Source organism: Mirounga angustirostris, unplaced genomic scaffold (assembly GCF_029215605.1).
Source record: "Mirounga angustirostris isolate CCGP_5_RB_7025 unplaced genomic scaffold, mMirAng1.0.hap1 SCAF_7, whole genome shotgun sequence".
NCBI classification, from domain to species: domain Eukaryota; kingdom Metazoa; phylum Chordata; class Mammalia; order Carnivora; family Phocidae; genus Mirounga; species Mirounga angustirostris.
Window position 1 is genome coordinate 4867452 of NW_026991715.1, and position 60948 is coordinate 4928399.

At 37.3% G+C, this 60948-nt stretch overlaps 1 protein-coding gene and 2 pseudogenes across 1 annotated transcript; all 3 read left to right on the top strand.

Annotated features, from left to right (window-relative positions):
- Positions 1 to 31204: 31204 nt before the first annotated feature.
- Positions 31205 to 32121, top strand: LOC135365300 (olfactory receptor 2T33-like; the record flags this gene model as incomplete). Its single annotated transcript, XM_064595637.1, is given in 2 exon segments — positions 31205 to 31334; positions 31337 to 32121. Coding segments are annotated over 2 exon segments (915 nt in total), but the record flags the coding sequence as incomplete, so codon positions are not given.
- A 10926-nt stretch (positions 32122 to 43047) lies between these two features.
- LOC135365301 (olfactory receptor 2AJ1-like) lies at positions 43048 to 43868 on the top strand (annotated as a pseudogene).
- A 5101-nt stretch (positions 43869 to 48969) lies between these two features.
- LOC135365236 (akirin-1-like) lies at positions 48970 to 49546 on the top strand (annotated as a pseudogene).
- The last annotated feature ends 11402 nt before the right edge of the window (positions 49547 to 60948 follow it).

The window sequence follows — 60948 nt, forward strand, 5'->3', positions numbered from 1 at the left end:
TCACTGCCATGTGATTTTGAAAACTCTTCCTGTAAGTGTGGTTTCTCAGCATATGTATTGATGCCTCTCCAAGAGGGAAGCCAGCGCCTGTTTTTCCCAGCTTCTCTTGCAGTTACACTGCTGGAATACTAACAATGTTTTCCAATCATATGCATTCATGTTAGAATGCACTGTCAAAGTTAGTGATAAATCTCATTTATAATTACTTTGGAACAGTCTTTCTTTTGGGGGGAGTTGGGATTTTCTGATAACCCTATGGCTTGATAATTTCATATCTACAAATATAACTGACATCCCATGTATAATGTGTACATATGTACACCAAATTCATCTTTATAAAACCATTGTTTATAATAATCCTGAGCCAAAGATGATTCAAGTGTCCATCAATAACAGTATACATTTTGTCATAATCATGTAATAGGATACTACACAGAAATGAGAACCAACTACCAATAGACACATGCAATAATACAGACAAATTTCATGAGCATGATGTTCAGTGAAATAATTTAGATATAAATGAGTGATACCATCATCTAAAGTTAAAAAAAAAAAAACAGGGAAATTTCATTTACAGTGATATTAGTAAGAATAAGTTATCTTTCTAGGGTGTTGCAACACGAGGACATGCAAAGGGAACTCTGGAAGTCTGGTGAGGTCTGTTTCTTGATATGGCTGGGGGTTATAAGACTGTTTCTCCTTTATGAAAAACTCATCGAGCTTTTATGATTTATGTATTTGCAATATATCCCTCCATAGAAAACATACTTAGAACGAAAAACAAAACAAAGCAAACTGGTGATGTGGAGATGAAGTCCGGCATGGAATTCTCCCTGGAGATAGTGGTAGGAGGAAGTAACAAGCACATACCACAGTGACAGAGGGTGTAGCTCCAGGTTCTGCACCAGCAGGAGCAGTACCAGCTGCGGTGCTGCAACCGCTTGGAGGAGCCATGTCCCACCGCTGTCTCAGTTGGCCTCCAAGTGTGGCACTGCCAAAGGGTCCATAATCAATTTAATGTGTCATCAACTTCCATTTCCACTTAAACTAATGCTATCTTTCTCTAACTCATATAATATTATCCTATTTATAATTTGGGAGTGAAAAAGATTATCATGTATGAGTAATATATGTATAAATAGAGAGACTGTGGAAAGTTATCAGAGGGTTGTAAAATACTTCACAAAATCTGAGATACCTCATGTTACCGTAGGATAGAATTACTTCCAAGACAGTGTAAGAACGATGATTATGCTAGGGTCCAGGAGTGGTAAAATATCCTGCCACATTTTTCTATTCTTTTCCTGTAGTTTCAACACTACACCAAAGCTGTGTAGTTCTGGATAAGTTTTTATTGTTCAGGAAAAAGACAGGGTAGAATTATGTTTTTCTATGAGGGTGATAAGGGGTTTTCTCCCTTTTATTCTGTTTCGAAAAATTTTTATTGTTATGTTAATCACCCTACATTACATCATTAGCTTTTGATGTAGTGTTCCATGATTCACTGTTGGCATATAACACCCAGTGCTCCATGCAGAACGTGCCCTATTTAATACCCATCACTGGGCTAACCCATCCTCCCACCCTCCTCCCCTCTAGAACCCTCAGTTTGTTTCTCAGAGTCCATAGTCTCTCATGGTTTGTCTCCCCCTCTGATTTCCCCCCATTCATTTTTCCCTTCCTACTATCTTCTTTTTTTTTTTTCTTAACATTTATTGCATTATTTGTTTCAGAGGTACAGATCAGTGATTCAACAGTCTTGCACAATTCACAGTGCTCACCATAGCACATACCCTCACCAATGTCTATCACCCAGCCACCCCATCCCTCCCACCGCCACCATCCAGCAACCCTCAGTTTGTTTCCTGAGATTAACGGAATATTATGCAGCCATCAAAAGGAATGAGATCTTGCCATATGCAACGACGTGGATGGAACTGGAGGGTATTATGCTGAGCGAAATAAGTCAATCAGAGAAAGACATGTGTCATATGACCTCACTGATATGAGGCACTATCCTTTTTATTCTTAAATTGTTTCCCACTTTACATATAAATTTCATATTCCAGAACTTTCAGAAACCACAAAATGATAGTTTTATATTTCACACCCAATGGGCTGATTTATTTGTGGGGCTCATATTTATAGGAATCTTTGTTTTGGTAAGTAAATCTTCATCATGTTGGGACTTTGCTGAAATATATTGATGTTTCCAATAATTGTTCACCCATCGACTCTTGGATCATTTATTTGCCTTCATGGAAGAATTCCAGCACAGCATACAGGACCATGCATCTACTTCTCTTTCAACTGAGTTTCCAGGGATGTATCTATACAAATGTTGGCCCATATTATATACTAAATAAATGCAAAAATTAGAACCTAATAGAACAATCAAAATAGGCATCATTGAGTTTGCAGAATTACTTAAAAGAGAGAGAAAAAACATAGCCCATTTGAGATTGTTTGTACAATAAACCAAAATTCACAAGAAGTTTTCTTCATGAGGTCGAAATGTGATAGCAAAATAAATCTCAAATGTCATGTCACATAGGAATTGTGTCCAGAATCAGATACTCTATCATCTTTGCTACCATAATATGTTTACTAGACATAGCTCTTGTGAATTAGACACATATCCACATATCACCTTTGTTAACACAAAGCCTGGCATATAACAAAGATGATTTTTTTTAAATAAATGGGTAGTCCATTTCTTAGATGCTCCTATTTTCCTGGGTAAGAAGCATTCAATTGCCCTCTATGCTGGGATGGAATGGAATAACTTTTCAACAAGAATATTGCACACCTAAGCATGGAATGGCTTAAAGTCCCTTAGTCATTTTTTTTTCTCTCTCTCTAGTCTTCACTTACACGTATGAGGAATCAGTGGTGTTGAGTGATGATTTAGAAGCAATAAATGTTGGAGGAACATTTTGGTGGTGGCGGTAACTGTGTCTATGTGTTTTTGTTGGGGGATTTCTTAGATTCTATTTTATCAATTTTGTAACTAAAACTAATTTGAGGGACTAGAAGAAAACACTCTTACAGCACCCTAATATGGGTGTACAAGCAAAACCATGCATAAACAAACAACATACAATGCACAAAAAATACTATTCTACATGACTCTGTAAGTTAATTTTTTATGCATCAATATTACATGAAAATCATTCCACAAGAGGGCCAAATAACCATCATCTTTGCTAAACCGCTGCATAAAGATCTACAGACACTTTAATTTGTTTAACAATATCCTATCTAAAGATGGATGTTGTGATTGTGTAGAGTTTTTAATATAGTAATTACTGTGTTGCAGGTAATTTTATTTTATATTTTATTAGAACTGATCCAATATTTTGTAAATAACTTGCATCACTTTAGACAATGAGAGTGTTATTTTCCCCATTAAGTTGCCAATTTTATTCATCAAGTTTTTTTTCCTCTGGCTGAGAATGAAAAAAAGAAAACTGACTATAGATTATTATGGTTTCTATTTGCACTTCTGTAAAATCTTGAGATTTATATAATCTCATTGTTAATTATCTAGCTGTAGTTCATGTTTTCTTAATGGCTTTAAATGGCCTTTAGTGAATTTTCTCTTATGCTTTTTCTTTTCAGTTATTTTATTTTATTTTATTTTATTTTATTTTATTTTATTTTATTTTATTTTAGTCCTCTATGGGCAGTCACATCATCAGGAACAAACCTCATACATCTTTCCCTGAAGAACTTTCAATTGTTTAAATGTCTTTGGGTACATATAGTAATTTGGAGGATAACTGTTTCTTTAAAATATATGCTTTTCATAATCATGGATTATAAATTTTCTCTCTAGTAATTCATATCAATAAAGCCATTTAGTAAAATCTAGTGATGTTATACATAGAGTTTTTCAGATAATTTCCAAATATGTTTCTTGATGTTTTATAGTGTCATAGAGAATAACACCCATAACTCTTCTACATTTTTAACAGTCTGAAATCAATATTGATGTTTGTCCATGATTTATCCAATAATACACTGAATTGTTTTATTAACTAAATGGTTATTTTTTATTTTTTAAATATTTTTCCTTTTAAAGAGAGAGAGAAAGACCATCAGCAGGAGGAAGGGGCAGTGAAAGATTGAGAAGCAGACTCCCTATTGAGCAGAAAGCCCAACATGGGGCTTGATTCCAGGATCCCAAGATCATGAACTGAGCCAAAGGCACACGCTTAACTGCCTAAGCCACCCAGGCACCCACATTTTTTTAATAAAGAATTCTATCAGCTAGAGTTATCAGACCAGGGAAGATGGCAGAGTAGGACTCTAAGCTCACATTATGCCATGAGTACAACTAGTTAACAGTCAAATCAGTGTGAATAACTCAGAAAACCCCCTGAAGACAGACGGAACAAACTCCACAGCTAAATGTAGACAAGAGGACACATCAAAGAGGGTAAGTAGGGTGGAAACATGAGGATCTAAACAGAACCATGGGACTGTCCACTGGAGGGAAGGACCCACAGACATGGAAAGGACAAAGAAATTGACTATCACACTGGGGACCCTGATTAAGGAAAACAATTTAACATTTGGTTTTTAAACCAGAGGGGCCACATCTTGTAAGTTCCTTATAACCCGGGGACTTAAAACTTGGAATTTTAAAAACCACTGGGCTTAGCTCTTGGAGAGTCAGTAGGGTGAGAGGAAAATGAGTCCCTGCCCTTAGAGAGACAACACAACAAAAAGCCCACAGAGGGCATAGGAAAAAAAAAAAAGTTTGAAACACCTGGGGCAAGAGGAGGGAGATTTGTTTATACTAATCTTAAAGCATGTGGTGGGGGGCCAGGGATCTTTGGAAGACTTCTCCAGGAACTAAGGACCTGGCAAGTACCATTATCCTCCCCATCACCCAGCCAAAACACAGCAACCTGTGGGAACAAGCATGGTGCTGGCACTCCCTACTTAACTTGTTAACACTGTGATCTCGCCCCCACCTCCGTGCTTCAGTGGATCTGCCTCATCCACCAGGCCTGATCAGTTCCAGCACTGCTGGTCCCCTACCCCCAGAAAACAGCACAAACCTTGCTAAAACCACTTCTCACACTCCCTGCCCCCACTTCCCCCAGTACTCTGTGAGTCCACCTTCGCCAGCCAGACTTGGATGAGTCTCAGCACTGCCGGTCCACTCTCACAGAGGACCTCAGCACAGACCTTTTTAACACTGTGTGCCCTCCCCCCATGAAAGTGGTGGATATGTTCCCTCCAATAATCTCTTGGCCAGAGCCCTTCCAAATTGGAATCACAGGCCTGGCAGTGTGTATGAAACACTGACAGGGACCACACCACTCCAAAGTGACTCTTGTCCTAGGGAAATGGAATGGTAAGCAAACACATCACTCAGACCGCTGTCCCAGCAGTGGGCTGGGGGTAGACAGCTAGTCTGATTGCAGGTCCCACATGTCAATGAAAGTGTCTTGGGGAACAACATAAGAAAATACCATGCAGGTTGGTGCTACTAAATCTGAAAAAGGCTGTCTGACTCAACTCCACCCTAAGGCAGACACAGACTTGTTCACTAACACCACAGGACCGAACACTGCCAACAACAGGCAAAGAGAGGCACTGCAGATGACTGGACAAAAAAACAGAATGACTTAACCAAAACAGCAGATGTGCATATCACACACAGGAGGCACATCTCAAGTCAGGTTCCTCTGTGCTTCCACTCTGCCATGGTGGATACTACACTGTAGGGCCTATAAGACCCCTTCTTAATAAGGCCACTACTTTCAAGAGGAGGAGGTGGAGCTGACTTTATTAACATAGAAGAAAACACACACACACACACACACACACAAAAATAGACAAAATGAGGAGACAGAAGAATATGTTCCATATGAAAGAACAGGACACATGACAGCAAGAGACCTTAGTGAGATGGAGATAAGTAATATATATCAGAGAGAATAAAGTAATGGTTATAAAGATACTCACTGGACATGAGAAAAGAGTGGAAGACATCAGTGCGACCCTCAACAAAGGGATAAAAAAGAACCAATTAGAAATGAACAAAACAATAAATGAAATTAAAAATACACTAAATGGAATAAATACTGCAGTACAGGAAATAGAAGAGTGAATCAGCTACCCAGAGGATAGAGTAAAGGAAGGTAATCGAGCTCAGCCGATGAGAGGGAAAAAGTATTATGTAAAATCATAGTGGACTTTGGGAACTCAGTGACACCATCAAGCATAATATTTGCATTATAGGGATCCCAGAAAGAGAAGAGAGAGGATGGGAAAATTCATTTGAAGAAGTAATAGCTGAAAACTACATGAACCTGGGAAAGGAAACAGAAATTCAGATCCAGGAGGAACAGAGAGCCCCCAACAAAATCAACCCAAGGAGGTCCATGCAAAGACACATAATAATTAGAACAGCAAAACGTAGTAATAAAGAGAGAATTTTAAAAGCAGCAAGAGAAAAGAAAATAGTTACATACAAGGGTAACCCCATAAGGCTATTGGCAGATTTTTTAGCAGAAATTTTGCAAGACAGAAGAAAATGAAATGATATATTCAAAGGGCTGAAAGGAAAACATCTGCAGCCTAGAATACTCTATGCATCAAAGCTATATTTCAGATTAGAAGAGATAGTGTCCCAGACAAACAAAAGTTAAAGGAATTCATGACCATTAAACTAGCTGTGTAAGAATGGTTAAAGAGGACTCTCTGAGGGGAAAGGAAAGACCATAGGTAAGAGTAAGAAATGTAGGAGGCAAAAAAAGCAGTAAAAATAAGGACATCGGTAAAAATATAACACCATATACCTAAAATGTGGAGGGTGAAGAGTAAAGAATGGACTCAAATGTAAGTGACTATCAGCTTCATATGGACTGTGATATGCAGAAGATGTTATACACAAATGTAGTGGTAACCACAAATCAAAGCTGGTAATAGACAGAAGATAAAAAGAAAGGAATCCAAGTATATCACTAAAGAAAACCAACCAATCAGGAGAGAAAAGAGCAAGGGAAGAAAGTAATAGAGAACTACAGAAACAACCAAACATAAGTAACAAAATGGCAATAAACACATACATATATATATATATATTTTTTTTTTTTCTGGAAAACTTTTTTTTTTTTTTTTTTTTACCATTTCTTGCAAGAAACTCAATTTTTGTTTGTCTGAGAAAGCCTTGAGGACAAGCCGTTTAAGAACAGGATGTTCTGGGAGTCTTTTAAAATGGCCACTTTTCTCCTCTTTCTGCTGCTTACTTGAGGAGATTTTTCTCCAACCTTCATTACGGGAATCTAGAAGAGCTCCTGGAGGTAAAGTTCAGGAAAGTGGGTGTGTCCCCCTGAGAAAGACTCCCTTTTAAGCTTTTTAAGATTTTAACTCTCAAGATCATGCCTCCCAAGCGTGCAGCACTCATCTATCACAGCTTAAGTTTCCTCCTTAGTTCCGGGGGTGATTCCTACTGTGGGGTCCACGGTGACTCTCTGTAGCTGCCTGTTGGTCGCTCTGATTTGAGGACAGCTGTTTTCCCTGTGAAATCAACTTTCTCATGGACCTAAGAAGAGTTGTTCATTTTCAGTCTCTTCATTGCTTTTTCTGTTTTCTTTCATTCTGAGAATGGGAGTGAGGACTTCCAAGCTCCTTACATGCCAGACTGGAAACCAGACTCTCTGTGGGTTTATTTATTTTAAGTATCAGTGTAGCTTAAGGATTTAGAAATGAGTGAACATCAACTAAAATGTTGAATTAATAAATCAGGTGTGTCTTCTAATTTCCAAAAAGACTTCAACAGCAAAGGGTTTCTGGAAATTAGAAAACACTTTTTTAAAAATCATGTTTATATATATATTTTAAGTTTTTATATATTTATTTGATAGGAAGAGAGAATATAAGCAGGGGGAACACCAGAGAGAGGGAGAAGCAGGTTCCCCACCAAGCAGGGAGCCCAATGGAGGACACCACCCCAGGACCCTGAGATCATGACCTGAGCTGAAGGCAGATGTTTAACCATCTGAGCCACCCAGGTGCCCTAGCATGTTTAAATTAATGCTTAGTAGATTTATAACTGCTCACAGTAATGTGTGATTTTTCTTTGAAATCTAATATTATGCCTTCCAGTTCTCTATCCTAAACATTTATGTTTTATTTTCAGGGCTTTCTTTTTTTTTTCTTTATTTAAATTCAATTAGCCAACATATAGTACATCATTAGTTTCAGATGCAGTGTTCAATGATTCATTAGTTGTGTATAACACCCAGTGCTCATCACATCACGTGCCCTCCTTAATGCCCATCACCCAGTTATCCCATCCCCCACCCACCTCCCTTTCTGCTACCCTCAGTTTGTTTCCCAGAGTCAAGAGTGTCTCATGGTTTGTCTCCCTCTCCGATTTCTTCCCATTTAGTTTTCCCTCCTTTCCTCTATGATCCTCTACACTATTCCTTATATTCCACATATGAGTGAAACCATATGATAATTGTCTTTCTCTGATTGACTTATTTCATTTAGCATATTCTCCTCCAGCCCCATCCATGTTGATGTAAAAGTTGGGTATACATCCTTTCTGATGGCTAATAATCCATTGTATGTATGGACGACATCTTCTTTATCCATTCATCTCTTGAAGGACATCTTGGCTCTTTCCACAGTTTGGCTATTGTGGACATTGCTGCTATGAACATTGGGGTGCAAGTGCCCCTCCTTTTCACTACATCTGTATCTTTGGGATAAATATCTAGTAGTGCAATTGCTGGTTCATAGGGTAGCTCTATTTTTAGTTTCTTGAGGAAACTCCATACAGTTCGCACAAACAGTGTAAGAGGATTCCCCTTTTTCCACATCCTCACCATTTGTTTTTCCCTGTCATTAATTTTAGCCATTCTGACTGGTGTGAGGTGGTATCTCATTCTGGTTTTGATTTGTATTTCTCTGATGGTAAATAATGCGGAGCATTTTTTTCTTATATCTGTTGGCCATTTGTATGTCTTCTTATTTTATTGATAACTTCTATTTTGTTCTTATTTAAAATAATTTAAATTTTATTAAAAATTAATTTATTTCACACCATACATTACACTGTATCTAACCCTGTAACATTTCTTTTCTACATATAAAACCAACCTATTATCATTTAGTATCACTGATTTTTCTCCCACTTTGACTTTTTACACTTTACATTTTTTTAAAGATTTGATTTGTTTACTTGAGAGAGCGAGCGAGAGCTTGAGCAGGGGGAGAAAAACAGAGGGAGAGGGAGAAGCAGAATCCCCACTGAGCAGGGAGACTGACACAGGGCTCAATCCCAGGACCCTAAGATCATGACCTGAGTTGAAGGCAGACACTTAACTGACTGAGCCACCCAGACATCCCTATTTTACATTTTTGATTTTTTTTATTTAGTATGAAATGATTATAGACATGTGAAAAGTAGCAAATTTGGTACATAGAAGTCCCTTCCCCCATATCTTTCAGTGGTAATATTTTGTATAATCCCAGCATAATGTCACAACTGGGAAATTGAATGGACTACAGTCCACAGAAACTGTTCATACGTTACTACTTTTAAATGTGCTCATTGAGTGTGTGTTTGTGTGTGGGGGGGTAGTTTATGTAATTTTAACCCATGCATAAATGTGGGTAACAACCTCAACCAAGAATTAGAAAGGTAAAATCATCACAAAGATTTCTTGTGTTAAGCCTTTTTAGTCATATCGGAATCTATCACTCACCTCGACCCAATTCCCAGTCCCTAACCCCTGCAAACCACTAATCTATTGTCCATTTATGTAAGTTTGTACTTTAATATTTTATGAATAGACTCAAGCAGTATCTAATCCTTGTCATTTCTTTTTTCACAATGTAATTCCACTGAGATCCTACAAGTTAATTTGTATACCAATAGTTTATGTTTTACCAATGAGCAGTATACCATACTAGGGATGTCCCATGGTTTAACTACTCACCGAATGGAGGACATTTGGATTATTTCAAAATTTCAAAATTTTGACTATTACAACTTAAGGTTTTATGAACACTTGTGTACACATTTTATGTAGACATAGTTTTATTTTTCTGTGAATATTGCCAACAATTGCAATTTTAGTGTCATTTGGCATTTTGATATTTACTTTCATTAGAAAATACAAAACTTTCTTTTTTTCCAGTGTGTGTATGCCATTTTACATTCTCATTAGCAATGTATGATTTATCCAGTTTATCTGTGTCTTTCCCAGTATTGGCATTGTTGCTTAGGGAAAAAAATATATTTTATACAACAGATGTTTAGTGATATTTCATCATGTTTTATTTCATATTTTCTTTATGGCTAAGAAAGTTCTACATATTTTCATATAAGTATATACCTATTTATACTCTATGGCTAACTTAGAGTAACCATAAACCATGTTTATTTATGTTGTTTGGCCCATTTTTATAATTAGTTTTTTTTTTTTCATTTTTACTATTAATTTGTGATATTTGTTTATATACTGTAGCTAAAATATGAAGCACAGCTTCTCCCATGCTTGCTCCCAAAATGTAGGATCAAAGAAGGAAAAGACTCCCTCTACTAAAACACATCACTGAAACACTCTCCCTTGGGCTTGGAAGTCTAGGCAATCTGTCCAACCTCTCTACTTCTGCACAGGAGCTTCATCTGCATTATGTGACACTGTCTGTGTTTGCTTTTCACCACATAAGAAAATTTGATTGTTACTAATTTAATTTGCCTTGAAAGAGTAAAAGAGTGGTTTTCAATTTTAATTCAGAGAACCAGTCTCAGTACTAAACTGAAGACAGGGTCAGAGTTTTCTTCATTCTGCAAGGTGTTTGTTTCATGCTGTGATCCATAACCCTGCTTTAACATTCTTTCTTATTGGGCCCTTTAATGTATAAAAGCATAAGTCAGTTGTGCTGAGTCCACTTCCTGCTTTCACTTTCCCATATGTGAGTGGCCTAACAAGCCAGTTTTCTGTTTGGGAATCATGTTCACGGTGTTTTAGAAACTGTGTGAATGTAAGTGAACCAGACCTCAGGACTGGGACCCATGGTAGCTCATGGGAGGACAGAGGTCTGTCCTTCCAGCCCTGGGACCACCAGCTGGGATGCAGTCTTTATGTGTGAACCTCAGGACCCTTCTCTTGTTTCTGGTTCCCTGGCCAGGTGCAGGTGAGTAAGATGGAGGGACAGCTGGGTTTTTCTTTACCCTGGAACTTAGCTCAGAAGTCATTTTGTTCCATAGCGCATTGCCAGGGCTCTGCTCTTTACCTATTACCTGGACCTGTGGACCTCAGAATTGTTCTCCTTTTAGTCTTTTTTCCCCCCTTGTCTTCTTGTGTCCCTTTCTTTTTCTATGCTTTTTAGGATAAAATCGTATAATTATGCAAAGGAGATTTGTAAACTGTAAATAATATTAGAGGAATATCTCAAAACACCCTGTTATTAATTCGGTCCAGTTGATGTAACACATTTTCTAAGCTGAGCCTAGAAAAGAAAAGACAATTTGCTTTCTCGAAGAATGCTCTCTGTCCACAGCTGTCAGAACCCGGAGTCAGAAACTTTGGACTCCCATGGTCATGTTACACCCATCCATCTGCATGGCCCTTGGCAGGGTATTGAATATTTTGACTTTAATAAATGCCCTTATGTTCACATGGATGCATTTGAACTGAGATTGAATATCACTTCCAGTATGGAAGTGTTATATTTACATAGAGTGGTGAGAAAATTTGTCCAAGTGAGAAGACATGCACTTGCCAAACAACAGGTTAATTGAAAGAAGTACAAAATATTCTATTTCATTGAAAAAGTAAACACTGAAATGTCAAGACATTTTGATAGAGAATATTCATGTTTATTTTAATGAAAGACATGCTATTGATCAGTGAGATAAATATACTTAGTTTTCCAACAAATAAATGAGATAATTTTAAATTCTAAAATTGTATCTTAATCCACTTCCTCAGAAACATCATCTATTAAAATGCAGGAAAGAGATTAGTACATTAGAAAATAAATTGAAATAAATAAATAAATAAATAATAAATTTATTTTGACATAACTCAAAAATAATCTATTATATCTGGGAAGTTTTCTTTTTAAAGTTAGCTTTATTGAAGCATAATTGATATACAAAAATGCATATATTTAATATATACAGTTTTGATTTTGGACATTTGGTGTTTTTTTCTTGGATAAGATGATCAATCGGATGCAGTCATAACAATTGGGATGCAAGGGACACTTAGGAAAACAAAGTTTATTTTTCTCACATGTTCTAGAGAAACTGTCATATTCCATACAGGGGGTTACAAGGATAAAGGAAGAGGAAGTGCCAAGAGAGGGGGGCAGCTAAGCAGTTTGGGAGCCTAAAGAGGGGGAAGGCTCATGGGCAGGTATCTTTATTGGGGTGAAGGTGGGACACAAATAAAAGGCACAAATAAATTTCTGCATTTAAATATCACTAGGTACTCACATGAGGAGGGCAAGAAGGGAAACTTGTGGCAAAGTCCAGCCTTATCACAGTGGTGCCTGAGGTCACCTGGGCAAAGGGCTCCCAAGCCTTTGGTGGACATGTTGAGGGAGGAGGAAGAAGTGAAGTGTAAAAAATTATAATAAAAATGAAAATACCAGTTTAACAATCACCACAATTTAATCAGCATATCTATGCCCTCAATAAGTTTCTTCATGTGATACTGTTTTTTTTTTTTTATCATTTTTTAAATTCTTTATTTAAATTCAGTTTAGCTAACATAGAGTGTATTATTAGTTTCAGGGGTAGAACTTAGTGATTCATCAGTTGCATTTAACACCCCGTGCTCACTCTATCAAGTTCCCTCCTTAATTCCCATCACCCAGTTACCCCATTCCCCACCCACCTCCCCTCCAGCAACCCTCAGTTTGTTCCCCTTAGTTAAGAGTCTCTTATGGTTTGCCTCCTTCTCTATTTTTATCTTATTTTATTTTCCCCTTCCTTCTCCTATGTTCATCTGTTTTATTGCTTAAATCCCACATATGGGAGAAAGCGTATGGTAATTGTCTTTCTCTGACTGACTTATTTTGCCTAGTATAATACACTCTAGCTTCACCCACATCGTGGCAAATGGCAAGATTTCATTCTTTTGATGGCTGATATATAGTATATATCATATATAATATTTCATTCTTTATATAATATATAATATTTCATTCTTTTGGTGGCTGATATAAAATATATATATAAAACATTTCTATATTCCATTCATCTGTCGATGGACATCTGGGCTCTTTCTATAGTTTGGCTATTGTGGACATTGCTGCTATAAACGTTGGGGAGCATGTTCACTTTATATTTCTGTGTTTGTAGCCTTTGTATAAATACCTAATAGAGCAATAGCTGGGTGGTAGGGAGACTCTATTTTTAACTTTTTGAGGAACTTCCATACTCTTTTTCCAGAGTGACTGCACCAGTTTGCATTCGCACCAATAGGGTAAGAGGGTTCCCCTTTCTCCACATCCTCACTTTATTTGTTTTTTCCTGACTTGTTAATTTTACCCATTCTGACTGGTGTGAGGCAGTATCTCATTTTGGTTTTGATTTGCATTTCCCTGATGTGAGCATTTTCCCATGTCTGTTGGCCATTTCTATGTCTTCTTTGGAGAAATGTCTGTTCATGTCTTCTGACCTTTTTCTTTCTTTTCTTTTCTTTTTTACATTTTTAGTTTGATAAGTTCTTTATAGATTTTGGATACTAGCCCTTTATCTGATATGTCATTTGCGAATATCTTCTCCCATCCCATAGGTTACATTTTAGTTTTTTTACTCTTTCCTTTGCTGTGCAAAAGCTTTTTATCTTGATGAAGTCCCAACAGTTCATTTTTGCTTTTGTTTCCCTTGCCTGTGGAGACATGTCTAGCAAGAAGTTGCTGCCGCTGAAGTCAAAGAAGTTGCTGCCTCTAGGATTTTATGGATTCTTGTCTCATAAATAGGTGGTTCTTCCATTTTGAGTTTATTTGTGTGAATGTTATAAGGAAGTGTTCCAGTTTCATTTTCCTGCATGAAGCTGTTCAATTTTCCCAAAACCTTTTGTTGAAGAGACTGTATTTTTTTTCCTTTTGATATTCTTTCCTGATTTGTCAAAGATTAGTTGACCATAGAGCTGACGGTCCATTTCTGGGTTCTTTATTCTGTTCCATTACTTTATGTGTCTGTTTTTGTGACAGTACTATACCCTTTTGATGAAGACAGCTTTGTAATACAGCTTGAAGTCTGGAACTGTGATGCCTCCAGCTTTGATTTTATTATTCACATTACTTTGTCTACTTGGGGTCTTTTCTGTCCATACAAATTTTAGGATTGTTTGCTCCAGCTCTGTGAAAAAATGCTGATGGTATATTGATAGAGATTGCATTGGATATTTAGATAGTTTTGGTAGCATAGACATTCATTCTTCTAATCCATGTGCATTGGATTTTTTTCTATTTTTTGTTTCTTCCTCAATTTATTTCATAAGTGTTCTATAGTTTTCAGAGTACAGATCCTTTCAGCAAGATGCTAGCAAATAAGATACAACCGTACATTAAAAGGATTATTCACTTTACTTTTATTTTTAATATGTGTGTGTGTTAAAAATATGGAAGGTGAGTTATAACCTCTTAAATTTGTTTGTAAGTGCACAAAACAATATTGTTAAGTATAGGTCCAGTGTTATATCAGATCTCTAGAACTTATTAATCTTGCCAACTATGAAGTTCTCTTTACTTGAAAATAAAGGTGAAATGGGATGCAATTTTGGTTAATGGACTTGATAAAACACTCTTATGTTAAGAATGTTGAATGATCATTGAGCATGACAGTCAAGAAATAATTCATTGGATGCCTGGTTGGCTCAGTTGATTGAGCTTCTGACTCTCGGCTTCAGCAAGAGTCATGGGTTGTGAGATCAAGCACTGTGTTGGGCTCTGTGTTCAGTGGGGAGTCTGCTTGAGGAGTCTCTTCCTCTGCCCCAGCCCCACATTCTCTCTCTCCTTTTATCTCTAAATTAATGAGTAAATCTTTAAAACAATAGAACTCCTGAGATGTTTAATGGTGCAACTTAGTAAGTTTATTTAAGGAGGATGAGAATAGGACCTACGGGCAGAAAGAGCTGCACTTTTGTTGTATGATTGCTATATGCTTAGTGTTCAAAGGGGGAGATGTGCAGGGTGCATTAGAGCATAAGTGTTTTCTTCAAATTTCTACTCATAAAAATGCTTTTCAAGATTTCTCTGGTGCTTACATCATTCATCTTGATATTAACTATTGTGAGATGTATGGGAAGTCTCTGGACCCTTTAAGAATGTAGTAAGTATCACATATTTGATCCTTATTGAAATTATGCAAACTTGAGGTGCCTGGGTGGCTCAGTCAGTTAAGCATCTGCCTACAGCCCACATAGTAATCCTGGAATCCCAGGATCGAGGCCCAAGTTGGGTTCCCGGATTGGTAAGGAGTCTGCTTCACCCTCTGACCCTCCACCTTTCATATTCTCTTTCTCACTCTCTCTCCCAAATAAATAATATAAAAAGAAATAAAATAAAACAAAATAATGCAAGCTATAGGAGAGAGTTCTGGGCTAAAAGCGAACATTTTTCTACTTCTATCTGTCATCATTTCCCTCCTGAACAATTTTTGGTCCTTAAATATTTAAGGTTGCTGAAGGGCAAAGGGCTCATATTCCATGACTTGTTCAACCCAGTAGGGACTGTAGAGATGTCCCTACATATGGACTGAAATTGGTCACTATCTGTCTCTGCAAGTGACTATTACAGAAGGCCATTGCTGTAGAGTCCACAGTGGACATCAGGATGAATTTGTTTCAAGTAGTAAGGACCATCTTTCTACTGGGTGAAGAAGGTAGGAACTACTTGAATATATCTCAACAATAGAAGAGAACAAAATGATACAACATATTAGGATTAATATTATAACAAAAATAAGAAGTGTGATAAGCAGGGGCACCTAAGTGGCTCAGTTGATTAAGTAGTGACTCTTGATTTCGGGTCAGGTGATGATCTCAGTGTCCTGGGATCTAGCCCTGTGTCAGGCTCTCTGCTCAGTAGGGAGACTGCTTGAGGATTCACTCTCTCCCTCTCATGCTCAATATCTCTGTCTCTCTAAAATAAGTGAATGAATCTTTTTTTAAAAGTGTGATTGGGGACTTTTTAGTAGGGACCATAGTCCACCTCCCAAACAAGAACTTAACCAATTATTAAATGACAATGTAGGGTGTTTAAGAGCAGTGATTTGGTTATTTATATAAGTAAGTAATCCTGATAGAGCTTTGTTATAATCTGGAATGTAGATGCAACATTCTGCTTTAATAATGGCACATGTTCCTCCTTGTGCTGCTGTTAAGACATCTAATGCCATTCTACCTTGTAGAATTGGTTTATGCATTTGAGTTACATTAGTGTTTAATAATGTAATGCTGTTTTGAGAGTCATTTAACACTTTAAAAGTGTATTTACCAAGGGCCTCCATGAAGTATATGGCATCTTCTAAACCTACTGATGAAAAAAAAAATAGGTGTCAGATGGTCATACTAATGAAACATGGATCTTGTCCCACATTGTTTAGATATGGAAATTAGCTGGACTTGTGATAGTCTTAGTGCTACAACATTGCATCCAAGCATAACCAGTAGTACATATTCCAGTCCAGCCTTATGGAAGCCAGGGACACAAATTTGCCCCACATAATCATTGTGTCCCAGTGGACGCTAGCTATCTGATGTGTGATGGGCTAGCCCAGTCATAGCAAGCCAATAAGTTTCCTGTTAATTAATTTTATGGTCACAGGTTTTTGGGGTGAGCCATCACATTTGGTGAGTAATATTGGGTCATGAATCAAGTATATGGTGTTTCTGTTTTCCACATAAAAGGATCTTTGGCTTAATTATTCTATTGTGGGAGTAAGCCACATATTTTCACTCCATATTTGATATCATCCTTCCGAGTGTATTGATAGGAAGGACTATGCAGTTGGTCAATTTGTTGACAGAGCCTGTCTATCGGTTAGCATATTCAGTTAAAATTTTGATAATTTGAGGATAAGAGAAAGGCTTCTCCTATGGCCTAGAGAGTCCCATGTAACATTTAACATAGGACAACAAGAAACATTTTTACTAATAGAAATTTCCATATATGTGCTAGTATTGGGGTGACTTTGTATTGGGCTTAGTTAAAGGTGGCTACTGAGTGCTTGGCTAAAGCCTCTACTTGTAATTTACATCAATAGAGATGCCTCCCAAGACAAATATGTCTAAGAGATAAAACCATTATAAAACCTGATGTCTAGCCTTGACAATATTCTAATTATGAGGAATCACTGGAAAGTAGGAAATGACTTGTCCCAGGAGATAAGGACATCCCTAAGTGCATTCTCCAGTCCTATTATAAGGAAAGGGGTTCTATCCATTATCTCCACAAGTCTATAGTTAACCTCATGGAATGGGGTACACTCTGACTTTTAAGGAGCAATTTTGTTACCCAGCCACATAGAATTGATTAAGGTGACAGCTGAGTTACACAAATTGTTTTGGAGTCCATCCCATTGTCCAGATGTTTAAATAATCATATGCCCTAAAGGTCTCTTTTATTATCCCCACAGAGTAACAAGCAAGAAGATTGTCTATATCTGAACTGTTATGGCAATCCCTCTGAAGTTAACCTCAAGTTGTCTAGCTTAGGCAAATAACAAACATTTAAAGCCAATCTAAACTCGAATCTAACATCTAAACAGATACTTTATTGAAACACATTTTTCTCTCTAAACTTACACTCATTTCCAGAGATAGCCAAATCAGGACTCTTTGTTTGAAAAACAAGTCCATTTTTAACAAAATTAGCCGAATTGTTTACATAAGCTCAGCAAGAACACTGATGGATTATATGGATCCTTTAAAATCTGCTTTGCTGGAACTTTTGATAAGGAATCTCTAGACTGAACTTTTAATAGCCTTTTGAGGCCAGAGTCAAGCCAAACATTTGTCATCAGACTTGCCTGCAATACCTGTAGAAGCTGTATTCCTCCTCTAGAGGTCACCAATATACCCTGCACCTTCCAGGAAGTGACTTCTTTACTCACCTGGTCAGGCTGCTGGGAAATCCGTAACAAGATATCAGGCCAAATTCTCAAGGGGCTTTATTGGCTTCAAAAACTCAACCTTAATTCCTTAAAGCTGTCTAATCCTATCCAGGCCTATGCAGTTCTATTTTAAACATGACATTCCAGTCAAAGCCTTAGTAATATCACCAGTGTTTCCAATGGTGTCCTGTTGCCGGGAGAACAGATTCTCATGGAACTTACACAAATTATTATAATTGCCATGGAAGAAAGAATACTCACTGAGTTTCGAATTCTGGAGGGTTCAGGTAGGGAGAAAAGATAAATGCTTCAATTTTTTCAGAAAGGAATATTTTGTCATTTTCTTTAATTCATTCAGTCCTATGTTTTTAATATTTATTTAGTTTAAACACAGCTTTCCCATTAGTTCTGGAAATTCTTACCCAGGTCAGTTTAAGATTTTAAATATATCAAACACATGTATTTGTCAAAAATCCTGTCAGCTCAGGTCATGATCCTGGGATCCTGGGATCAAGTCCCACATCCAGCTCCTTGCTCAGTGGGAAGCCTGCTTCTCCCTCTGCCTGCCACTCCCCCTTCTTGTGTGCTCTCTCCCTGACAAATAAATAAAATCTTAAAAAATATATATTTTCTATGAATCTTCTTGAAGGCAAAATACATTTGGCAAAAGCATCAGAACAGTAACAATACATGACAAAAAAATCGGAAATGGACATGGTTAAAGATCTGTTCTCTAAAATAGCTGTAGCATTTACCCATACAATACAACCTAAGGTTTATCACTACTGTTTTGACAATGCTGTCCATGTAATTTTACATGCCAATAAATAAGCCAAATTAGTAAAAAAGTCTTCATCTACAATGTAAATCTTGTAAATCTGTTGAAAATCTCAGAAAGTTTAAAGCACATGCCTAAAACATATTACAGAACATTATAAATCTCATATTTATATTTAACCAAAGTGACAATAAGAGATTCTAGAGGAAATCATATATTTGGTAGCAATAGATAGAGCCTTCAACATTGAGAATGTTGTTTGTTTATTTGTTTATTTATTTATTTATTTATTTATTTATTTACTTACTTAAAAGTAGGCTCCATACCCAATGTGAGGCTTGAACTCAAAACCCTAAGATCAAGAGTTGCATGCTCTACAACTGATCCAGACTGGTGCTCTGAGAAGTTTTAACTTCCTTAAGTAATAAAAGACCTGGTAAAAACAAAACATAGATGGACTGGTTTTTTAGGTAAAGAAAAAAAACAACAACTGGTTTTCTGGGCAGAAAAATGAGAAGAAAAAGCTTTCTGTAAATTTTATTATCAGGAGCAGACTAGCAATCCAAATAAACTTTATCTTTTTAACAAATAGAAAAGCAGATTTTCAAACTTATACCAATGTACTTTAAAATCCATTCATTTTCAACCGTACTCCTGATCCCTTATAACAAAATTTCTAAAGATTTCCCTTCACAAACCTTCTACAGCTTTCCTTTTCATTCAGAATTCATCCTAAGCCTTTTCTTAGCAAACAGTTTCATTTTAGGACAGAATAACCTCTCCCCCATCTTGATAATATGTATCCCCATTCTTTATATATTTTTATTATAAATAAACATATTTTCTTGAGTACAGAATTGGCTTCTGTTATTGCCATCAATTTTAATTACATTTAGCAGAATTTAAATTCTTAGAAACTTTAGTCTCTAGTGAAAATTAAGTAGTAACCAATTGTGAACTGTCACTTACACAAGAATTCTTTAGATCTGAAATTCATGAATATATTTTAATTCTAAAAACTTAAGATTTTCTCTAGTACTGTTTTTCAAAAAAGCATAACACATGGTTACCAGCAGATCCAAGTATCTTCAAAGTCTCTGCAATTAGCAGCCAAAAAGCACAAAACTATCTTCAGTAATCAATACTTTACTTGTTTATCTTATTTGGAAAAGACTTTATTACCCAATGAACTCAATCAAATTTATCATTTAACTTAGCAAATCTTCAAAGAGGCAGGATACCAAAGATTTTGAAAGCTATTAAAAGTCTTATATATAAATATGTTCATGTATTTAACCTACCTGTTTTTTGACTATTATCCATTAAAATATTTGAGACAGACAAAATTAACCATCATTTTAATTCATCTTCTTGATGACAAATTGCAACAGAGATCCCATGAGCTTATTTGAGTTTTAGTAAAACTTGGTAGAATAAAAGTTTTATATTTAATGCTGATAACTCCAAAGACATGTCTACCTTAATTAAACTAACAATCTTAAATCAGTTTAAATATAAATATGTTGCACCTGGTTTCACTTAAAGGTCAATCAATGTGTTCCCCACTGTCAAGGAAAAGGAAGTGGCAGTTAAAGTCTAAAGGAACCCTTGGGACCCTGAATCTTGATTAAGTATGTCCTCCAGGTTGAACCTCATAAACAGGTGGCCCAACAGCTTGGGGTGCTCTTTGCTCCTTAATACCAAGCATAGGAAGAGCACCAGCCAATAACACTGGAGGCATGAGGATGGGAGAGGAGCCAGTTATGCAAGCTGCACCCATAGTAGGGCAGAAACAGGAGGGGGAGGTAGAGGCAAAAGAGGTGAGGTGCCATCAGCAAGACTGGAGGAAGATAACAGTCCAGAGTGCAAAGAAATTGGACTCCAAGTAGCAAAGCTGGTCAGCTCGTTCAGAGGAAGAGACACACATTTTCTATCCACCAACAAAATGTGAAAATAGGCAACACATGTTGGGCTGGAGAAGACAGGGAACCTCCCCAAAACAAAAGGAGTTTCAGGAGCTGCTTGGGAGTATTCCTTAAAGTCCCTGTCTTGAGGTAGATAGACCAGATAATTGGCTCCAATTATCATAGCCATAAACCTAGAAGTGAATGAGGGAGGAAAGCCCATATACAATGATAGGCAATATTCATCCAGTTCTCTCAAAACATATTCCATATCTGACACACAAAAGAAGAAGCAAAGAGGAGATGAGTGATTCAGGAAAATAGAGGGAGACATGTACAGGATCTTGGCAGCAACCAGTTTACAAGAGAGACAAGGTGGAGGCACATAGAAAACATGACAGATCATAGGTGACTTGGTGGATTAACAGAAGTAGAAGGGTTGATGCAGCTGATCTGATGGTGGATCGAAGGGTAGAGGGTAAGGAGAGTGGTGTCCTTAGGCCACCTAAAGGAGGATGGACAGATCAGCATTTTGGTACTGGACCATAAGGGTCTAACCATATGGGATTTTGGTCCATTTTTCCTGACACCCACAAAAGTGTTCTAACTTATAAACAGTATTAACATTTAAGGACCCATTTATGGCCATTTTTCATCATCCTCCAGAGAACATTGAAGCCAGGCATTATTATAGAAGAAGATGAGGTGCTTCTTTAAATCCTGTTGTCCAAATTGACTCCAATGTGTTAGCAGGCAACCCAAAAGGGAATCCTTTGGGACTGAGAAAGGTGATCCCATAGTCAATCCCTACAAAATGAGGAAAGTACACTAACAACCTAGAAGTCCATTACCAAGATCCCCCTCAGTTTCCAAATAGCATCACCTCAAGAATATTGCTGAAGTTTCCTGGGATTTAGAGAGGTGGAAGACACCTCTCTTGACCACTCTGACACCTTTTTTCTACCTGAGAAGGGTGTTGACCTCCTTTCACTTCCCTATTGCATCCTAGGCTACAACAGGTGCTGGTGAATGGAATTAATACCACAAAGATTAGGACTTCTTTCCATTTTGAGGGAGTCAATATATTTGGTAACCAATAACAATACCATTTGTGAGCCTCTAGATCTAACATGAATGAATGGGGTAGAGGTCCTGGCCTTTGTGAAGAAGGGGCAGCTATTTTATACCATAGTACGAATCATATACCTAAGCTGGAAGTACTTTCAATCTGAGGGCAATCTCTGCTTGCACCACCCTCATAACATCAATATAGTCACCAACCTAGAAACTTTCTTAGCCTCCTTGTCTCAGAGTTGTTTATGGAAGTTTTAGCGGACTGGCATTATTGTTTTAGTTATTGGTCACTGATGATTGAAAATCTTCAGCCATACTCTGTCCCCAGAGACTATGGGGTGGGGGACATAGTTCTAATCCTGTAACCCTCTAAACACATGGGTCATTACTCTGCAGATTAGCTCTCATCCTGAAGTTATCTTGGGGCCGCATCTTGAGTCACCTCAATAACATGAACTCAATAACATGAACTTGGGAGTGACAAAGCAGGCTCATTATAAAAAACAAACAAAAACTGCTAGTATATATAACTGAACAAATTTCAAAGGTTTTAGGAACTTTGTGTGGGAAACAGGTGATCTTATGTATAGTACTGCAGGCATTTTTTCAAACTATTACAAAAATTAAGCATATCCTTGTCGATAAATAATGACCCAGCTAGCCATTGTTGAATATCTGTGTGGTATATTTCCAGGCTACTTTAAAAAATCATCTCCTGAGTTGGTGATAGGGAAAGAGTACCATCATGTAAGAATAGAATAAGGCAGAGACCTAATCATCAAAACTGTTACATTCAATTGATGGGATAGTTTGATTAGTTTAGGAAAATTTCCATGTCTTAATTTTCTAAATTCTTGATTTAGCAAACAATTATTTCATTGGTCTTAATATGTGGTTTTACAATTTTTGTTGAGCATATAGGCTTATTTTTAAATTGTTAAATATTTTAGGTTTAGGGAAATAATGAAGATATCCACTGAAGACTTTTAAGAACATGAAAACTTTTTTTTTAAGTAGGAAATAGTACTTTGTTTTATTTTATTTTTATTTTTTTATTAAAATATAATGTATTATTTGTTTCAGGGGTACAGGTCTGTGATTCATCAGTCTTACACAATACACAGTGCTCACCATAGTACATACCCTCCCCAGTGTCCATCACCCAGCCACTCCATCCCTCCCACCTCCCTCCTCTCCAGCAACCCTCAGTTTGTTTCCTGAGATTGAGTCTCTTATGGTTTGTCTCCTTCTCTGCTTTCATCTTGTTTCATTTACCCTCCCTTCCCCTATGACGTGAACATGAAAACTTTTGATTAAAATATGATTGTACAAGATAATATGTTTATAGATGCTTGCATTAATACAGAATATCATGCCCCCCAGTTCTTTTTCTGAACTAATCACATTGAATAATCACACTGAGTCCCAGTGAATATATCTTCTTTTGATAACTATTAATTATTTTTAGTTTTTTAAAAGTATTAAATTAACTTATTGATTAAAGTCTTAAGCTCCGTTTGAATAATTTTTTCTACCTATAAAACAGGCCCATTACATTCAAGCAATAGGATAGTTTGATTAGTTAAGGAAAATGTTTTTATTTAATATCTTAATCTTTGAATTGTGTTATTTAACAGACAATTATGTCCCGAGTTTTCTTTTTTTATTTAAATTTAATTAGCCAACATATAGTATATCATTAGTTTTTGATATGTCAGTGATTCATTAGTAATGTATAACATCCAGTGCTCATCATAATACCTGGCCTCCTTAATGCCCATCACCCAATAAACCCATCTGCCCACCCACCTCCTTGTCTGAACCCTCAGTTTGTTTCCCAGAGTCAAGAGTCTCTCAAGGTTTGTCTCCCGCTCTGATTTCTTCCAATTCAGTTTTCCCTCCCTTCCCTATCGTCCTCTGCACTAGGCTTTATACTTCACATATGAGTGAATCCATATAATTATCTTTCTCTTATTAACTTATTTCACTTAACATAATACCCTCCAGTTCTAGTCATATTGATGTAAGTGGTACGTATTCATTCTTTCTAATTGCTGAGTAATACTCCATTGTATATATGAACCACATTTTTTTTATCTATTCATCTGTCGAAGGGCATCTTGGCTCCTTCCCCAGTTTGGCTTTGGGGACATTGCTGCAATGAACATTGGGGTGAATGTGCCGCTTCTTTTCACTACATCTGTATCTTGGGGGTAAATACCTAGTAGTGCAATTGCTGTGTTGGAGGGTAGCTCTATTTTTAACTTTTTGAGGAACCTCCATATTGTTGTCCAGAGTGGCTATACCAGCTTGCCTTTCCACCAGCAGTGTAAGAGGGTTTCCCTTTCTCCACATCCTCACCAACATTTTTTGCTCCCTGTATTGTTAATTTTAGCCATTCTAACTGGTGTAAGATGATATCTCATTGTGGTTTTGATTCGTATTTCCCTAAAGACAAGTGATGTGGAGCATTTTTTCAAGTGTCTGTTAGCAATTTGTATGTCTTCTTTGGAGAAGTGTCTCTTTTTGTCTTCTGCCCATTTCTTGACTGGCTTATTTGTTTTTTGAGTGTTGAATTTGATGAGTTCTTTATAGATCTTGGATACCAGCCCTTTATCTGATATGTCATTTGCAAATATCTGCTCCCATTCTGTAGGTTGCCTTTTAGTTTTGTTGACTCTATCCTTTGCCGTGCAGAAGTTTTTTTGTCTTGATGAAGTCCCAATAATTTATTTTTGCTTTTGCTTCCCTTGCCTTTAGAGACATGTCTTGCAAGAATTTGCTGTGGCCAATGTTGAAGAGTTTACTGCCTATGCTCTCCTCTAGGATTTTGATGGATTCCTGTCTCACATTATGTGTTTCATCCATTTTGAGTTTATATTTGTGTATGGTGCAAGAGAATGTTCCAGTTTCATTCTTCTGTAAGTGGCTGTCCAATTTTCCCAGCACCATTTATTGAAGATATTTTCTTTTTTCCATTGGATAGTCTTTCCTGCTTTGTAGAAGATTAGTTGACCATAGAGTTGAGGGTCCATTTCTGGGCTCTCTACTCTGTTCCATTGATCTATGTGCTTGTTTTTGTGTCAATAGCATACTGTCTCGATGAGCACAGCTTTGTAATAGAGTTTGAAGTCCCGCATTGTGATGACCAAAGCTTTGGTTTTCTTTTGCAATATTCTCCTGGTGATTTGGGGTCTTTTCTGGTTCCATATAAATTTTAGGATTGTTTGACCTACCTCTTTGAAAAATGTCAATGTTATTTTGATAGGGATTGCATTGAATGTGTAGATGGCTCTGAGCAGCATAGATACTTTAACAATGTTTATTCTTCCAATCCTTGAGCATGGAATGTTTTTCCATCTCTTTATGTCTTCCTCAATTTCACTCATAAGTGTCCTGGAGTTTCTAGAGGAGAGATCCTTTACCTCTTTGGTTAGGTTTATTCCTAGGTATCTTATGGTTTTTGGTGCAATTGTAAATGGGATCAATTCCTTAATTTATCTTTCTTTAGTCACATTATTAGTGTATAGCAACACAACTGATTTCTCTGCATTGATTTTTTTATCCTGCCATGTTGCTGAATTGCTGTATGAGTTCTAGCAATTTGGGGGTGGAGTCTTTTATTTTTTTCACATTAAGTATCATGTCATCAGTGAAGAGAAAGAGTTTGACTTCTTTGCCAATTTGAACGCCTTTATTTTCTTTTTGTTGTCTGACTGCTGAGGCTAGAACTTCTAGTATTATGTTAAACAACAGTGGTGAGAGTGGGCATCCCTGTCATGTCATGAGTTGTCATTCATGACTTTGCAATTAACCCTGAGCATATAGGTTTATTTTAAAATTATTAAGTGGTTTAGGGATTAGGACAGTAGCATAAACCTGTTGAAGACAATTTGGAATACAAATGCCTCTTCAATTTACATATGTTAGGAGAGCATAATATATTTGTAGCTGCTTGCTTTAACAGCTGACTATTACTTCCAGTTCTTTTCCTGACATGGACATAGTATATCACCTCTCAGTGACTATTTCTTCTTTTGATACCTATTTTTACCCATTCTTGTTTATAATTTGTCAGTCATTTTAAAACTGATAAGTAAATCTGAAACTAATATAACACTGTATGTTAATTATATTTGAATTTTTTAAGCTAACTGATTAAAGTTGTAAGCCTATATTGCATTTGATTTTTATTTTCAACTACAGAACAGGCTTATTATCATGAATTATCATAAATATCCCTTTGGCTAATGCAATTGATCTGTTTGTGCCTGTCAGATTACTTAAGTACATTAAAAAATAATTCACAGTTGGTTAAACTGAGAGGTGTGTTATACTTCCTTTCCTTTCCTGTGGGAAGTTCCAAAGAGTTCCATATCTACAGCAGCTTTTAATTTTTGCAGAGCTGTGAGGACTAGATTAAAAGCAAGAGCAATGATCTCAAGACTTAATTAGTTGTCATTTCATCCAGAATATTCCTGGACAGGTGCTGAATACTGCAACAATAATGAGAAAGTCTACCCACCCAGCTCATGTGATTGTGTATTAAAGGTGTTCCCACACATTAATTTTGGGAGAATATCATACCACCAAAGTCTCTCCAATACCTAAATTGTTCCTCTTTATGTATTGCTTTTAGCTGGAGTCATGGCAAAGTTTTTCACCAACAGTGATAGTTCTTTTATTTTTTTTAACTGTATTTTTTAGTAATTTCAAAAGACTACTTGTAAACATGATTAAGATATATACAAATATCAATACAATGAAATCTCTTGTACCCTTCTTCTGTTCTAAATGATTTTCTCCTTCCTGAGAGATATCTGCCATCATGATCACTATGCTAAACTTCCCCTTAAGTATTACCACAGCAAAGTATTTTTGCCATCTGCAACCAGGGGGATTAAAACAAAAACAAATCAAAAAGTTATTGTTCAAGGGTAGGAAGCAAGATGGCGGAGGTGTAGGAGACCTGGAAATGACTCAAATCAACAAAATCATGAATGAAAGAGGAGAGATCAAAACCAACACCAAAGAAATACAAGGAATTGTAAGAACATATTATGAGCAACCCTATTCCAGCAAATTAGATAACCTGGAAGAAATGGATGCATCCCTAGAGATGTATCAACTACCAAAACTGAACCAAGAAGGAACAGAAAACACCAACAGACCTATAACCCCTAAGGAAATTAAAGCAGTCATCAAATATCTCCCAACAAACAAAAGCCCAGGGCCAGATGGCTTCCCAGGGGAATTGTACCAAACATTTAAAGAAGAATTAAAACCTATTCTTCTGAAAGTGTTCTAAAAAATAGAAATGGAAAGAAAACTTCCAAACTCATTTTATGAGGCCACCATTACCTTGATTCCCAAACCAGACAAAGACCCCATCAAAAAGGAGAATTACTGACCTATACCCTTGATGAACATGGATGCAAAAATTCACACCAAAATACTAGCCAATAGGATACAACAGTACATTAAAAAGATTATTCACCGTGACCAAGTGGGATTTATCCCTGGGATGCAAGGTTGGCTCAACATCTGCAATCAATCAATGTGCTACAATACATTAATAAAAGAAAGAACAAGAACGATATGATCCTCTCAATAGTTGCAGAAACAGCATTTGATGCAGTACAGCATCCTTTCTTGATCAAAACTCTTCAGAGTATAGGGATCGAGGGTACATACCTCAATATCATAAAAGCCATCTAAGAAAAACCCACAGTGAATATCATTCTCAATGGGGAAAAAGTGAGAGCTTTCCCCCTAAGGTCAGGAACACGGCAGGGATGTCCACTCTCACCACTGCTATTCAACATAGTATTAGAAGTCCTAGCCACAGCAATCAGACAACAAAAAGAAATCAAAGGCATCCAAATCGGCAAAGAAGAAGTCAAACTCTCACTCTTTGCAGATGATATGATAGTTTATGTGGAAAATCCCAAAGACTCCACCCCAAAACTGCTAGAACTCATACAGGAATTCAGTAAAGTGGCAGGATGTAAAATCAATGCACAGAAATCAGTGGCATTCCTATACACCAACAACGAGACAGAAGAAAGAGAAATTAAGGAGTTGATCCCATTTACGACTGCACCCAAAACCATAAGATACCTAGGAATAAATCTAACCAAAGAGGCAAAGGATCTGTCCTCAGAAAACTCTAAAATACTCATGAAAGAAATTGAGGAAGACACAAAGAAATGGAAAAACGTTCCATGCTCATGGATTGGAAGAACAAATATTGTGAAGATGTCAATACTACCTAGAGCAATCTACACATTCAATGCAATCCCCATGAAAATACCATCCACTTTTTTTCAAAGAAATGGAACAAATAATCCTAAAATTTGTATGGAACCAGAAAAGACCACGCATAGCCAGAGGAATGTTGAAAAAGAAAAGCAAAGCTGGCAGCATCACAATTCCGGACTTCCAGCTCTATTACAAAGCTGTCATCATCAAGACAGTATGATACTGGCAGACAAACAGACACATAGATCAATGGAACAGAATAGAGTGCCCAGAAATGGACCCTCAACTCTATGGTCAACTAGTCTTTGACAAAGCAGGAAAGAATGTCCAATGGAAAAAAGACAGTCTCTTCAACAAATGGTGTTAGGAAAATTGGATAGCCACATGCAGAAAAATGAAACTGGACCATTTTCTTACACCACACACAAAAATAGACTCCAAATGGTTGAAAGGCCTCAATGTGAGACAGGAGTCCATCAAAATCCTAAAGAAGGACATAGGCAGCAACCTCTTCAACCTCAGCCGCAGCAACTTCTTCCTAGAAACATCGCTAAAGGAAGGGAAGCAAGGGTAAAAATGAACTATTGGAACTTCATCAAGATAAAAAGCTTTTGTACAGCAAAAGAAACAGTCAACAAAACCAAAAGACAACCGACAGAATGGGAGAAGATATTTGCAAATGACATATCAGATAAAGGGCTAATATCCAAAATGTATAAGGAACTTATCAAACTCAACACCCAAAGAACAAAGAATCCAATCCAGAAATGGGCAGAAGACATGAACAGACATTTTTCCAAAGAAGACATCCAAATGGCCAACAGACAAATGGAAAAGTGCTCAATATCGCTCGGCATCAGGGAAATCCAAATCAAAACCTCAATGAGATCCCACCTCACACCACTCAGAATGGCTAAAATTAACAAGTCAGGAAAGGACAGATGTTGGCGGGGATGTGGAGAAAGGAGAACCCTCCTACACTGTTGGTGGGAATGCAAGCTGGTGCAGCCACTCTGGAAAACAGTATGGAGGTTCCTCAAAGAATTAAAAATAGAGCTGCCCATTGATTTTAAGTGGATAATAACATAGAAGTATCTCAAATACATGCAATATAAAATATAAACTTCAATTCAAAATTGATGTAACAGAAATTTTAGTATTTTATTTTTTTAAATATTTTATTTATTTGACAGAGAGATAGAGCGAGAGAGGGAACACCAGCAGTGGGAGTGGGAGAGGGAGAAGCAGGCTCCCCGCCGAGCAGGGAGCCCGATGTGGGACTCGATTCCAGGACCCCGGGATCATGACCTGAGCCTAATGACTGAGCCACCCAGGTGCCACTATATGTAGTTTTTAAAAAAGATTTTACTTATTTATTTATTTGCTCTGCGGGAAGCCTGCTTCTCCCTCTCCCACTCCCACTGCTTGTGTTCCTGCTCTCACTAACTCTCTCTCTGTCAAATAAATAAATAAAATCTTTAAAAAAATAAAAATAAATAAATAGAATAAAAAACTATATACATATGCCATATATATATTATTGAATTAAACCATGATTGTGATATGCTCATTATTGTGTCTTATTTATAGCTATTTTGATGCACAGAATATCTGTATCATTTAATGATACTCTGGGTATTGCTCATATATGCTAGATACTTAAAACAATGTAATATTTATGAAAGGTTTTGCACATTTAAAATTTTTCACTGCTTACCAATTAATTTACATAAATAGTAAATAAGGATTTGCTATCTTATAGATTATGAATAAATTCCAATCCTAAAATCTTGGTAATCATTAATCTATTTTAGTTTTTGATAGAGTGAATTTGTAAGGGAAATACAAATGTTACATAAATATCAAAAAGAAATCATTTTCATATACATCTAATTCTACTACCATAGATACTTACAGATAAGAAAAATGAAAGCTTGAGGCTTTAGGGAAAATATAAATAATCTCTGAAAATAAAGGAGATTCTCCATGTTTTATTTGCAGGTAATGCTATATTTCAGAGTAAGTTGGACATAACTTGATTTAAGAAGGTCTTAATAAACCAGTTAGATAATTAGGCAAATTACCAGTTAATTAAAATGTGATTAATTTTATAATTAATAAGTTAATCAGTTAATAAATTAATCTACCTCCTACCTTTGAGGATGTATGATTACTGGTAACAAAATTCAAATAAGTAAAACCATTTTTTATGTTCCTTAGTGTTATAAACATTTATGAAATTGACTTTTTGTCATGCACACGTTTAATCAAATTCAGCATTTTGCGAGTACATACTAGGTATAAAAATTAACTGTTGCAAGGTCTCTACACTGAGGTAAGTTCCCTCTAATCGTGCGTAAACACAATGATGATATGACCAATATGGTGGTAGGTGCTTTGTTGCAATATCTGTGGTAGCTGGAAGCCTGGCATATTGAAACCATGTACTAAACACACATGTAAAATAGAGAAATATAGCCATTTTGTGTCTCTCACCTGAAAACTGAGTTATAGTAGTTTTATATTTATTTTTCTGTATTTTTTAAGTTAAAACAATTTCTCACGACATCAAAGAAAATCTTGAGACATTAACTTAAACATATGAGAAACATGAAAAAGCCATAGCCATAATTAAGAGATATATCACTTTAATATTAACTAAAAGGCATGACTATGAGGCTCTTTCAACACAGAAGTACACAAATTTTAGAAAACTGGGAAGGCATAATATTTCCTAACACCGTGAGTAAATTATGTGTGGCATACTAACAAGATATACAGAAATAACAGAAGTGTGATGTGTACTGCAAGATATACTTGTTATGCAATTTATTTGGATTAAAAAATATTGTATAATAACAACAGAGATGTATGATAGGATGCTAAGGCAAACATCTTGTCATGAAGTGAAAGATTAAAGACATACTTATTCCTCCAAGTCTCATTTTTTTCTGTCGTTTGACCACATCTTCTTAAATAAATGCCTAACCTTCCTTTCAAACAACTCTGACTCCTTATAATTCCTTGCCTTCCAGGCATGAACTGAGCCATGGAAGATGCAAATGACACCACACAGTATACTTCATTCTTTTAGGGCTCTTTAACTGCACTCAGATCCATCTGTTCCTCTTTTCAATGGTGCTCATGCTCTTCCTCATCTCCCTGATGGGCAATGCCCTCATGATTGTGCTCAACCATGAGGACCCCAGCGGCACACACCCATGTACTTCCTGCTTAGCCAGCTCTCCCTCGTGGACATGATGCTGGTCTCCACCATAGTCCCCCAGATGGCAACCAACTACCTGATGGGCACCAGGTCCATCTCTCCTGCTGGCTGTGGAGCCCGGAGTTTACTGTTTCCCATGCTGGGAGAGGGTGAGTGCTTCCTCTTAGCGGCCATGGCCTATGACCGCTGTGTGGCCATACGTCACCCCCTGTGCTACCCCATCCTCATGAATCAGAAGCTCTGCTTGCACGTGACCACAGGCTACTGGCTTCGGGGAGGGGTGGATGGGCTGATGCAGCCTGGTGCCACTCTGAGCTTCCCTTACTGCCATTCTCGAGAAATCACCCACTTCTTTCGTGAGGCACCCACACTCACGCACCTTGCCTGTGCCCACACTACCTTTTTTAAGTTTTTCACGTATGTGTGCTGCCTCCTGATGCTCTTGATCCCTCTGTCTCTCCTTTTGGCTTCCTACAGTCTCATCTTGGCTGCTGGGCTCCGCATGCGGTCCACTGCAGCTCAGAAGAAAGCGTTTGTCACCTGCTCCTCTCACCTGGCTGTGGTGGGGCTCTTCTGTGGCACTCTCCTACTCATCTACGTGCGGCCCAAATCTTACCGCTCAGTGGCCCATGACAAGGTGGTCTCTGCTTCTTACACCATCTTCACACCTGCGTTGAACCCCCTTATCTACAGTGTGAGGAACGAAGACGTCAAGGGGGCTTTGAGACAATGGCTAGAGAAACATTTTCTGGGACGTCTATAGTGAGAGGAATTGGATAAACTGGCAGCAGCCAAACGGGATCCATTATGAAATTTGTTATATCAATATATTTTGTTCTCACTTGGCCAGTTTTCACTATTGAAAAATATATTTACTTTATATTTAGTACATTAAAATTTACATTTGTCCTGCTTTCATACATCCTTATAGTATTTTTGTTCTGGACTTTGGACCTCAGCAATAAGAGTAAATGGCTGAGGCACTGTAAGTAAAAGATATGCTAGACATTGATAAAATAAAGGAGATTTTCAACTTTTAATGTGCATGGGCCCTGCTTATTGGATCTCAAAGAAACCAAACTTTAACCATTACCAGAGTCAGCAAATTCAATTTCTGACCTTGGCACCAATTGTACATCTGATTCATTTATAAATAACCTAAAATGGAGCATATTCCAAGCATATGGCTAAGTGTAGAACCTCCCTGGTCCCATGAGACTGAAGTCAGACAGTCCTGCAGATAAACTAAGTCCTAAGTTTACAGTCCTAAGATAAGGTCTATAACTTTCTGAAATACCTTTCACCTAATGATTTGAACATTTCATGTTTTATGTGCTTAGTAAAGACTGTATCCCAGGCAGTTGTCCTAACCTGGACTGGAAAAACAAAACCAAAAACAGAACAACAACTAAAAAAAAAAACCCTTTCTTTTAGAGATTTTAAAAGTTTGTTCATTTTGTGTCAACAACACCAACTCTGTGTGTGTGTGTGTGCAATTTTGAGGATGGATTATTTAAAGAGTGAATAATTTATTTGAAAAAAGCAATGTACATCTCAGTTTCATATAATTTTGATATAATAAATTTCAAATAAAGTTAAATGAATATGAAAAATATATAAAAATCTTGTAGGAAATATTGTCATAATTTTTGCTAGACGAGGATTTTCTGAGGGTATATGTGAGTTAAAAATCATTATGTACAAGGTAAGTAGATTGACCTGTGTACATTTAAATATGTAGCAATCACTGGCTGGCATAATCAGTAAAATATATGACTGTTGATCTCAAGGTCATGAGTTCAAGACCCATAATGGACATACAACTTAATTAAAAAAACATACAATAATCATGAAGAGTGGAAGTGAACATCTCTCTCTGAAAATAAGTAACACTAATTAAAAAATAATTCACACATGATAGAATTAACCACATAAATCAACACAGACAATAGATTTATTCATAATAGTAATTAAGATAAAAAAGTCCCTTTTCCCACAGATTAAAATAAATATTTTCTATTGACTTATATAGATAAGAAATCATCTTTGTTCCCAATGAAAGCCCTAGGGCTGAAGGTTTCATCTTTGTATTTCAATAAGGGACATAAATCTAATGGCTTGGGAGAAGTCTTATAATCTTTCTGCAACTGTTGAGTTGCAAGTTTTAGGATAGTTAATTTTCCAAAAAAAAAAAATTTGTCTTTTTTTTTAATTTTATTTTATTATGTTAGTCACCATACATTACATCATTAGTTTTTGTTGTGGTGATCCACAATTCACTGTTTTTGTATAACACCCAGTGCTCCATGAAGTACATGCCCTCCTTGATACCCATCACCGGGCTAGCCCATCCCCCGACCCCCTTCCCCTCCAAAACCCTCGGTTTGTTTCTCAGAGTCCATAGTCTCTAATGGTTCAACTCTCCCTCTGATTTCACCCCCTTCATTTTTCCCTTCCTTCTCCTAATGTCCTCCATGCTATTCCTTATCTTCCACAAATAAGTGAAACCATATGATAATTGACTTTCTCTGCTTGACTTATTTCACTTAGCATATTCTCCTCCAGTCCCATCCATGTTGATGTAAAAGTTGGGTATTCATCCTTTCTGATGGCTGAGTAATATTCCATTGTATATATGGACCACATCTTCTTTATTCATTCATCTGTTGAAGGGCATCTCGGCTCTTTCCACAGTTTGGCTATTGCGGACATTGCTGCTATGAACACTGCGGTGCATATGGCCCTACTTCTCACTGCATCTGTGTCTTTGGGGTAAATACCCAGGAGTGCAATTGCTGGATCATAGGGTAGCTCTATTCTTAAATTTTTGAGGCACCTCCACACTGTTTTCCAAAGTGGCTGTACCAACTTGCATTCCCACCAACAGTGTGAGAGGGTTCCCCTTTCTTCAGAGTATAGGGAAAGAGGGGACATTCCTCAAGTTCATAAAATCCATCTATGAAAACCCACAGTGAATATCATCCTCATGGGGAAAAGCTGAGAGCCTTTCCCTTAAGATCAGGAATATGTGAAGGATGCCCACTCTCACCACTATTGTTCAACATAGAAATCCTAGCAACAGCAATCAGAGAACAAAAAGAAATAAAAGGTATTCAAATTGGCAAAGAAGAAGTCAAACTCTCTTTTTCATAGATGACATGATACTTTATGTGGAAAACCCAGAAGACTCCACCCCCAAATTACTAGAACTCATCCAGCAATTCAGTAATGTGGCAGGATACAAAAAAATTTTTAAAAAGAAGGACCTATACCCTACATATTTTGATTCTAAGGAAGTGGCACATTTAAAATGAAGAATATCAAATTTAAATGGTCTCTTGCCAAAATTCTTAAAATATGAATTTTAACATCTGAATGAACTACTGAGTCTATTTCTGTAATTATCTCACATCATCTCAAACAAAAGAACATATCTATATATATTCAAGGTTTTTAAAAAAAAAATGCTGTTCCATATTGATAAGTACAAGATTTTGTCCCAAAGAGAATGCCAGGTCCTTGAAACTGAAATGTTAGAATAAAATTCTTTGTTCCATCATCATTCTCTCAATTAAAATTAACAAATTAAATTACTGGAGAATGATATGCCAACTATGAGAGCACACATCAGTCTCAAACATAATTCATTCTAAAAGAATACAATGTAAAAATAGATACCCTATTCCAGGCTATGTAAAATTATATGCTTTAGGCTGCAATCATTTGAAAATTATTTGTGGTAGTGTAGCTGAATTACTCACATATTGGGATATATGAGTCCATGAAACAGTTTATGCTGATAAGTTGTTATAGATGTATATATATGCATTTATATTTATATATAAAGTATATATAAGTTATCTTGGAGATGAATCTCCAGATCGCACTTGAGATGCCCCAACTGACACAAAAATGAGGTGTCTGTCAAATTTTGCCTAACAAGCTTTAGGAGGAAAATAACTTAGTATTGTTATTTTAAACCACTGCCATTTGCACTTCTTGCTATACAACAATATTAACTACAGCATATTTTCATTCCTGGAAGAGGCATGGACCCAAAACTAATACTAAAATTCTGTCATTTTTTTCATAGGATCAGTTTGCAGTCAGAATTCAAAAACAAACCAATAAGCCAAAAACAAAACAAAACAAAACTCAAACTGTTAGCAGAAAATTAAGGGCCTTGAGAAAACAGTTGCTGAATCTAATATAATGCTAAATGTTCATTGAACTTGAACTAAAAAAAAATGAATAAAAACATCACTCATCATCAGGGAAATGCCAATCAACACTACAATGAGATGTTACCTCACACCTGTCAGAATGGCTAAAATCAATAACACAAGAAGTATAAATTGTTGGCGACGCTGTGGAGGAAAAAGAATCCCTAATGTAGTATTGGTGGGAATGCAAACTGGGGTCGTCACTCTGGAAAACAATATAGAGTTTCTTCAGAAAGTGAAAAACAGAACTACTCTATGATCCAGCAATTGCACCACTAGGTATTTACTCAAAGGATACAAAAATACTAATTTAAAGGGATACATGTACCCCTTTGTTTACGATATCATTATTTATAATTGCCAAGATATGGAAGCAGCCCAAATGTCCATCGATTGATGAACGGATACAGAAGTGGTGTATAGATACAATAGAATATTATTCAGCTATAAATATGAATGTCAACAGATACAAAGTGATTGAAAGTCGCATATGCATCACAATGTTTATAGTAGCAATGTCCACAATAGCCAAAATAAGCAGAGTCCAGATGTCCATCAACACATGAATGGATAAATAAGAAATGGTATATACCATATATTGTTGTTGTTATATATATATATAATATATATATTACCCATCCATCAAAAAGAATGAAGTTTTTCCATTTGCAACAACTCTATAGAACTAGAAGGTATTAGGCTAAGTGAAATAAACCAGTCAGAGAATGAAAATACCATATGATTTCACTCATATGTGGAATTCAAGAAACAAGACAGATGAACATAGGGAAAGGGAGGGGAAAATAAAATAAGATGAAATCAGAGAGGGACAGAAACCATTAGACTTAACAATAGGAAACAAACTGAGGGTTGCTGGAGGGAAGGTGGGTGGGGGGATGGGGTAACTGGGTGATGGGCATTAAGGAGGGCACTTGATGGAATGAGCACTGGGTGTTCTATGCAACTGATGAATCACTAAACTCTACCTCTGAAACTAATAATACACTATCTGTTAATTAATTGATTTTAAATAAGATTTTAAAAAGAATGAAATCTTGCTATTTGCAGCAAATGGATTGAGCTAAAGAGTATAATACTAAACAAATTAAGTCAGTCAGAGAAAGACAAGTATCATACGATTGCACCCATATGTGGAATTTAATAAACAAAAAAATGCACAAAGGGGAAAATTAGAAAGAAACAGACTTAATTATAGAAAACCAACTGATGGTAACCCGAGGACAGGTGGGTGGGTGGATGGGTGAAATATGCAAAAGGAATTAAGAGTACATTTACCTTGATGAGCACTGAGTAATATACAGAATTGTTTTGTTTTGTTTAGAACCGTTTCATCACTATATTGTACATCAGAAACTAATATAACTTGGTGTTAACTACACTGGAATTAAAATATAAATGATAAAAAAGAAGCTGTATAGGATATAATTCAGCTTATGTGTTCTTTCTTACCTCCCAGTCTCTTTTCATTGGGGTTCCTGGAAGTGGTTGAGACTTTCCATGTTTCCAGTTCCTGTGAGACCCAACTATGGATCTATGTAGTGCTTGCCAGTCCCCATCTTGCTTTCACATCTTACATGAAGGTCCCATTCATGAGATCCAGGAAGGCACATTGTCCAGATGTCTCCACTTCTCAAAGTGATGGAAAATTGCTGTGGTTGCTCATTTTTCTCTACTTAGCTCTTTGGTGTTCCCACCTCCTATTAAATTAATTTTCTGAACCTCTTTATCTCTGCTTAAAAATACATAAAGTGGTTTCCACTTTTGTAACTGGACATTTCATAAGAACCTTCTGTTCTTATGGATGAGGGAATCAAGCATAGAAAAAATGTTTTGAAAGTGACAAGCTGCTCAAGCATTACTTCTCATGGTTATGGAAGAAGCAACAACAACAACAACAAAGCTATCTCTAACATCCTTTGCTTGGAATTGATAAAAAGACAATTTCAGCCACACAGCATTGAACAAAGCAAATAATTACATGTCCTGGCTCATACATTTGGAGTGGACACTTCACTCCTCTCATATAGATCAGAAGAAATCAGTGAATATTTGTAAAATAATATTCTTTTATGCAAAGATTCCAAAAGATTCCAAAAACATTCCCTCAATAAGGTGACTGAGAAAACCACTTAGCCACAAGAAGATAATTTTCTACAATTATGGTAAGCAAGCAATGAGATATTGGAAAGGGGAGGGAACATTCCAGAGGAATGAACCAAGAGGAATGGTAAAAAAATGAAAAATATGCTCCAGGGAAATAGAAAAGTGCCTTTACTTATGAATGTTCTTCATCTACAATATAAAAGGCACCCACATTTCTGCCCATTGAGATTTGAGAATATCTGAGAACAAATTCCTGTGTTTCTCCTGCTCTTCTTTATAGGACTGTTAATTGATGTTATCAGGACCTTGAAACACCAAATGTTTTGCGTATTTTGATGACTTGTATTTCACAGGTCATGTAATAAGAAAAATCATTTCTAGACCTGCTTCGTACATCCTCATCACATGGCTAAATGCAACTTTTGGTTGTCTCCTTTTGGGGGTGTTGAACTTATTTTGTTGGAGAAAATTAAGTGAACCAAACAAGGAGAGCTTGTTGATTCGTGATGCTGGTTAATAATCTTGACTTCCTTCTTCTGGACTAAGAACTGTATTGCACTTCCCTTGTCCTTGAAGTATGGGATGGTCTGTAAAACATCAGGGAAATAAGCATGTGTAACACCTGGCTAGATGATTTAAGATCAAATAACTGTCCTTCCATGTCCTCTTTTCACATGTCACAGACTGCTGATGTTTACAGCAAGAGAAGTATCATTAGCTGCTTCTGAAGAGATGCAAGTTCAAAGATGATATGTGGCATGATCAAGAATTCCATCTTTTTAATTTTATGATGTGGGGACTTTTAAGCCATTGTTGGTTAAGCAGCATGGACTATATGTTTTCCAGTCTCTAGACACTTACACATTCATTGACTTATTCCTGGCTCAGACATTGTGTCATTTCAATGAGAAAGTGCGGGTGTATAATTATAAATATATGTATATGTAAATATATATTTTTATATATAAAGCCAATTTGCACATAGTCTCTGACATAAAATATGTGAACATACTGAAGTGAGATATAATAGAAAATTACATATATGGAAGAAAAAGTTCATACACTTTTCTCAAATTTTTTGAATTAATTAGGAGTACAAGAATAAAAAAGGAATTTGAAAAATCATATTTTTAAAAATATTTTATTTATTTGACAGAGAGAGTGCACAAGCAGGGGGAGCAGCAGAGGGAGAGTGAGAAGAAGGGATCCCAACACGGGGCTGGATCCCAGGACCCTGGGATCATGACCTGAGTCAAAGGCAGCCGCTTAACTAACTGAGCCACCCAGGTGCCCCCAAAATCATAATTTTCATTAAGGTTTCTGTCCATGTGCTGTATATTAGTTTTAACACTGTTGCTTTGAAGTGTAAACAAATTTTATCTTTTCAGCTTTTCAAAATAGACACTGAGTCTATCAAAATAAACTAGGCTTTTAACTTGTGTTGACTATGCCCCTCTTCAATAAAATCCCCATGAGAGACAGGAAGTGATCATGGAATGTAGGCAGTTTCTCAAAATTGTAGATATTCTCAGCCTTTGAGGCTCCACATAACCTCTCTCCTCTCCAAAATTATTCTCATTTATAAATTTCTTTCTTCCATGAGCAAACATTTTTTTAAAGATTTATTTATGGATTTAAAGAGGGGGAGGGCAGGCAGAGAGAATCCTCAAACAGACTCAGTGTTGAGCATGGAGCCTGATATGGGGCTCTATACCAAGACCCAGAAAAAGGAATCTAAGCATAAGTAGAACCATATATTTAACAAAATGATATAAAAATCATATGATCATCTCAATAGGTGCAGGAAAAAACATTTGATAAAATGCAACATATTGTCTTGATAAAACTCTCCAAACATTAGTTATAGAAAAAAAAAAACACATAATAAATCAATACTAAAAATGCTGAAAACTTTGTTTCTCTATGATCAGAAACAACACAAGAATGATCATCTTAAAATTTCTATTCCATATAGTACTGAGAGTTCTAGCCAGAACAATTAAGCAAGGAAAAAATAAAAGATATTCAAAGTAGCATTATCTTTTAGTATAAATATAAGCATGTATATCAGACTTAATATTCCCAGGATTTCTACATTAAACACCTCAAGATAAATATTACTCAGGAAGTAATGATCTATTATTTTTGTCTTTCATCTTACAGTCAAAATTTTAATATAAAGATGTAATGTAGGAACATACAAATAATTGAATAGATGTGTAGTCTTACTAATTTTATTGAATAGTTTCCTTCTATTTAAATGTAATTTCCCTTCTGTTTAAATTTAAGGACATATTCTGAATGTTTTATTCATGTACTGAGAGATGTGACACAAAAATGAAAAGAATATTTTTCAAACTAGTTAAGTCAAATTAGTGCTGCATAATGAATTTTCAAAATGTTGACAAATGTAAAATGGTAAAAAATATTTGAGCATATTGCATTCACTAGGTAAAGTGCATGGAAGCCTTTCTTTTACCTGGGAGACAAGTTTGGGATATGACTGTGTTTATAGCTAAAGACTTGGTATCTAATGATGACAGCATCTTCTATAATTAGTCTCCAAACTTCTAGAGGTTAGGATGGTGTAAACTGCATGTTACATCTCTTTACTTACATTTAGTATTATTAGACAGAGAATATTTAATGTCATATAGAGAGAAAGAGACTATAACTTTATAAGGGTAGCACAGATTTGGAAGATTTTACAGGATATGTAACATTTGTCTTCCCACTTTTAAACATAGTGTTAGGAAGCTCACCATTAGAGTATACCTCTTTGGATTCAAGAACAGATTTCATTCAACATTCTGGATGGCATAGAAGGTATCATTTTATCTATCATTCTAGCATCATGGAAGGATGTTCCAGATGCCTGATTGACCAGTTAGGCAAAGATTCTTAAAAGATGGTTGTACACCTGGGTGGCTTAGTTGGTTAAGCACTGGACTCGATCTCAGCTCAGCTCTTGAACTTCAGGTGCCCCATGGAAGTGGAAAGAAAGTAGCAGAACCTAGAAGATGAAGTAGTTGTTGAATTTATTATGGAGTACTTCTAATATCTGAAGACAAATGTAGACAAAATATTCTTGTAGAGGCAGCACAAACTCTTTAAAAATGTAAATATAATTGATATATTGTGGATAACTTTGGATATCAGAGTCCATAGTCAAAAATACCTTGAACAAACATTTACTGAGAACCTACAATAGGCCAGGGACTACTATGTGATGGGGTTCTGCAGAAAATAGACGTTACATATACTTTTGTTTTCTTTTTTTTTTTTTTAAGATTTATTTATTTTAGAGAAAGGGAAACAGGGAAAGGGAGGGAAAGTGTTAAGCAGACTCTGTACCTGTGTGCACAGCCTGACCTGGGGCTTGATCTCATGACCCTGATATGACAACCTGAGGCAAAACCAAGAGCTGGGCATTTAACTGACTGTGTCTCTCAGATGCCCCCACACTTCTCAACACTAAAATCGAGTATGGATTTTTGATGAGAATGAGCATAACAATTGAAATCATTAATGGAAAATGGAAAAACAGAATGACAAAATTATTTTTGGCCGTGAGAAAAAGTCAACAACTTTGGATAATGATATACTGAATTTGAGTTGTCAATAATATTCATTGATTTTTTTATTCATAGATTTTAAAGACTAACTTATGATCCACCAGTTCAAGGAAGGCATCCATGCCCTTAAATCTCAATCCATGTCCTTACCGAATTTTACTGAGCTGTTGGTCAAACCAGTCAAAACAGCAAGACCTACTTAAACATGTATATATCTGCAACGTCATTCAAAGGTTAATCTTTTCATATACCTAACGTTATAGCAAAACAGTGGCCACATTCCAGGCCATCAAAATAGAGTGTAGAGGTTTATTTCATAATGAAGAATCTCAATAATCACTAAAATAAAACACAAAAATACACATTATTTATATTTTATCAGGGACATATTTGTACATTTGCTTCCCAAAGGGAAAACCAAAACACATTTCATTCAAACTTAAAAGAGTGTTTTTGTTGTTGTTTTTAAGATTCATGGTGCTTGAACTTACAACCCTGAGATCAAGAGTCACATGCTCTACTGACTAAGCCAGACAGGAACCCCAAATTTATGAATAGTTCTTAAAGAAGGCAAATAACTTGTTTTATATGTTATTTATTTTTCATGATTTGCAGCAGTGTTTTCTTAAATTCTCTCTGTGTGTATAAGTATGCATGCATGTATATCTATTTATTGAGGGATAGATCATACATAGTGAATTTGTGCACATATACTAAAGGGAACACTTAAGTCACTACCCACATCTAAACAATTTCATTATTTAGGAAACAATATGATTCTCTATATAAAGAATTAATGAAATATAATTCAATTTTGAGGAGTTAATAAAACTGGCCCAATTAAAATATATTCTCATTTTAACTGAATAAAATTTTCATTTTTTACATTGAAATGCTGATATTTACAAATTACAGATTAAATTATAAATACAGATTAAGCTAGTTTTTATAGTATATCATTACTTATTATTTTAGAAAGATGTATAAATAATACATTTCATTTTCTTTAGGGTTTATCCAAATAAAAAATGAGACAGAAAATTGAGTTCCATATGCTATTCATTTATTCAGGTATTTAAAGGATATTATTGAGGAACTACTATATACCAGGCATTGTGTAGCCATTCAGTTTATACAGAGGGCAAAACAACGATTTCACATTGGGAAGTTTAAGTTCTGATGAGTTAGAATTACCATAAAAAATAAATGTAGTTCATAAGTTTATTGAATATGTAAAAGATGAAAAGTGATTTGCAAAATGCATCAAAGGACAGCACAGTAAGGAGAAATAGGCAAGTCGGGGGTTACTGAGATTTTAAGTACACTGTTCAGGGTAGGTCTCATTTAAAAAGTGACCTTTGACAAAAGATTGAACTGCATTTAAGAATACGGAATTAAGACTACATGGAGCTGACAGCTTTCTCAATAGACCACTATCATCAGTTGATTCAAACAAATAAATGGCCATGTAGTAAACCAAGCCCACTTCCAAAGCTTGTTGAGAGTCTGTTGACTTGAACTGCAAAACCTGCATCACTCTCATTTTATTATGCTTCTAAATGTAAATGAGTTTGAGATTTACGCCACTGCATTTTAGCTCTATTTTTTCTATTTTAGGAAAAGAGTGGAGTTCATGATGGGGCATGAGAATCACAGTTTCACCAGTGATTTCATTCTTTTAGGACTCTTTTCTTCTTCTCAATCAAGTCTAGTTTTCATCTCCTTTATATTCATCATTTTTATTATGACTATAACAGAAAACACATCATGATCCTCCTTATCCTCAGGGACTCAAGACTCCATACTCCAATGTATTTCCTGCTCAGCCATCTGTCTTTCATGGACATCTTGCATATTTCCAACATTGTTCCCAAAATGGTCACTGACTTTCTGTCAGGCAGCAGAACTATTTCATTCGCAGGTTGTGGCTTCCAGATATTTCTATCCCTCACCCTCCTGGGTGGTGAGTGCCTTCTCCTGGCGGCAATGTCTTATGATCACTATGTAGCCATCTGTCACCCACTGCACTATCCCATTCTTATGAATATGTCCGCATTCTCATGGCTAGAGGGTCCTGGATTGTTGGGACCGTCAACTTCATAGTCCACACAGCTTATTCACTCCAGTTTCCCTTCTGTGGCCCAAGAGCCATTGATCACTTTTTCTGTGATGTCCCTGCCATGTTGAAGTTGTCCTGTGTGGACACAACACTCTATGAACGAGGAGTTTATGTAAGTGGCTTAATTTTTCTCCTTGTCCCTTCCTCCCTAATCCTTGCTTCTTATGTCCAAATTCTCCTTACTGTTCTTCAAATGAAATCATCAGAAGCACGGAAAAAGTCATTTTCTATCTGTTCCTTCCACATGATTGTGGTCACAATGTACTATGGGCCATTTATTTTCACATACATGAGACCCAAATCATACCACACTCCGGGCCAGGACAAATATTTGGCAATATTCTATACCATCCTCACACCCACACTGAACCCTATCATCTACAGTTTTAGGAATAAAGATGTTCTGAAGGCAATGAAAAATATGCTCAAAGTAACTTTCTCCATTAAAGATAGTAATAAAAATGCTTGAAGCATGTGTTTTCTATATCAATATTCAATGCTTAGAGATTATCCATTAGTCATATCTTTAGAAAGAAAATCAAAGTTTCTATCCATCAAGAGTGGAAAGTGGATTTTTCCAAACCTCCAATGAAAATTAAAAAAAAGTTTTACAGGTATTTGTTTTATAAATACATACATCCAGAAATGTACTGTTCCCTCCCATGAAAAATTCTAAGATCTTATAAAAATTGACTTTTATAATACTATCACGTTATATGGGATCTATCCATATAACTTTTGTATTTCATGAAACAGTAAAATTATAATTCCAAGGTTACAAGCAGTTATCAAAAATTCATAAAAAATATAGGCAAAATGGGTGCAGGTGTTCAAGAGGTAAAAATTCTAGTTATATGATACATAAGTTAAAAATAAGTAAGTCCTGTGATGTAATGTAGAGCATGGTGACTGTAGTTAACAATGGTCTGTTGTATATAAGAAAGTGGCTGAGAGTGTAGGTTTTAGTAGTTCTCATCATAACAAAATGAATTGTAGCTCTGTGTGGTGACAGATGATAACTAAACTTATTTTGATAATTATTTTATAATATATAGATATATCAAATTTTTATGCAGTACACCTAAGAACAGTAGAATTATATCAATTATACCTCAATAAAACAGAAACATAAACCAATGTATTTTAGTATTTAATAAATCATATTTTATTATGTATTTTAATATACTAATACATTATGTAACTTATTTGATATATTCAATGCATTAAATATTATTTAGTAAGAATAACATTTATTAAGAGTTATTTAAGAACTAGCATTCAATTTCTATTAATATGAGTTCTAAATCATGAAAACACTTCCATTTGAAATCCACAATCCCTGTTTTCTTGCACAATGATATAAACAAATATTGCATGCAAGAACCTCCATACATCAATTGCATCCCTGCCCTGGTACCCCTGGATCTTTTTTGTATTGTGAATGTCTGAGTGAGAGGGCTACACCTCTGTACAGAGAAAGTGAGGTAGAGGGGCCAAAAACAATCTAGCAGGCACAAGCAATTTCTGTTTTTGCTCCCTTTCAAACTTAATTGAGAGGGAATCTGGGAAACAAAATGTCAGAACTACATTAAATCACAAACCAGCACAATGACATGCATCACTCTGCCCTCACCTGGAAGTTTCAAAAAAAACACAAAACTTTTCGGAACTCCACTTGAAATATCCATTGTTCATTGAGTAGTTTGTTTTGAAACCTTTGTTACTGAAGTGAGAAATATATATACATACACTTACATATATACATTAGTTGTGGTACAATGAAAGTACTCATCCTTTCTAGAAGCAAACACAAAATATTTAATGTGTGTATTAAAATTGTGTCTTGTTTTAGGTACACATATAGGGTTACATTTTGTAACTTTTTAGCATTTTATCCTAAAAATTAGTGCAAAGAAGAAAAAAAATTTTTAAGACTTTATTTTTTAAGATTTTATTTGTTATCAATTGCCTTATAGAAGTAGTTGCTCCCATGTTAGAGGCATAGATATTTACAATTGTTAGATCTTCTTGTTGGATAGACCCATTAAGTAGGATATAGTGTCCTTCCTCATCTCTTATAATCTTTGGTTTAAAATCTAATTTGTCTGATATAAGGATTGCCACCCCAGCTTTCTTTTGGTGTCCATTAGCATTGGAAATTCCTTTCCACCCCCTCACTTTTGATCTCGGGGTGTCTTTGGGTCTAAAATGAGTCTCTTGCAGACAGCATATCCATGGGTCTTGTTTTTTAATCCACTCTGATAGCCTATGTCTTTTGATTGGGGCATTTAGCCCATTTACATTCAGGGTAACTATTGAAAGATAGGAATTTAGTGCCATTGTATTGCCTGTAAGGTGACTGTTACCGTATATTGTCTGTGTTCCTTTCTGGTCTATGTTGCTTTTAGGCTCTCTCTTTGCTTAGAGGACCCCTTTCAAGATTTCTTTAGGGCTGGTTTTGCGTTTGCAAATTCCTTTAGTTTTTCTTTGTCCTGGAAGCTTTTTATCTCTCCTATTTTCAATGACAGCCTAGCTGGATATAGTATTCTTGACTGCATATTTTTCTCATTTAGTGCTCTGAATATATCATGCCAGTCCTTTCTGGCCTGTCAGGTCTCTGTGGATAGGTCTGTTGCCAATCTAATATTTCTACCATTGTAGGTTACAGACCTCTTGTCCCGAGCTGCCTTCAGGATTTTCTCTTTGTCTCTGAGACTCATAAGTTTTACTATTAGATGTCGGGGTGTGGACCTATTTTTATTGATTTTGAAGGGGGTTCTCTGTGCCTCCTGGATTTTGATGCCTGTTTCTTTCCCCAAATTAGGGAAGTTCTCTGCTGTAATTTGCTCCAATATACCTTCTGCCCCTCTCCCTCTTTGTTCTTCTTCTGGGATCCCAATTATTCTAATATTGTTTTGTCTTATGGTATCACTTATCTCTCGAATTCTGCCCTCGTGATCCAGTAGTTGGTTATCTCTCTTTTTCTCAGCTTCTTTATTTTCCAACATTTGGTCTTCTATATCACTAATTTTTCACTAATTTTTTCTTCTGCCTCATTTATCCTAGCAGTTAGAGCTCCATTTTTGATTGCACCTCATTAATAGCCTTTTTGATTTCAACTTGGTTAGATTTTAGTTCTTTTATTTCTCCAGAAACGGTTTCTCTAATATCTCCCATGCTTTTTTCAAGCCCAGCTAGTATCTTTAAAATCATGATTCTGAACTCTAGGTCCAACATCGTACTAATGTCCGTATTCAGTAGGTGATTTTTTTCATCTTGTCATTTTGTGCAGAGCACAATAGATGAATGAGAGAACAAAATGCTAAGAGGGTAACAATGACACCAGAAACATATACACTAAACAAATCAGAAAAGACCTGAAACTGGGGGAAAAGAAAGGGAAAGAAAAAAAGAAAAAAAAAGAAAAAGATTAAAAAAAAAAAAAACAGGATATGATCAAATATGATCAGGCTGGTTCATAGATCAGTGCCACACACTATTTTGTGTGTGTATTTTGGTCTGTTAGGAGAAACTGCCTCCCAAAAGTTTAAAGAAAGAAAAACTTACATATGTACAAAAATAAGGTTAAATACGAAGAAGGGATGGAATATGACTGGAAAGATGAAAATTATAAAAGAATTGATAAGAAGTTGTTTGAAAAAAGAAAGAAGAGGAATAAAAAAAAAAGAGGGCAAGAATGTGATCAGGCAGGAGACTAGAACAAAGCCATACACTAGAGATTTAGGGTATATTTTGGTGTGTTAGAAGCAGCTGTAACCCAAAATTTTAGAGAGAACAACATATATATATATACATATACCAAAAATAACTTTAAACTACTATGAAGGGATAGAATATGACTCTTAAATGAATTTTTTTTTTTAAAAGGGAATGATAAGTTGTTGTTTAAAAAAGGGAAAAAGAAAAAAATTAAAAAAAAAGCAAAAGAAAAAAAGAAAATTAAAAATATTCACTTTGAAAGATCAAAGAATCATGGGAAAAAAAGCCATGAAATCCATGTGCTGTATTCCCCTAGTGCTGGAGATCTGCCATTCTCATTGATTGGTAAACTTGGTCATGGCTGGCTGATTTTTTTTTTTAAGATTTTATTTATTTATTTGACAGAGAGAGACACAGTGAGAGAGGGAACACAAGCAGGCGGAGTGGGAGAGGGAGAAGCAGGCTTCCGGAGGATCAGGGAACCTGATGCGGGACCCTGGGATCATGACCTGAGCCGAAGGCAGACGCCTAATGACTGAGCCACCCAGGTGCCCCTCAGCTGGCTGTTCTTGCTGATCTTTTGGCGAAGGGTCCTGTTGCCGAGGTTCTCAAATGTCTTTTCCCAAGGAGTAATTACCCTGCCCTTGCTGGGGGCAGCGCTAAGTAATCTGCTTGGGTTTGCTCTCAGTAGCTTTTGTTCCCTGCAAGCTTTCTGTACAGCTTTGGAGGCAGAGAGTGAAAATGGCAGCCTCCCAATCTCCACCCCAGAGGAGCCAAGAACTCGGGGCCCCGCTTCTCAGTGAGCCCCCAGAAAAAAGCAGTCAATCACTCCCATTTCCCGATCCCGTATGGATTCTCTGAACCCAGCAGATTCCTGAGGTGGCTCCTGCGCCACTCCTCCTGGGGGAGGAAGGTGAGTCTCCCCAGATCTGCCACTTGTTGGGTCCCTGCTGGAGGAACAGTGGCCTGACTGTGCCCCGGATCACAGTTTATGGCAACCCTGAGCTGAGAGCTGACTCCTCGGCTCTGTCTCTGCAGCCAGCTTCCCCGCTCCGCTACCTGGGAGCTCAGCCACACTCAGGCACCCCTGGTCTTTCTGTGACTCCGAGGGTCTTGAGACCACACTGTCCCACAAGGGTTCCACCCCCCGCTTAGCCACTGAGCAACGTCCCTCAGCGGAGCCGACTTCTCAAACTTCCAATTTTGTGCTCGGCTCCTCTATCACTTGCCAGAAACGGCTGACGGAGGCCCCCTCCCCCACCGTCTGTCTTCCCAAATATCACCTCGGATTGACTTCTCCGCACGTCCTACCTTCCAGAAAGTGGTCGCTTTTCTGTTCAGAGAGTTGCTGCTATTCTTCTCTTCGATATCCTGTTGAGTTCGTAGATGTTCAGAATGGTTTGATCCTTACCTAGCTTAATTCCTAGGACCAGACAAAATTTAGATATCCTACTCCTCCGCCATCTTGCTCCTCCCCTGCAATCTATCTTCTGTAGTGATGGGTCTAATATAGGACTCAGTCTGTTTTCTTAATTAAGTTATTTTCTTCATTGTTGATTTCAAGTGTTCTTTGTATATTTAGAACACAATTGTTTTTCACATGTATCCTTTGGAAAGAGATCCTTTTTTTCAAGATTTTCTGAGTCTGGAGCTTGCTGTTTATTTTTGAGTTTTTCCTGTCAGAGATCATAAGATTTTCATTTTAATAAATTGCAGCTTATTGATTTATGTTTTTACAAATAACGTATGCCTTGGGATTGGAGCTGGCCTGGCTTGTGAGCTACACTGAGGAGCCAGAGGTGGGGCTGCAGTTACCTCCAAATCTGCCCCTGGTCCCTGGCCCCTGAGGCATGGTGTGTGGGGCGACATTGAAACAGCCCATGGAGTTCGAGGCCGGGCTGTGGAGTCCTGGTTCCCCAAAGTGGCGGTGCTGCGCCCCTCTGCCTGGCCCCACTCCAGGTCAGGCCCCCCGGACACAGAGACGCCACCGCTTCTCCAGAGCAGACCCCACCACCGACTCTGCAGCACCCCAACCTGCCCCACAACAATCCATGCCTTCCATCACTAGGACAAACTTTTCAGAACATAAAACAAGAATATAGTCCTTATCAGAGTTGGAGACATTTAGAAGCTGTTCTGAATCAGAGTGAAGCTTGTACTTTGGAAAGTCAGCCTCATTCCTCAGCACTCACAGCCCCTAGTTCTCCAGGTTACTCAGGGATGAAGAAGGACCAGCCCTCTTTTCCCCTCTGACAAGTCAGAATAATATGTGAGCATCTCTTAAAAGACTAAGAAGAGAAAATTCGGGAGGAGTATGAGCAAATCCTCAATACCAAACTAGCAGAACAATATGAGCCTCTTGTGAAATGCACACATGATCAGATTATGTGACGATATGGGACAAGGACAACAAGCTATGTGTCCTGAAGCTTTCTGGCATATCTGGGTACCAGGTTTGACCTCAAGAGATGGCTGCTGTACACTTTTTGCAACTGGTTTGTTACCACATTTCAGCTCCAACATGGCATCCTGTGAACATGTAAACGTTTCTTCAGGTGCATTTCATACAACGTGGAAGACCTTAAAACTTTCTGGTTGCCACAAACATATCTTTCTTTTCTGCTCATCCGATAAACAGCCGTGCCCTACTGTGATAGATTTTCCAAACAAAAATACCTGGAGCAGCAGTTTAGCAAAATATGCCCTCAGTGGCACTCAACAAATGGGGTTTCCGCAAGCACGGTTCTGTAAGAAGTGTGTGTGACTGTGTGTGTATGTGTTTGTGCGTGTGTGTCTGTGTGTATTTTAAGTTATTATTGAAATTGTGCAAATATTTTTTTGATCTTGGGGGTTCTGGCTGTGAATTTGATGCATGACAATTATAGTTAAAAACATTTGCTTGGTCTACAGAAGATCATTAATGTTTTGTGACCATATAAGTTGTCACGGTAAATTGTTTTATGTTGTAGGTGTTATTGTTAAATACAGGGACTGTTTCCAGGCACAGAATATGGATCATAAGTTAGGATGGGCATTAGGGGTGATTATGAGGACGTAGCAAAAGTCTCTGGTCCTAGGTCTACAAATGTGTGGTGAGGAATTAGGACAAACTGGAGACGGGCCGTTTGACACATGGACTCTGCCTCGCCATGTTGAAAAATACTTTGATTCCAAGCCTTCAAATACCCATGTGGAGTCTGTGCTCACCTCATTCACACAGAGAGCCCCTGGACACAGAATCGCTAAAAAGAAAAGGTCTCCCTGCAGCAGGAGCATCAGGGCTTGCTTGGGAGCATAACACAGGTGAGTGTGGGGCTGGGCCAGCCCCTGGTGGCACTGCTACTTGGGAGGAGCCCCTCTGCCTTTGTATCAGTTATTAAAAACAGAATTTGGATCCTTTGGTCAGGCTCCCCCAAATTCTTCTAAGAAGTGAGCATGTTCAACTGCTTGAGCTTTGTTGTGGCAACCCCCTGCCCAAAGTTGCTTTCAGACTGTTCTTCACCTTGTTTCCAAGGCTGTGCAACAGAATGTAGCCTCTGTTTTGAGGAGGTGGAAGTTAAGTATACATTTATTTTTGACTGTGACTTGTTCAGGACCCCATTTTACAGAATACCTTGTTTCCTTTATTATTGTTTCTGGAAAGGAAAGTTCTATTAAAATCGTCCTAGTTTGAATAGAGAACAGTTTTATTAATTAGGGCTTATGGTTTAGGAAAATGGTCCAGTTTCATCCTTCTGCCATCATGCAATCCAGTTGTCCCAACATCATTTGTGGAAGAGACTGTCTTCTTTTTCCACCAGATTTTTTTTTCACGATGTGTTGAAGATTGGTCCAGAGTCCATTTTTTGGTTCTCTATTCTGTTCCTTTGATCTATGTGTCTGTTTAAGCACCAGTACAATACTATCTCAATGACTACAGCTTTGTAATAGAGCTTAAAATCTGGAAACGTGATTCTTCCAGTTTTGTTTTTCTCTTTCAGAATGATTATGGATGTCAGAGTCTTTTGTGGTTATATACAAATTTTAGGATTACTTGTTCTAGTTCTGTGAAAAATGCTGCTCGTTTTTGAAAGGGACTGCAGTGAATGTGTAGATTGGTCATGGTAGTATAGACAGTTTAACAATATTCTTCTAATCCATTAGCATGGAGTGGTTTTCCATTTCTTTTTGTCCTCTTCAATTTCTTTAAGTGTTCTATAGTTTTCAGTGTAGAAATCTCTACCTCTTTGGTTAGGTTTATTCCCAGGTATCTTGGGTTTGGTGCTATTGTAAATGAGACTGATTCCTTGATTTCTTTTTCTGCTGCTTCATTACTGGAAATGCAACAGATTTCTGTATATTGGTTTTATATCCGGCAACACTGCTGTATATATTTATCAGCCCAGAAATTTGATGGTAGGGTCTTTTAAGTTTTATACATAGACTATCATGTCATCTGCATATACTGAAAGTTGAACATGTTTCTTGCCAATTTGGATGTTTTGTATTTTGTTTTGTAATTTTCTTTTTGTTGCCTGATTGTTAAGTCTAGGATCTCCAGTAACATGTTAAATAATATTGGTGACAGTGGACTTCCCTGTCTTATTCCTGACTGTAATGGAAAAGCTCTCAGTTTTCCCATTCTGAGGATGATATTGGCCATGGGTCTTTATATATGGCTTTTGCTGTGTTGACTTTTGTTCCATCTATCCCAACTTTGTTGAAGCCTTTTACATAGAATGGATGCTCTACTTTTTCAAATGTTTTGTTTTGTTTTGTTTTGTTTTCTGCACCTCCTGAACGGATCATATGGTTCTTACCCTTTCTTTTATTAATTTGCTGTATCACTTCGATAGATTTCTAAATATTGACCACCCTTGCAGCCCAGGAATAAGTCTCACTTGCTCATGGTGAATAATTCTTTTAATGGACTGTTGGGTTTGATTTGCTAGTATCTTATTGAGAATATCTGCATGCATAGTCATCAGGGGTAATGACCTGTTCTTTTTTTAGTTTAGTCTATTAGTTTTGGTGTCAGGGTAATGCTGCACTCATAGAATGAATTTGGAAGTTTTCCTTCCGTGTCTACTTTTTGGAACAGTTTCAGAAGAATAAGGTATTAACTTATTCTATAAAGGTCTGGTAGAATTCCCCTAGGAAGCCATTTGGCCCTTGACTTTTGTTTTTTGGGACATTTTTGATTACTGAATCCACTTCTTTGTGGGTTTTGGATCTGTTCAAATTGCCTTTTTCTCCCTAATTCAGTCTTGACAGTACGCATGTTTCTAAGGATTTATTCATTTCTTCCAGATTGACCAGTTTGTTGGCATATAAATGTTCATAACATTCTCTTAAAATTGTTTGTGTTTCTGTGGTGGTGTTTGTGATCTCTCCTCTTTCATTCATGATTTTGCTTATTTGATTCCTTTCTCTTTCATTTTGAGAATTCTGCCTTGGTGTTTATCTGTTTTATTAATTCTTTGAAAGAACCAGCTTAGTTTCACTGATCTGTTCTACTATTTTGTTTTCTTTTTCTCTATACCATATATCTGTGATCCAAACCTTTCCCTTCTTCTGCTTGCTATAGGCTTTATGTGCTGTTCCTTTTCTATGTCCTTTAGATATAAGTTTAGGTTGTGAATTTGAGGAGATGGAGGAATTTAACACAAGAGGAAGGAGGTAGTACTCGTAGCCACAGATTTAGTCAATACAGATATAAGATATCTGAACTAGAACTCCAAACCAAGATTATAAAACTACTAGCTGGATTTGAAAAAAGCATAGAAGACGCAAGAGAATCCCTGACTGTAGACATAAAATTCTAAAATCTAGTCAGGCCGAAAATAAAAATGCTATTACTGAGATGCAGTCTCATGTGCAGGCCATAAAAATGAGGATGAATGAAACAGAAGAGGAAATCAGTGATACAGAAGACAAAGTTATGGAAAATAAGGAAGCTGAACATGCGTACTATCACGACTGAAATAGGAAAGACAACTATTAGATCATGAAGGTAGACATAGTGAACTCAGCAACTCCATAAGTGAAATAATATCTGTATTGAAGGAGTCCCAGAAGAGGAGTAGGCAAAGGGGGCAGAAGGTTTATTCAAACAAATTAAAGTTCAGAACTTCCTTAAAGCAAGAAAAGTAACAGGCATTCGAGCCTAGAGGCACAGAGAACTCCCCTCAAAATCAACAAAAAGAAGTCAACACCACAACATACTATAGTGAAACTTGCAAATTTCAAAGATAAAGAGAAAATCCTAAAAGCAGCTTGGGACAAGATGTTCTGAAACTACAAAGGTTGACAGATAAGGCTGGTAGCAGACCTGTCCACAGAGACCTGGCAGGGCAGAAAGGACTGACATATTCAATGTGCTATGTTGGAAAAATATGCAGCCAACAATACTATATCCAGCTAGGCTGTTTTTCAGATAAACAAAATCAAAGGAATTCATGTACACCAACCCAGCTCTGCAAGAAATATTAAAGGGGACACATAGACCAGAAAGAGATCCTGAAACTAACAAAGACCAGAAAGGAACAGAGAAAATCCATAGGTACATCAACATTACAAGTAACACGATGGCACTAAATTCATATTTTTCAATAATTACTATAAATATAAATGAATAAAATGGTCCAATCAAAAGACAGAAGGTGTCAGATTGCATTAAAAAAATGTTATCCAAAAAAAAAAAAAGACTCATCAATATACTGCCTATAAGAGATTCATTTTAGATACAAAGACACCTCTAGATTTAAAAATGAGGGGGTGAGAACCAATTATCATGCTAATGGACATCAAAAGAAAGCTGAAATCTTATGCCAGAAGAAACAGATTTTAAAACAAAGATTAAAAGATATGTAGAAGGACAATATATCATCATAAAAGGGTCATCCAACCAGACGATCTAACAAATGTAAATATTGATGCCCATAACTTAGGAGCAGTCAAATGTATAAAGTAATTAATAATCACCTTAAAGAATCTCACTGATAATAATACAATAATAGTGGTGGACATTAACATTCTACTCATAGCAAAGGATGAATTATCTAAGCAGAAGATAACCAAGGATACAAGGGCTTTGAATGACACACTGGACCAGCTGCACTTAATAGATATATTCAGAGCATTTCATCCTAAAGCAGCAGAAATTACATTCTTCTTGTGTACACATGGAACATTCTCCAGAATGGATTACATACTTGGTCATAAGTCAGGCTTCAACTTCTTGAGAAAGTTTGAGATCGTGCCATGCATATTTTCAGACAACAAGGTGCTGAATCTTGAAGTCAAACACAAGAAAAAATAGAAGGACCACAAACACATGGAGGTTAAAAACGTCCTACTGCAGAATTAATGGGTCAAATGCACATAAAGAATTTTAAAAAATAAATGGGAGAAAATGGAAATATGGAAGAAAATGGAAATGAAAACATGACAGTCGAGAATAATTGGGATGCAGCAATGACAGTGCTTTGAGGGAAGTATATAGCAATACAGGCCACCCTCAAGAAACAAGGAAAGGATCAAATGCACAACCTAAGCTTACACCTAGAGAACGTGGAGAAAAAAAAAATAAAGTCTAAATCCAGCAGGAAATGAGAAATAATAAAGATTAGAGCAGAAAACAATGATAAAGAAATTAAAACAAAACAAAACAAACAAACAAACAAACAAAAAAAAACAGTAGATCAGATCAATGAAATTAGGAGCTGGTTCTTTGAAAGAATTAATAAGATTGCTAAAGCTCAAGTAAGACTTATCAAAAGGAAAGGGAAAGGACCCAAATAAGTAAACACCTGAATGAAAGAGGAGAGTTCACAACGAACACCCAATAAATGCAAACAGATATAAGAAAATATGACCAATTCTATCTCAACAAATTGGGCAATCTGGAAGAAATGGATACATTCCTAGAAACATAAACTACCAAAACTGAATCAGGAAGTTATAGAAAACCTGAACAGACCCCAAACCAGTAAAAAGTATTCAATTAATAATCAAAAATCTCCCAACACACGAGTGTCCAGGGCCAGATGGCTTCCTAGGGGAATTCTACCAAACAATTAAAGAAGAATTAATACCTATATTTCTGAAACTATCACAAAAAATAGAAATGGAAGGAAAATACCAGACTCATTCTATGAGGCCAGCATTACCTTGATCCGAAAACCAGACAAGGACCACCATTAAAAGGACAATTACAGACCAGTATCCCTGTTGAAAAAGGATGCATATATTCTCACCAAGATACTGCCAATAGGATCCAACACAGTTAAAGGATTATTTACCACGACCAAGTGGGATTTATTCCTGGGCTGCAAGGGTGGTTCAACCTCTGCAAATCAATATGAAACACCACATAAAAAAGAAAGGACAAGAACCACAGGACCCTCTCAATAGATGCAGAAAAAGCATTCCACAAAATACAGCATCGTTTCATGAAAAAAAACTCCACCATGTAGAGAGAGGGGAACATAACATCATAAAGGCCATATAGGAAAGACCCAAGGTAAATGTCACCCTCAAAAGGGAAAAACAGAGATTTTCCCCTATGTGCAAGAACACGGCAGGCATGTCCACTCTCACCACTGCTGTTCAACGTAGTACAGGAAGTCCTAGCCTCAGCAATCAGACAACAAAAAGAAATATAAGGCATCCAAATCAGCAAAGAAGAAGTCCAACTCTCATTCTTTGTAATCCATCTCTCTGTTTCCCCGGTTATGGTCAAAATCATATGTTCACCCTGCCTGTGTCCAAGCGTTTTTAGCTCAGGCATGGGACTGAGTTCCAAAACTCCAAATCTTCAGCATGGATTCGTGTGGTTCCCCTCATGGAGGATCTCCCATGCTGCTGCCTTTTGCCACCCTATGTCAGGAAAGCAATCGCACAACCATGAATCGGTTAGCAGTTTAAGGCAATACAAAGCAGAAAGCTGGCAGCTAGACTCACTGTTCTCAGGCAGGGTTCCCGTTCCTAAAGCTGGGTCGTAAGATAGCTCTATTTTTAACTTTTAGAAGTCTGGGAACTCTGTCACACTCAGGCACCTGCCATTTTCATGAGACTCCAGGGATCCTGAGACCACTCTGTCACACCCAGGATTCCACCTGGCTTCCCCAACTAAGCACCTTTAAGCCAGGAACACCCCCAAAAGAGCAAACTTATAAATGTTACCATTTTGTGCTCTGCTGCTTATAAAACTTTGTTGTATCTTCCTCAAGCCCCCCTCCCCTCCCCTGTATCCTCAGCTATGTCACACCAGATTCACGTCTCCACACCTCCTACCTTCCAAATGGTGGTCACTTTTCTACTTGTAGACCTGCAGCACTTGTTTTCTCAGATACTTGATTGATATCCTGGGTGTTCAGAACGATCTGATAACACTGTAGCTGTATTCGAGGGAGGAGATAAATCTTAACTCCTCCTGCTTGATCTTTCTCGTTGGATTCTGGACATGAAGACTGTGAACTTCATGACAGGCTGGATTTTGTCACCCCCCCCTTCTATGAGAGCTGAATGTTGTTTTGTCAAGCAGGTAATGACTTCTGACAAAGCTTTATCCTTTCTAGTTTTAGGTTTATTGTGCGAAGATATACCAAACATAATATCTACCATTTTCTACACTTTTACTTAAGCTTTGATGGAAGAAGGGAGAGTAGCATCTACTCGACTGCCATGTTATCGACTTACCCCTGAAGTGTGACGTTTCCTGAGGTCTTAATGGCCCATGTCTTCATTAATATCGGTGTCTGTGTTTTAGTGAATGGTGACAATGAGTGACACATTTAGCTTTCTACTGGTGAAGTCCTTTCTCCCTCACCATGAACTTCACTAGGAATACATCCCAAATATGATTTTTTCATCTTGAAGGAAAGTTAATCTGCTTTCTTTTAAAACATGGCTTCCAGACAATGATGTCAGCAGGGACACTGAGAAATCCATAGATCGTTGGCAATCTGAGCTTCCTGGTGACTGGCCACTCGAATGGGGACAACCTGAGAATGTCCTGGTGATTGGCCAGGACATAGGTGTGACATCACAAGAAGGCATTGTGATGCCCCAGGGCTGTTATAAAAGCCTCACAAAGACTGAAGCTTCACTAAGGAGTGAAATGGCCCTTAGCCACAGCTCTTCCTGCTATTCCTCAAATTCTCTGCCCACTTCTCTGTCCCTGCCCATGGCAAGCCACCTGCCCACACCTCCTGCCATGCACCTGGCAACTCCTAGACCAGTTTCACACTGTGAGTATGGCCTGACTACTCAGGGGCACATTCCCATTTCTCATATGGGAGCGGGACACTGGAAATCAGAGGACCGAGGATTCTCCGCCACCTGGGCCCCACCCCTCTGGGTTCAGAACACGGCTCAGCACAGGAAAGCTGAGTCCACATCCTGATGGTGCACTGAGCACCCTACTACTTTGGAGCCCTCCCACCCAGCTCAGCACAGGGACCATGGATGATTGAATATCCATCTGACCAGATGTGCAAAATGTGTACAATGACTCCAGACTCCTGGCAGAGAGGGAGTTTTATGAAACAAGTAAGTACTGGGAGATGGACTCGCCTCATCATTGGACACAGTGCCAGTCCTTGAAACACATGCCCTCAGACCAAAAGCTGTCTGACCTAGCTAAGCAGCTGAAATACTACTACTACTACTACTACTACTACTACTACTACTACTACTACTACTACTACTACTACTACTACTACTAATTGTTTTAGGGTGAAGTGCTCTCAACATTTCTGTTAAGGCCATCTGGTCCAGTATGACATACAAAGACCTGTTTCCTTGGTGGTCTGCTTAGATGATCTGGGCATTGCTGTGACTGGGGTGTTAAAGTCCCTTCCAATTATTGCATTATTTTCAAAGTTTTTCTTTAGTTTTGTTATTAATTGGTTTATATATTTGGGTGTTCCCAAGTTAGGGGCATCAATATTTAAAATTGTTAGATCTTTTTGTGGCCTAGACCCCTTTATTATGATATACTGTCCTTCTTTATCATTATTATACTCTGGTTTACTATCTAGGATGTCTGATATAAGGATGGCTACTCCACCTTTCTTCTCATGTCCACTAGCATGACAAGTGGTTCTCCACCCATCACATTCTGTCTGGTGGTGTTTGCGTCGAAAATAAGCCTCCTGTAGACAGCATATTGATGGGTCTTGTTTTTTTTTTATCCAATCTGATAGCCTGTGTCTTTTGATTGGGGCATTTAGCCCATTTACATTCAGGGTAACTATTGAAAGATAGGGATTTAGTGCCATTGTATTGCCTGTAAGGTGACTGTTACTGTAATTGTCTGTGTTCCTTTCTGGTCTATGTTGCTTTTAGGCTCTCTCGGACCCCTTTCAATATTTTTGTAGGGCTGGTTTTGTGTTTGCTAATTCCTTTAGTTTTTGTTTGTCCTGGAAGCTTTTTACCTCTCCTCTATTTTCAATGGCAGCTTAGGTGGATATAGTATTCTTGGCTGCATATTTTTCTCATTTAGTGCTCTGAATATATCATGCCTGTCCTTTTCTGGCCTGCCAGGTCTCTATGGATAGGTCTCTTGCCAATCTAATGTTTCAACCATTGTAGGTTACAGATCTCTTGTCCCGAGCTGCTTTCAGGATTTTCTCTTTGTCTCTGAGACTCCTAAGTTTTTCTATTAGATGTCGGGGTGTTGACCCTATTTTTATTGATTTTGAGAGGGGTTCTGTGTGCCTCCTGGATTTTGATGCCTTTTTCCTTCCCCAAATTAGGGAAGTTCTCTGCTCTAATTTGCCCCTCTCTCTCTTTCTTTTTCTTCTGGGATCCCAATTATTCTAATGTTGTTTCGTCTTATGGTATCACTTATCTCTCGAATTCTGCCCTCGTGATCCTGTAGTTGTTTATCTTTTCTCACTTCTTTATTTTCCATCATTTGTTCTTCTATATCACGAATTCTCTCATCTGCCTCATTTATCCTAGCAGTTAGAGCCTCCATTTTTGATCACCTCATTAAGAGCCTTTTTGATTTCGACTTGGTTCGATTTTAGTTCTTTTATTTCTCCAGAATGGGTTTCTCTATCTTCCATGTTTTTTTCAAGCACAGCTAATATCTTGAAAATCATCATTCTGAACTCTAGTTCTGATGTCATACTAATGTCCATATTGATTAGGTCCCTGGCAGTCAGCACTGTCTCTTGTTCTTTCTGTTGAGGTGATTTTTCCCACCTTTTCATTTTGTCCAGAGGAGAATAGATGAATGAGAGAAAAAAATGCTAACGGGGTAACAATGTCCCCAGAAAATATAAAATAAACAGATCAGAAAAGACCTGAAACCAGGGGAAAAGAAAGGGAAGGGGAAAAAAAAAGAAAAAGAAAAAGATAAAAACAAACGAAAACAAAAACAGAATATGATCAAATATGATCAGGATGGTGCATAGATCAGTGCCACACATTACATTTTGGGAGTGTTTTGCTCTGTTAGAAGAAAGTGCCTCCCAAAATTTTAATGAAAGAAAAACTTATATATGTATAAAAATAAGGATTAATACTGTGAAGGGATGGGGTATGAGTGTAAAGATGAAAATTATAAAAGATTTTATAAGAGGAATTGATAAGAGAAGAAGTTGGTTGAAAAAAGAAAGAAGAGGATTTAAAAAAAAGGGGGAGGGGAGAATGTGATCAGGCAGGAGACTAGAACAAAGCCATACACTAGAGATTTAGGGTATATTTTGGTCTGTTAGAAGAAACTGTATCTCAAAATTTTAAAGAGCGAACAACTTATATATATACTAAAAATAAGGGTAACTACTCTGAAGGGATAGAATATGACTCTAAAAATGAAAAATAAAAAATATTTGTTTTAAAAAAGGGATTGAAAGGATGTTGTTTGAAAAAAGGAAAAAGAAAAATTTTTAAAAAAGACAGTTAAAAAAATTAACTTTGAAAGGCTAAAGAATCATAGTAAAAAAGTCATGAATTCTATCTGCAGTATTCCCCTAGCGCTGGAGTTCTGCCGTTCTCATTGATTGGTAAACTTGGTTTTGCTGGCTGCTCTTGCTGATCTTCTGGGGGAGGGGCCTGTTGCCATGGTTCCCAAATATCTTTGCTGGTGGTGGAAGTGCCCCACCCTTGCCAATCTGGGATAAGTAATCTGCTCGAGTTTGCTCTCTGGTAGCATTTGTTTCCTGCAAGCTTCCCGTAGAGCCTGGGAGGATGAGAGTGAAAATGGTGGCCTCCCAATCTCTGCCCCATAGGAGCCGAGAACTCCGGGCCCCACTCCTCAGTGAGCCCCCAGAGAAAAGCGGTCAATCACTCCCTTCTCCCCGGTCCGGGTGCACACTGTGCTCACCCGGCCTGTGATCGAGCATTTCTCTGGCACCCGACCCCATGTGGAGTCTCCAAACTCCGCAGATCCCTGCGGTGCGCTCCCGCGCCACTCCTCCCGGGGGAGAAAGGGGAGTCTCCCCGGATCTGCCGCTTGTGTGTCCCTGCTGGAGGAGCAGTGGCCCAACTGTGCCGCGGATCACGGTTCGTGGCAACCCCGAGCTGAGAGCCCAATCCTCGGCTCCATCTCTGCAGCTGGCTTCCCCGCTCCGATACCTGGGAGCTCTGCTGCACTCAGGCACCCCCGGTCTTTCTGTGACCCCGAGGGTCCTGAGACCCTACTGTCCCAGCGAGAGTTCCATCCCCTTCTTAGCCACTGGAGCTATGTCCCTCAGTGGAGCAGACTTTTAAAAGTTCCGATTTTGTGCTCCCAGGCTCTATCACTTGCCAGAAGCGGCCAATGGAGGCCCCCTCCCCCACCATCTATCCTCCCAAATATTGCCTCAGATTCACTTCTCCACACATCCTACCTTCCA